This window comes from Hyla sarda, chromosome 7, assembly GCF_029499605.1.
Source record: "Hyla sarda isolate aHylSar1 chromosome 7, aHylSar1.hap1, whole genome shotgun sequence".
NCBI classification, from domain to species: domain Eukaryota; kingdom Metazoa; phylum Chordata; class Amphibia; order Anura; family Hylidae; genus Hyla; species Hyla sarda.
The window spans coordinates 29,511,776-29,583,502 of NC_079195.1; the positions used below are offsets into that span (position 1 = coordinate 29,511,776).

At 45.9% G+C, this 71,727-nt stretch overlaps 3 protein-coding genes across 6 annotated transcripts in view; 1 reads left to right on the plus strand and 2 right to left on the minus strand.

The window, feature by feature from the left end:
• Positions 1-4,888, minus strand: part of TPI1 (triosephosphate isomerase 1) — a 16,136-nt gene extending 11,248 nt beyond the window's left edge. Inside the window, exon 1 of the mRNA XM_056529219.1 lies at positions 4,685-4,888. Coding sequence (XP_056385194.1) covers positions 4,685-4,796 — 112 coding nt within the window. The 5' untranslated portion in view covers positions 4,797-4,888. The remainder of the gene's footprint in view (positions 1-4,684) is intronic.
• Positions 4,889-12,166: 7,278 nt separating this feature from the next.
• On the minus strand, positions 12,167-51,062 carry USP5 (ubiquitin specific peptidase 5). Of its 3 annotated transcripts, none has more exons than XM_056529543.1 (20): positions 50,916-51,062; positions 42,934-43,059; positions 42,115-42,181; positions 41,850-41,983; positions 41,570-41,715; positions 39,035-39,219; positions 37,087-37,181; positions 36,812-37,005; positions 35,685-35,756; positions 35,478-35,553; positions 34,324-34,449; positions 34,094-34,247; positions 33,824-33,998; positions 31,365-31,453; positions 28,927-29,118; positions 24,139-24,282; positions 22,648-22,793; positions 22,377-22,533; positions 15,180-15,264; positions 12,167-12,920 (listed from the first exon to the last, which is right to left on the minus strand). In XM_056529543.1, exons 1-20 carry the CDS (start codon positions 51,000-51,002, stop codon positions 12,827-12,829), a joined length of 2,544 nt encoding a protein of 847 aa, XP_056385518.1. In that variant the 5' UTR covers positions 51,003-51,062; the 3' UTR covers positions 12,167-12,826. The 3 variants fall into 3 exon arrangements, with proteins under 3 accessions (XP_056385518.1, XP_056385517.1, XP_056385519.1); XM_056529542.1 differs by lacking the exon at positions 50,916-51,062 and adding an exon at positions 48,504-48,695; XM_056529544.1 differs by lacking the exon at positions 50,916-51,062 and adding an exon at positions 48,504-48,693 and having other exon boundaries at positions 28,996-29,118.
• Positions 51,063-62,548: 11,486 nt separating this feature from the next.
• The window catches only part of CDCA3 (cell division cycle associated 3), a 9,278-nt gene continuing 99 nt past the window's right edge, over positions 62,549-71,727 (plus strand). The window contains exons 1-7 of one of the 2 annotated variants that reach the window (XM_056529625.1): positions 62,567-62,707; positions 62,929-63,018; positions 67,457-67,611; positions 67,692-67,821; positions 68,617-68,889; positions 69,360-69,478; positions 71,533-71,727. The exon at positions 71,533-71,727 is cut by the window's right edge and continues 99 nt beyond it. In XM_056529625.1, coding sequence (XP_056385600.1) covers positions 67,489-67,611; positions 67,692-67,821; positions 68,617-68,889; positions 69,360-69,478; positions 71,533-71,652 — 765 coding nt within the window. In that variant the 5' untranslated portion in view covers positions 62,567-62,707; positions 62,929-63,018; positions 67,457-67,488 and the 3' untranslated portion in view covers positions 71,653-71,727. Of the gene's footprint in view, positions 62,708-62,928; positions 63,019-67,456; positions 67,612-67,691; positions 67,822-68,616; positions 68,890-69,359; positions 69,479-71,532 lie in introns of both variants that reach the window. The other variant, XM_056529623.1, reaches the window with a different exon arrangement.

The window sequence follows — 71,727 nt, forward strand, 5'->3', positions numbered from 1 at the left end:
CTTATCAGAGAGATCAAGAAAGTCATGTCTACCGATAGTCCCCAGAGAGACCAAATACATGAGGATCACTACATTTAGGGAGTATTCCACATTCAAATAAATCCTATTCATTGTACTGTGCAGAGGTTACACAATTCTATAACAATTTCTGTACCAGTTCCTTATGGTTTTCAAGATCTCTGCTTGCCCTTGTTGAATAGGAACCTTAAAGGGGTACTCAACCCCTAGACATCTTACCCAAAGGATAGGGGATAAGATGTCTGATCGCGGGGGTCCCGCCGCTGGGAACCCCCGTGATCTCTGCTGCAGCACCTCATGTCATCTTGTGCATGGAGTGAACTTTGATCCGTGCCTGATGACGTCACTGCCACGCACCGCTCCCATAGACTTGCATTGAGGGGCGTGGCCATGATGTCACAAGCCTCCACTGCTGCACCTGCGATCAGACATTATCCCCCATCCTTTGGATAGCGGAAAAGCCGTATAGGGGCGGAGTACACCTCTAAGGCTATGTTCACACTTCGGAATATCCACACAGAAAATCTCCATGCAGACATTCCGGAGACTGCGGGCACCGGCATAAGAGCGAATGCGCCATCTCAGACGGCTATGCATTTTATGCGAACATGGAATTCATAAGTTCCATGCCAGAAATTCAATGACACTACAATTTGTCCCAACAGGGTGCCTCCAGCTGTTGCCAAATGCTGTCTGGGCATGCAGGGAGCTGTTATTCAGTGTGCCTCCAGCTGTTGCAAAACACACACACACAAACACACACACACAAACACACACACACAAACACACACACACAAACACACACACACAAACACACACACACACACACACACACAAACACACACAAACACACACACACACACACAAACACACACAAACACACACAAACACACACAAACACACACAAACACACACAAACACACACAAACACACACAAACACACACAAACACACACAAACACACACAAACACACACAAACACACACAAACACACACAAACACACACAAACACACACAAACACACACAAACACACACAAACACACACAAACACACACAAACACACACAAACACACACAAACACACACAAACACACACAAACACACACAAACACACACAAACACACACAAACACACACAAACACACACAAACACACACAAACACACACAAACACACACAAACACACACAAACACACACCTATTTAATATAGGATATATTGTTCTTTGTATTAAGTATACAGCTCTGGGCATATTGCAGCTTCTAGGATGGGTTATTATAATATTATAATTTATACTCATTTGTTGGCCTGTGTTTTTAATGGTTTATCTGGTCTGGTTCTGTATAAAACATCATGTATTCCGTCTTTTTATACACATCAGCGCTTGTACGCTTTTTTCTTTCTGTAAATATTGTCGGTATTCATACACACCAGATTCGTTGCGGATTTCTACAGCTTCAATTCAAACCTGTCCAGTGTGTCAATACACCGGAAAGTAGCGTTTCCCCGATTGGTGTGCCTCCAGCTGTTGCAAAACTACAACTCCCAGCATGCCCCGACAGCCAACGGCTGTCCGGGCATGCTGAGAGTTGTAGTTTTGCAACAGCTGGAGGCACACCATCATGTGCAGAATAAAACCCGGGCCCTATCACACCACCGCCCCCAATTTCCATCTCTGCTATTCTTAGACAATCCTTCTGTTTATTTTGGGCACTGCGAAAAGGTTAAAAGCCATGACCTTCACCGTCAGCCCCAAGTGCGGAGCGGCCTTAAAGGTCAGAGCTGTTTTTAGGCTGTCTACCCAGCTGTCAGTGGCATCAAAGGGTTAAAGGTCACTTCAAAGTCAGGGACCAAACCGATCCGTTCACTCTAAACCCCCCTTTGCCTGGAGGAGAGAAGGCGACCAAAGAAAAAACGTGCACGACCACATTACTGCATTGTGGTTACTGTCCCTTTAAAAGGCTGACACTGCAGAGTGAGTACGTGCGTGCGGGCACAGACAGGCGGCTGCAGTCGTGCATCCACCCCTGCTGCTGTAGATGCCCAATCTGTGCCCTTAATGTGCCATTCATCAGCTTTCTTGATTCTTCAGGGCATTCTGGGTCTTGTAGTTCTACATCAAGTGCATGACGGGTACTGGCCTACTTAAAAAAAAATCCCCATCCCCCAGTCTCATCTTTCTATTATAGGTCACCCCTTCCCCCATTTCTATAATAAATCCTCAAGTCTGGGTGATGTGCCCGACGCCCTGCACACTAGTTGGCGTTGTGCCCATTTATTCTGTACTAAGGTCCTAGACTCCTGCCCTCCTTTCCCATTGTGGACTCTGCCCAGGATGAAACATCATCCACCGGGTTCAAGGACGGGCAGGTCGAATGATGGGCCCCAGGGCCCTCCACAGGCCGTATCCTATAGACATGGAGACAATCGCAGAATTAACAGTCATCGCCATAGAAACCGGAAGTTGCGTTACACGCTCCGTGCAGAACGCATTAACCCCTTCGCTGCATTACACACACCCACTAAGCCAATAAGCTGTAGGGCCAAACACCTATCAATCCTGCAGGTGTATACACTGCCCTGCATCAGGTATGGCGGGCATGCTGGGGGTTGTAGTAGAACAGATAGCAGACCACTGACTTGGTTGGAGACTAAGTCGGCGGTCTGCTATCTGTTCCTTTTGGCTGCTATACTACAACTCCCAGCATGTCCTCCTACCTTAATGCAGGACAGAAGTTACACATGCAGGCTTGAAAGGTGATAAGCTCCAGTGGTCTCCAACCTGCGGACCTCCAGATGTTGCAAAACTACAACTCCCAGCATGCCCGGACAGCCAACGGCTGTTCGAGCATGCTGGGAATTGTAGTTTTGCAACATGTGGAGGACCGCAGGTTGAAGACCACTGCTCTACAGCTTATTGACTTAAAGGGGTACTGCAGTGGGAAAAAAAAATGTTTTAATCAACTGTTATCAAAAAGTTAAACAGTTTGCAAATGAATTCAAATAAAAAAAATAATTAATCCTTCCCGTACTTTTCTGCTGTATAATACAGAGAAGGTTCCTTTCTTTTTGGAATGTCCTTTCTGCCTGACCAGTGCTCTCTGCTGACACCTCTGTCCATTTTAGGAACTGTCCAGGAGTAGAAGCAAATCTCCGTAGCAAACCCTTCCTGCTCCGGACAGTTCCTGACATGGACAGAGGTGTCAGCAGAGAGCACTGTGGTCAGACTGGAAAGAATTTAAAAAAGAAAGGAACTTCCTCTGGAGCATACAGCAGCTGATAAGTACTGGAAGGATTAAGATTCTTAATTAGAAGTCATTTACAAATCTGTTTAACTTCCTGGCACCAGTTGAAAAAGAATTAATAAATATATATATATATTTTTTTTCCCCACCGGAGTACCCCTTTAATGGGTCAGTCTTTCAGGGCATGATGGGGGTTGTAGTTCAGCAATGACAAGAGATGCCAACCTATGGGATGACGCATGGAAAACAATCAATACCTGGCACCCATCATTAAGACACGTTTGCCCTTGAAAGACCTGGAGATGGATATATATACATACATACACACACGGGACCATTTCCTTCTATAGGGCCATGTTCACACATGCAGATTTTTTACTTCCCTGTTGAAAATCTGCAGCACTTTATTGAACCCTAAATGTTAAAAAATAAAAATAAAAAAACAAGGGTGGGGCTGAGGTCTGGGACCCACACAATGGGGCGTAGTTTGGCTCCAGTCACTAGTACCAGGTATGCCCCACTGATTAGACTGGGCCAACATGGTACCCGAGGGAAGAGCGGCGCCAGTGTTGGCATCATTCATGCTTCCCATTAGGACTAAGACTATCTATAATTGGCGCTTATTAAGATATTAAGGCAGTGATCCCTACCCTTTGGCTCTCCAGCTGTTGCACAACTACAACTCTCAACATGCCCTGACAGCCTTCGGCTGTCAGGGCATGCTGAGAGTTGTAGTTGTGCAACAGCAGGAGGGCACAGATTATAACCCATGTGTTGGAATGGTTGCAAAACTACAACTCCCAGCCTTCAGCTGTCCGGGCATGCTGAGAGTTGTAGTTTTGCAACAGCTGGAGGAACCATCATTGGAAAACCCTTTCATACAGAACAAGGTTGAGCCTCAATATCCCCTTAACTTGCAGCTCTCCAGATATAATGACAATTGTCAGGCATGCTGGGAGTTGTAGTCATGCAACTGCATTGAGGGTTACAGCCCCAAAGAGCACAGGTCATGATCTATGACCCATGGGCACTGGTCACACCATACAAAAACCAAGGCTGACCAGACATCGCCCAACTGCAACTACCTGTCAGGGCATGCTGGGAGTTGTGGTCGTGCAACTGCATTGAGGGTTTTGATCAGGGGTTAAGTCCTGTAAAATAAAATAAAGTGAGGGAACTCAGCCATGATTTCCACCCAATGGCAGGTCCTGCAGGGCTTCTGCTAATGGGAACAGTGTTCCTGCTGTGAAAAAAGTGCAGGAACTGCGTTCCCACGCGTTCCTGTAGGGACTTGACCCCTGGTTATGATCATAATCCATGACCTTTTGTGGGTCACACCCCTCAGTGCAATTGCACGACTACAACTCCTGTCAGGGCATGCTGGGAGTTGTAGTGTCCATGGCTGAGCTGCAGTGCTGCCCCCACCTGTCTCCGCGTTGATCTTGGCGTTGTTCACGGTGGCGATCAGCTCCCCCAGACTCTTCTTGTCACCGTTCATCTTCCAGTTTCCCCCCACGAAGAACTTCCTTGGAGACATGTCTGCGGCGGATGGAGGAAGAGACGAGAGCTGAGGATGAAGGGGACGCGGGAGTGACAAGAGCACCTTCTCCGTGCGGCGCCTTTAAATAGCTGCTCGGGACACGCCCACTGCCTGGGCAAAGGTTCCTAAGGCCGCGCCCACTGACGTTTGGACGCGAGCCGTGCGCCTCCGAGGCTTTGGCGGCCATGTTGGGTGTGGGCAAAGTCATTATCTGCCAGTATAAAACATTTTAGGGAGCTATATCCTAAGGCCGCGCCCACTGACGTTTGGACGCGAGCCGTGCGCCTTCAAGGCTCTGGCGGCCATGTTTGGTGTGGGCAAAGTTATTATCTGCCAGTATAAAACATTTTAGGAAGATATATATACAGTATATACATATCAAAACCTGTGTAGAGGAGTGGTGCAGTTGCCCATAGCGACCAATTAGATAGCTTCTTTCATTTTTCAGAGGCCTTTTTAAAAACGAAAGTAGCTATCTGATTGGTTGCTATGGTCAACTGCACTACTCTTCCTCTACACACATTGATAAATCTCCCCCCCCTTTGGCTTTAGGTGGTATAATGGATTAGATTTCTGCCTTCCACAAACAGCTCCACCCTATAGTCACAGGTTATGGTTCGTAATTGTAACTCATCTTAATTAGGCCCTATTTGCATGATATTTTTTGTGTTTCCCAACTAACGTGCCTCCAGCTGTTGCAAAACTACAACTCCCATCATGCCCAGACAGCCTTCTGGAGAGCAATGGGTTGGAGACTATTGTTATAGATGAGTTTTTCCCAACCAGGGTGCCTCCAGCTGTTGCAAAACTACAACGCCCAGCATGCCCGGACAGCCGTTGGCTGTCCGGGCATGCTGGGAGTTGTAGTTTTGCAACGGCTGGAAGCAGACTGGTTGGGAAACTCTGGGCTGTACGTTAGCCTCCTGTCAATGTGCCGGCCGCCCGATGCCACGTGGGCCCATAGACTTCAATGGGGTCAACATAGTCTAATTGTGAATATATACCCTTAGGTCCAGCGCTTTTAATTTTTTTTAATTTTTATACAGGTTTAGACAATGTAGTTACAAGCAGATTACATTACATTAAAGTCTATGGGCCTATATGTTGGGCTGAAAACATATACAGCCCTGAAAACATGATGTCAATAGAGACTAATAGAGAGGAGCTGCAATACAACACATAACCTGCAGACAGGTATGGCGCTGTTTTTCGAAGGAAGCCGCTGTATTTTGTTTTTTTCTATACCATTATTTCATGGTATTACTCAGGGGTCAAGTCCTGCGAAAAAAAAAGTGTGGGAACTCACCCTAGGTTTCCACTTAAAGGGGTACTAGACATCTTATACCCTATCCAAAGGGGGACCCCCACGCTCTCCCTGCTGCTCCCGGCATTTGTTTAGAGCGTTGGGTGCAGCGCCAGAGGCTCATGACGTCACGGTCAGGGCTAGAGATGAGCGAACTTACAGTAAATTCGATTCGTCGCAAACTTCTCGGCTCGGTAGTTGATGCCTTATCCTGCATAAATTAGTTCAGCCTTCAGGTGCTCCGGTGGTCTGGAAAAGGTGTATATAGTCCTAGGAAAGAGTCTCCTAGGACTGTATCCACCTTTTCCAGCCCACCGGAGCACCGGAAAGCTGAACTAATTTATGCAGGATAAGTCATCAACTGCCGAGCCGAGAAGTTCGTGACGAATCGAATTTACTGTAAGTTCGCTCATCTCTAGTCACGGCCCCTCAATGCAAGTCTATGGGAGGGACTTGCATTGAGGGAGCCTTACAGTGATGTCACGAGCCTCCGCCCTGCATCACCAGTCATCCGTCACGGAGCGAAGTTCCCTCTTTGCACCAGATGTCTGGGGCTGCCGCAGCCGAGATCGCGGGGGTCCCCAGCGATCAGACATCTTATCTCCTATCCTTTGGATAGGGGATAACATGTCTAGTGGCGGAGTAACCCTTTAAGGGCTGGGCTGGTCCTGCAGGACTCCTGCTAATGGGAACTGCGTTCCTGCTGTGGAAAAAGTGCAGGAACTCTGTTCCCATTAGTTCCTGCAGGACTTGAGCCCTGGTATTACTCTACTAAGAGGGTTCTAGAAAGTGGTGACGGCCCCTTGTTAGACCCAAATCTTACATCACGATTTGTGCCTCCGAAATACCTGTCGGAATTGGAAAGTCTCCCAATCTGAGCCAAAACTTGTACACGCTTGGAAAATGACTGTAATGAATGTAATCACTAGCTGAATAGACTTGGGCCATTGAGATGAATGGGGCCCCTGCCTGTCCGAGCACGGGTACTTTGGTGTGTCCATTAGGCTACAGTCCACAGTTTTTGGAGACAGATTTTACTGGTATTTTATCAGGTGAAAAACAAAAAATTCTGAAAATAAATTTTGTGGAAATGTAGCCTCAAAGTGGTTTTGATGGACGCGATTTTGCACCCATAAGGCCCAATCGGATGAGTCGGACAACAGCATAGATGACTACGGTAAGATCAGGGACTAGATCCACAGTTGGGCTTTGTGGGTTTAATACAGGCCCCATCTGATCCTTAGCTGAAAGGTACTCAACATGATCATTATACCAATTTCTATATTCCTTTAAAGGGGTACTCCACTGGAAAACATTTTCTCTTAAATCAACTGGTGCCAGAAAGTTAAACAGATTTGTAAATTACTTCTATTAAAAAATCTTAATCCTTTCAGTACTTATTAGCTGCTGAAAACTAGATCAGATTGGAAAGAACTACATAACTTCCTCTGTAGTATTCAGCAGCTAAATACTGGAAGGATTAACATTTTTACATAGAAGTAATTTACAAATCTGTATACCTTTCTGCCGCCAGTTAATTTAAAAACATTTGTTTTCCAGCGGAGTACCCCTTTAAAGGGGTACTTCGGTGGAAAACTTTTTTTTTTTTTTAAATCAACTGATGCCAGAAAGTTATACAGATTTGTAAATTACTTCTATTAATAAATCTTAATCCTTTCAGTACTTATTAGCTGCTGAATACTACAGAGGAAATTCTTTTCTTTTTGGAACACAGAGCTCTCTGCTGACATCATGACCACAGTGCTCTCTGCTGACATCTCTATAAATTTTAGGAACTGTCCAGAGTAGGAGAAAATCCCCATAGAAAACTTCTCTTGCTCTGGACAATTCCTAAAATGGACAGAGGTGTCAACAGAGAGCAATGTGGTCAGACAGAAAGGAAATTCAAAAAGAAAATAACTTCCTGTGGATCATAACAGCAGCTGATATATACTGGAAGGATTAAGATTTTTTAATAGAAGTAATTTATAAATCTGTTTAACTTTCTGGCACCAGATGATTTTAAATAATAATGTTTTCCAGTGGAGTACTGCTTTAAGAACCGTGCCTCTTTAATCAGTAGGAAGTTTTTCCACATGGAAGGGAGGTTCTTTACAAGGGTGCGTTCACACTGTTGAATCCGTCTGGCGGCAGCCGCCGAAAATACTTCGGCGCTAGGGCCGCAGGGCACTGAGCCATCACCATTGACGGCTATGCAGTGCTCGTGGAATTGTCCGCCACTGAAATTCCGCAGTGTGAATGGGTCTCGCGGAAACCCATTCACACTAATGTTAAGTTCATACTGCGGATTTATGCTCACGTAATTAGGCCTGGGGAATTCCGCGGGAATTCCGTAGTGTGAACGCACCCTAAGTAGTATTGTTATGTAAGGCTCATGTTTCTATAAATGCTGTGTGACTATGACTAAGGACCTGCTGTCCGAAACGCGTCAGTCCTTTTTATAATTGTTTCACTTTTTTGTATCCTGATGCTTCAATAAACATTTTTTGATATTTTGGACTATATATACCATGTGACCTGGAACTTCTTTCTATGTGTGGATTTCCCTGACGTGCTCCTGCTGTCCGTGCTCGGAGGTGGGGAGAATTATTACCATTTGCAGGTGCCGTGAGGTGGAAACTTGTCATTGGTTCTTTAGTAGATCCTGCATCAGTGCCATCACAGCCCAACAGTGTCCTTGAGCAGGGCCGCCATCAGGGGGGGTACAGACAGTACCTCAGGGAAAACCAGGACCCTAGGACTGCCACCCGGCTGGTAATTGATAGGAACAGACCCTGCACTAGCGTAACTAGACCCTTCACCTGCAGGCCCCATCGCACATTCTGAATCTCTAAACAACCACAACTTTTAATACTGAGTGTGCTTTTAGGATGCTCACAGTGGTGCCAGCGGCTTTACTCCAGCCTGGGCCTCACGTACAGCAGTGTCTCTGCATGGTGCTGACTAGAGATAAGCGAACTTACAGTAAATTTGATTCGTCACGAACTTCTCGGCTCGGCAGTTGATGACTTTTCCTGCATAAATTAGTTCAGCTTTCAGGTGCTCCCGTGGGCTGGAAAAGGTGGATACAGTCCTAGGAGACTCTTTCCCAGGACTGTATCCACCTTTTCCAGACCACCGGAGCACCTGAAAGCTGAACTAATTTAAGCAGGATAAGTCATCAACGGCCGAGCCGAGAAGTTCGTGACGAATCGAATTTACTGTAAATTCGCTCATCTCTACTTGTAACCTTGAGATTGTTGATATTTTTCCACAATTTTGGTGTGGCGTACACACAATGCAAAGACTAAGTGAACTTCTCTCCTTTTTCAGGTGTGATTTGTATATTGCTCACATCTGTTACTTGCCCCAGGTGAGTTTAAACGAGCATCACATGCTTGAAACAATCTTATTTTTCCACAATTTTGAAAGGGTGCCAATAATTTTGTCCGGACCATTTTTGGAGTTTGGTGACATTATGTCCAATTTGCCTTTTTGCTCCTTTTTTGGGTTTAGTTCCAATACACACAAAGGGAATAATCATGTGTATAGCAAAACATGTGTTACTGCAATCCTTTTCTGTGAGAAATACTTCATTATCTTGAAAAACTTCAGGGGTGCCAACATTTACGGCCATGACTGTAGCTATAGTGAATTTTGTTTTTGCTCTGTGTGCGCCAAAGTGCAGCTTTTTCTCTTCTCGGGGGCGTGGTTTCTCAGCATGTGACATTTTTTATTTTTATTGTGCGCAAATTTTTGTCTACAACCAAGGGATGTGCAGAGGCCTCGGGACTCTAAGAACTGGGTCAGGGGTCACCAGAAAGTCATCAGCAGAAAGGGCAGAAAAGACGAAAAACCTCGGGCCTGAAGATAGAGGTTCATCTACTAGACCAAGGTGAGGGCCACTGTGAGCATAAAGCTGTATTTGGCTGTCTGTGCATGCTGGGAGTTGTAGTTTTGCAACAGCTGGAGGCGCACTGGTTGGAAAACCACTGGGCTAGAGCATCAACGCCCTTCTTATGTTGATGGGAGGGGGAGTTTGGCGAATACCCTATATAACTTTACTACTATAGTGTTATCATTATCACAAATTGTCCTGGCTTCAGAACGCTTCCCGATGGGAAGTTATGTAGTCCTCTCATTGTCAGTGTGGTGTTGTCTCAGCAGCTCCCTTGCTCCTCCCTTTCTCTCGGCAAAGCGCAATATCCTGTACTGCAGTGTTTCCCAACCAGGGTGCCCCCAGCTGTTGCAAAACTACAACTCCCAGCATGCCTGGACAGCCGTTGGCTGTCCGGGCATTCTGGGAGTTGTAGTTTTGCAACAGCTGGAGTCACCCTGGTTGGGAAACACTGCTCTACTGTCTCAGGAGATGTGGCTGGATCTTGTCTGAGCTTTAGCCCCGCCCCCTTAGTGATGTCACCACCTCTGACCGGTCTATCTCTATATATATCTATCTTTTATAGGACATTTAAGGAAGTGTGTTTTCAGCAAGCTGCCTTGTACAGAACAGTGTCACAGGCAGAGGAGCAGACAGGGAATGAAGAATAGGTGCCGCAATCTTACCAAATGTGATCGCCTGATGTGAAATGAGATGCTCTGCAAAAGCTATGCCAGGGAACTGGCGGGATTACTGTGGGAGGGGAATAGGCAGGGTGGGAGATCTGTGATTTAGAGCTGAGGGAATACAATGAATTCTGGGAACTGTAGTACTCAGCAACTTCTCAACCAGAAAGTACAGGACTTAGACCCCCAAAACAAATGGATTTTTGGTGGTTTCTGAACTGGGGCAGAAATTTAAGCAATGCTGTATGCTTCTGCAGCACTTTCATGTTGTATTACCTGACATCGGAATACCCCTTTAAATGTCTTACAATAATAAATGCCTATTTTTTTAGGTTTTAATGCAGTCTTTAGATTAACGTGAAACCTTTTTCAAGAAATAGCGCTACTACTGTTTGTATTTGGTATTGCAGATCATCACATTCAAGAAAATATTACAATATCAGACACCGCTCAGAGGCAAGAGTGACGCTGTCATTTGAAAAGTTTCAGGACAAACGCTTTACTGTTAGGTCTTATTCACACTACGGAACAAGCAAGGAAATAAGCCAGCAACTCTGGGCAGATTAAAGGCGCTTAAAGGGGTACTCCTGTGGAAAACAAATGTTTTTAAATCAACTGGTGGCAGAAAGTTAAACAGATTTGTAAATTACTTCTATTAAAAACTCTTAATCCTTCCAGTACTTATTAGCTGCTGAATACTACAGAGGAAATTTTTTTCTTTTTGGAACACAGAGCTCTCTGCTGACATCATGACCACAGTGCTCTCCGCTGACATCTCTGTCCATTTTAGGAACTGTCCAGAGCAGCATATGTTTGCTATGGGGATTTTCTTTTACTCTGGACAATTCTTAAAATGGACAGAGATATCAGCAGAGAGCACTGTGGTCATGATGTCAGCAGAGAGCTCTGTGTTCCAAAAAGAAAATAATTTCCTCTGTAGTATTCAGCAGCTAATAAGTACTGAAAGGATTAAGATTTATTAATAGAAGTAATTTACAAATCTGTATAACTTTCTGGCATCAGTTGATTTAAAAAAAAAAAAAAATAAAAAAAAAAAAAAAAAGTTTTCCACCGAAGTACCCCTTTAAAGAGGTACTCCGCTGGAAAACAAATGTTTTTAAATTAACTGGCGGCAGAAAGGTATACAGATTCGTAAATTACTTCTATGTAAGAATGTTAATCCTTCCAGTATTTAGCTGCAGAATACTACAGAGGAAGTTGTGTAGTTCTTTCCAATCTGACCACAGTGCTCTCTGCTGACACCTCTGTCCGTGTCATGAACTGTCCAGAGCAGGATAAGTTTGCTATGGGAATTTGCTCCTACTCTGGACAGTTCCTGACATGGACAGAGGTGTCAGCAGAGAGCACTGCGGTCAGACTGAAAAGAACTACACAACTTCCTCTGGAACATATAGCAGCTGATAAGTACTGGAAGGATTAAGATTTTTATATAAAAGTAATTTACAAATCTGTTTAACTTTTTGGCACCAGTTGATATGAATTTTTCTTTTCCCCCCACAGAGTACCCCTTTAATGTCTGCGGGAAACCGTACGCCTCGTCCTGTTCATTAAAGCGTACGCGGATACCGCAGAAGGATTAAACATGTTCATCCAATTCAGTAGTGTAAACGAAATTCACAAATACTATAGTGTGACTGGGCCCTTAGACGACCGGACCCACTAAGCAGTCTTGTCCCTGTAATTTTTGGGGTCCTAACCATAAAACAACATCAAAAACGGACGTACGGGGAGGAAAAAAAAAACTTTTTTTTTATTCACACGGTTTTGGGAACACATAAACCAGCCAACTACTGCGAGAGGAACCCCCGTACCCCCAGACTGGGCACAGTGACCCCCATATCAGATCCCCTCCCCCTAAAGCTTTGCCGAGTCCTGTCCCTAGTGCAGAAGCAGACGCAGCCTGACCGTCCACTGTGCCAGACCCATCTTCTGCCACCGAAGATATTTTTGGGGAAAAGGGGTAAGTGCCGTGATGGGATCGGAGGGTCGGGGGATCCAAGGACAGGAACGTCTTGTAGCATAACCCAGGAATAAAGCCGCCCCAAGCCTTGAAGATGTGACCCGGTAAACCCTCTATCCCGTAAAATCTTCGCCGAGGAGGGACACAGAACGCACACCGAGGAGTTGGGGGTGGGGAAGATTAACTCTGCACACGCTGGTAGAAGTAGATGTAACCAAGGTCTTTTGGAGGCTTTTCGGATGCGCAGACTTTCTGGTCATTGTAGATCACCCACCTGAGGAAGAGATGAAAGGACAACAACAAGTTAAAGGGGTATTCCAAGAAAAAATTTTTTTTCCAGAAAGTTAAACAGATTTGTAAATTACTTCTATTAAAAAATCGTAATCCTTCCAATAATTATCAGCTGCTGAAGTTGAGTTCTTTTCTGTCTGGCAACAGTGCTCTCTGCTGACATCTCTGCTTGTCTCGGGAACTGCACAGAATAGAGGAGGTTTGCTATGGGGATTTGCTTCTAAACTGGGCGGTTCCCGAGACAGGTGTCATCAGAGAGCACTTAGACAAAAGAACAACTCAACTTCAGCAGCTCATAAGTACTGAAAGGATTAAGATATTTTTTTTAATAGAAGTAATTTACAAATCTGTTTAACTTTCTTGATATATGATGATATTTAAAAGAAAGGGGGGATGGGTGTCTTACAGGGTCCCAATATTCTTTCTAATCACATGAAAACTGTAGAGCAGTGTTTCCAAACCAGGGTGCCTCCAGCTGTGGCAAAACTACAATTCCCAGCATGCCCAGACAGCCTTTGGCTGTCTGGGCATGCTGGGAGTTGTAGTTTTGCCACAGCTGGAGGCACCCTGGTTGGCAAACACTGCTGTAGAGATTTAAATTGTAAGGCCCATAACAGTGGTCTTCAAATTATGGACCTCCTGATGTTGCAAAACTACAACTCCCAGCATGCTCTAACAGTTGGTTGTCCGGCAACGCTGAAAGTTGTAGTTTTGCAAAATCTGGGAGGTCCACAATTTGGTGACCACTGACCTATAAAACTTATGCTAACACAGCAGATTTTTGCGGAAATTCCGTTGCAGCAGAGTCCTATTGCTTTTAATGAGATATCAGTCATGGAAACATCTGCTGCAGAAATTCCGATTCCGGCCTCCGCAGAAAGAATTGACATGTCAATTCTTTCTGCAATATCCGATCTGAAGTGCATTGCCGTCTATGGAGAGGGTGTATTTCTGAACAATCCTAGCGCTGGCACGCTCTGCCGTTGTCTGCGGAATGTCGGGCTGGAAATTTTCCGCACAGAGAATCCACTGACCGGGCGTGCTGGGAGTTGTAGTTTTGCAACAGCTGGAGGCACCCTGGTTGGAAAACACTGACTTAGACCAGAAACACTGACTTAGACCAGTGGTCTTCAAACTGTGGCCCTCCAGCTGTTGCAAAACTACAACTCCCACCATGCCCGGACAGCCGTTGGCTGTCCGGGCATGCTGGGAGTTGTAGTTTTGCAACAGCTGGAGGTACTCTGGTTGGGAAACACTACTATATACACATCAGAAGCCATCATGCTGGGAGTTGTAGTTTTGCAACAGCTGGAGGCACTCCGGTTGGGAAACACTACTATATACACATCAGAAGCCATCATGCTGGGAGTTGTAGTTTTGAAACAGCTGGAGGCACTCCGGTTGGGGAACACTACTATATACACATCAGAAGCCATCATGCTGGGAGTTGTAGTTTTGCAACAGCTGGAGGCACTCTGGTTGGGAAACACTACTATATACACATCAGAAGCCATCATGCTGGGAGTTGTAGTTTTGCAACAGCTGGAGGCACTCTGGTTGGGAAACACTACTATATACACATCAGAAGCCATCATGCTGGGAGATGTAGTTTTGCAACAGCTGGAGGCACTCTGATTGGGGAACACTACTATATACACATCAGAAGCCATCATGCTGGGAGATGTAGTTTTGCAACAGCTGGAGGCACTCTGGTTGGGGAACACTACTATATACACATCAGAAGCCATCATGCTGGGAGTTGTAGTTTTGCAACAGCTGGAGGCACTCTGGTTGGGGAACACTACTATATACACATCAGAAGCCATCATGCTGGGAGTTGTAGTTTTACAACAGCTGGAGGCACTCTGGTTGGGAAACACTACTATATACACATCAGAAGCCATCATGCTGGGAGTTGTAGTTTTGCAACAGCTGGAGGCACTCTGGTTGGGGAACACTACTATATACACATCAGAAGCCATCTAATGGGGGTAGTGAGTGGTGGGCAGGCTTCAACGGCTGTCAGGCCATGCTGGAAGTTGTAGTTTTGCAACAGCTGAAGGCACCCTGGTTGGGAAACACTGACTCAGACCCTGACTATCTGCTTATCAGAGGGGATTCGCTGGTCTGATGTTAGACCCCACAAGAGATGAAATATAGGAAGAAGAGAGAAGAAAGAGTTAACATTCTGAAGAGGAGGATAAGATGGCCGCTAGCAGATCCAACCCCCAACAGGTCTCACCGTCCATCTTTCTTTATATGACACACGTAGTGACCGCACATGGTGGACGTTCCCATATGGCTGATGAACGCGAAAAGTTCATATCCTGTAAAAAAGACAAAAAAGGTATAAAACAAAAAGTAATGACCCCTGACCTAACATGTTACATGATGTACATCACGTCCTGGTCATGTGACCGGCACACAGGTGCAGGGTTTGTTACAGGAGACGGCTCCGATAACAGTAAAAGGGGCTCATTCACACACACAGATATTTCCAGCATAATATGGCGGCGGTAGGATCAATGCATTTTAGAGCGGATTCTGCCAAAAGAACGAACATGTTCATTTTCGGCGGAGTTTAGAGTCCGGAAATTTCATAGTGTGAATGGTGGAGCGGAGTCCCATAGAGAACAATGGGGGGCTGCTGTACTGTATTTTGCAAGCGGAATTCCGCTCAGAAAATACATAAAGTGAGAGCCGTGTACCTGAGTGTGTCTGTCACATGGCTGCCACTGATGTTTATTTACTGAGAGTAACCCAGTTCTTTCTGAACGCAAGCAAACATTTTGGAAACCATTAAAAGGGGTACTCCGGTGGAAAAAAAAAAAAAATTTATCAACTGGTGCCAGAAAGTTATACAGATTTGTAAATTATTTCTATTAAAAAAATCTTAACCCTTCCAGTACTTATTAGCTGCTGAATACTACAGAGGAAATTCTTTTCTTTTTGGAACACAGAGCTCTCTGCTGACATCACGAGCACAGTGCTCTCTGCTGACATCTCTGTCCATTTTAAAAACTGTCCAGAGTAGGAGAAAATCCCCATAGAAAACATATGCGGCTCTGGATATTTCCTAAAATGGACAGAGATGTCAGCAGAGAGCACTGTGCTCGTGATGTCAGCAGATAGCACTGAGTTCCAAAAAGAAAAGAATTTCCTCTGTAGTATTCAGCAGCTAACAAGTACTGGAAGAATTAAGACTTTTTTTTATAGAAGTCATTTACAAATCTATTTAACTTTCTGGCACCAGTTGATTTAAAAAAAAAATAAAAAAGGTTTCCATGGGAGTACCCCTTTAACCTCTTAAGGACCCAGGACGTATGAGTACGGTGACCCCGCACGGTGACCCCGCATCATATCGCGGCGGGCCCAGCGTCATAGTGAAGCCGGGACCCGCCTCTAATAGCGCGCGCCACTGATCGCGGTGCCGCGAGCTATTAACCCTTTAGCCGCCTGCTCAAAGCTGAGCCACGCGGCTAAAAGTGAAAGTAAAAAGTGCCGGTTAGCTCAGGGAGCTGTTCGGGATCGCCGCTGTATAATCGCAGCATCCCGAACAGCTGTAGCACAGGAGGAAGGTCTCTTACCTTCCTTCCTGCGCTGTCCGATCGCCGATTGAATGCTTCAAGCCTGACATCCAGGCTTGAGCATTCAATCGCCGAAAACACTGATTGATCCATTCCTATGGAGATGAATCAATCAGTGTTAAAGATCAGTTAATTCAATGTTATAGCCCCCCCTATAGGAGCTATAATATTGCATTAAAAAAGTGTAAAAAAATCATTAACCCTTTCAATTATCCCTTCCCTAATAAAAGTTTGAATCACCCGGCATTTCCAAGAATAAAAAAAACAGTGTAAATGAAAAATAAAAATAAACATATGTGGTATCGCCACGTGCGGAAATGTCAGAATTATAAAAATATACCGATTTTAAAACCGCACGTTCAATGGCGTACGCGCTAAAAAGTTCAAAAGTCCAAAATAGCGCATTTTTTATCACTTTTTATACCACAAAAAAGTGAATTAAAAGTGATTAAAAAGTCTGATCAGAACAAAAATGGTACCGTTAAAAACTTCAGATCACGGCGCAAAAAATGAGTCCTCATAGCGCCCTAAACACAGAAAAATAAAAAAGTTATAGGGGTCAGAAGATGACCATTTTAAACGTATAAATTTTCCTGCATGTATTCATGATTTTTTTCTGAAGTGATACAAAATCAAACCTATATAAGTAGGGGATCATTTTAACCGTATGGACCTACAGAATAAAGATAAGGTATCATTTTGGCCGAAAAACGTACTTCGTAAAAACGGAAGCCCCCCAAAACTTACAAAATAGTGTTTTTTCATCAATTTTGTCATTTTTTCCCCATTTCACCGTAGATTTTTTGGGTAAAATGACTAATGTCATTACAAAGTAGAATTAGTGACGCAAAAAATAAGCCATCATATAGAATTTTAGGTGAAAATTTTAAAGAGTTATGATTTTTTAAAGTTAAGGAGGAAAAATTGAAAATGAAAAAACGGAAAAAGCCCAGGTCCTTAATGCATTCTGAACATTTTGTTTACAACGCTCGGAGCCGGAGGCAGTGATTGTGATGTCACGGCTATGAGCCCCCCATGATGTCACGCAACGCCCCCTCCATTCAGGTCTATGGGACGGGGCGCGTCGCAGACACGCCCCCTCCCATAGACCTGAATGGAGGGGGCGTGACGTGACACAATGAGGGGGCGTGGCTGTGACGGCAGGAACCCGGCGTTTGTTTAGAATGCCGCGGTCAGACATCTTACCCCCTATTCTTTGCATAGGGGATAAAATGTCTAGCAGCGGAGTACCCCTTTAAAGGGTTGATGGAAAAAGAATACTGAAAAATGTCATCATACTATGTATAACTTAACTATAATTAATACTTCAAGCAGGATCACCTATAAATGATAGATTATTAAAGGGATACTCCACTGTAAAAAAAAAAAAAAATGTTTTAATCAACTGGTGCCAGAAAGTTAAACAGATTTGTAAATTACTTCTATTAAAAAATCTTAATTCTTCCAGTACTTATCTGCTGCTGTTATGCTCCACAGGAAGTTCTTTTCTTTTTGAATGTCCTTTCTGTCTGACCACAGTGCTCTCTGCTGACACCACTGTCTACTTTAGGAACTGTCCAGAGTAGGAGCAAATCCCCATAGCAAACCTATCCTGCTCTGGACAGTTCCTGAAACGGACAGAGGTGTCAGCAGAGAGCACTGTGGTCAGACAGAAAGGAAATTCAAAAAGAAAAGAACTTCCTGTGGAGCATACAGCAGCTGATAAGTACTGGACAAGGATTAAGATTTTTTTAATAGAAGTAATTTACAAATCTGTTAAACTTTCTGACACCAGTTGACGTAAAAGAAACTGTTTTCCAGTGGAGTACCCCTTTAAAGATAAATGGAAAGCCATTTCTTAAAATAAATTATCCAGGGATACAAAATCATAGCTGCTGTTATTTATTTTTATTTTATTTTTTTAAAATTAAACCTTCTACGACGACCTCACTAGGGAGGTTGGATCGAGTCACAGCCAATTCCAATTGTATATTGTAAATCAGTCACTGAATATCAAGAACAGAGCTTTGACTGACACTATAACCACTTCGGGCATACCTCCTCACCAATAAGGAATAGGGGAGGCGTGCCCACACTATCATTGGTTATACAGTGACCCCCCGACCTACGATGGCCCCGACATACGATCATTTCAGCATACGATGGCCTCTCAGAGGCAGCATCAACATACGATGCTTTTTTAATGTCGCGGCCATCGCATAAACGGCTATCCGGCAGCGCAGACTGCTTCACCTGCCACCGGATAGCCGTTTACGGTGCCCCGTGTGCTCCGGTGATGATCACTTACCTGTCCTCGGGGCTCCGGCGCGTCCTCTTCGGGATCCCCTGCATCGTCGGCGCTCTCCATCGTCGTCATCACGTCGCTGCACACGCCGTCCCGTCATCCAATAGGAGCGGCGTGCGTAGCGACGTGATGGCGGCGACGGAGAGCGAGGATGCCGGGGAAGCAGAGGCCTTGCCGGAGCGTCGGGGACACCTCAGGGACGCGCCGACAGTGATGGACGGCGACATCCAGGGCAGCGGTGAAGGTCCGGAGCGGCGGGGACAGGTGAGTACAACTTCCTCTACCAGTGGTCTTCAACCTGCGGACCTCCAGATGTTGCAAAACTACAACTCCCAGCATGCCCGGACAGCCGTTGGCTGTCCGGGCATGCTGGGTGTTGTAGTTTTGCAACATCTGGATGTCCGCAGGTTGTAGACCACTGTCCTATACTTTACATTGCACTCAACATACGATGGTTTCAACAAACGATGGTCCATTTGGAACGGATTACCATGGTATGTTGAGGGACCACTGTAGATGTATTCCGTAGATGCGCATTATCCGCTGCGAGCCATACTACCCAATTCTGGCCCAATGACACATGTAGAGGTATAGATAAATCATAACAATATAACCACGAGAGGTTAAAATAAAGCCTCTATAATACGTGTGTCAATAATAATAAAACTTAAAGGGGTATTCCAGGAAAAAAACTTTTTTTTTTTAAATATCAACTGGCTCCAGAAAGTTAAACAGATTTGTAAATTACTTCTAATAAAAAAAATCTTAATCCTTCCAGTACTTAAGAGCTTCTGAAGTTGAGTTGTTCTTTTCTGTTCAAGTTCTCTCTGATGACACGTGTCTCGGGAACCGCCCAGTTTAGAAGAGGTTTGCTATGGGGACTTGCTTCTAAACTGGGCGTTTCCCGAGACACGTGTCATCAGAGAGCATTTTAGACAGAAAAGAACAACTCAACTTCAGCAGCTCATAAATACTGAAAGGATTAAGATTTTTTTTTAATAGAAGTAATTTACAAATCTGTTTAATTTTCTGGAGCCAGTTGATATAAAAAAATAAAAATAAAAAATAAAATAATATTTTTCCTGGAATACCCCTTTAACTTTTGAGTATTAACTAATAAATGAATAAGGTGAGAAACACACGTTTTAAAACCACAGTGCCACTGGGGTACCTATACTAATGTTTGAAGGGGCCAATCAGGTCCTCATCAGTTAAAGGGGTATTCCAGGAAAAAAAAAGTTTTTTGTATGTAACAACTGGCTCCAGGAAGTTAAACAGATTTGTAAATTACTTCTATTTAAAAAAATCTTAATCCTTTCAAAAATTATCAGCTGCTGAAGTTGAGTTGTTCTTTTCTGTCTGACAACAGTGCTCTCTGCTGACATCTCTGCTTGTCTCGGGAACTGCACAGAGTAGAAGAGGTTTGCTATGGGGATTTGCTTCTACTCTGGACAGTTCCCTAGACAGGTGTCATCAGAGAGCACTTAGACAGAAAAGAACAACTCAACTTCAGCAGCTCATAAGTACTGAAAGGATAAAGATTTTTTTAATAGAAGCAATTTACAAATCTGTTTAACTTTCTGGAGCCAGTTGATATTATATATAAAAAAGTTTTTTCCTGTATAACCCCTTTAAAGCAACAGGAGTTGGTGGGTCTGATAATACTGCTTAATAACAGATTGCGACACCAAGTGGTATATAGGTCTGTAGACGTTGTGGTTGGACATGATTTCAGGTGTATATATGTTTTTGATATACTGTACTAGGGATCGACCGATCATCGGTTTGGCCGATATTATCGGCCGATAATCACGATTTTGGGCATTATCAGTATCGGCAATTACCATGCCAGTAAGCCGATAATGCCCCGCCCCCGACACCGCGATCGCCCCCCCCCCGGTCCCATTGCCTCCCCCGTCCCCGGTATTATAATTACCTGTTCCCGGGTCCACGCTACTTCTGGCTCCTGCTGCGTCCTGCGTTACGTTGTGCGCAATGACGAGTGACGAGACGCGACGTCACCGCGCACAGTGACAGCTCAGGAGATGTAGAGTGGACCCCGGGAACAGGTAATTATAAAACCAGGGATGGGGGAGGCAATGGGGCCGGGGCGGTGGAGCGTGCGACGCGGTGCGGTGGAGCGTGCGACGCGGTGCGGCGGTGGGGGGAGCGGTGCGGTGGTGATAGGACTCAGGACCCCCGGACAGGCAGGGGGAGAGAAGCGGGTGGCGGCGGCGGTCTATGGCACCGCAAAAGCCGCTGCAGTTCATTGATTTAAAGCGCCCGCTTTAAATCAATGATCTGCAGTGGTGTCGCGGGGGGATAAATGGCCGATAACTTATACCGGAATATCGGTATAAGTTATCGTCTATCGGCCCCAACCTGCACCGATTATCGGTATCTGCCCTAAAAAAACGATATCAGTCGATCCCTATACTGTACATATTCACCACTCAAGATGATATTGGGTGACAGGCGGCTACTAACCCCACCTGCAGATGCAGTCTGACCACCACTTATATATATTTATAAGCACCTCCATATGTTGCTTAGGTGACCAGCAAATAGCTCCAGCTGTGCACCGCAGGTGTAAGCTAGATGGTAACTGGTTGGGCTATTAGCTTATTTTGTTTTGCATTGGGTCCAGTGGAACGGCTATTAAAACAGAAAACTGTCACACCCAGACATGTTTTGCCACTGGTGTGGCTTTATCAAGGAGACAACTTACAGCATTGAATGTCTCCTTGATAAAGCCACACCAGTGGCGAAACGTTTCGGGGTGTGACAGTTTTCTGTTTTAAATAGCAGTTCCACTGGGCTCAATGCAAAACAAAATAAGCTAATTTCTCACCTTATTCATTTATTAGTTAATGCACAAATAAAAGTTAAGTTTTATTATTATTATTGACACATGTATTATAGAGGCTTTATTTAACCTCTCGGGGTTATATTGTTGTGAATTATCCGGTGCAAGAGGACTTAAAGGGGTACTGCGCTGCTCAACGTTTGGAACAAAAACTGTTCTCAATACTGGAGCTTGTGACATCATAGCCCCGCCCCCTAATGATGTCACGCCCCACCCCCTCAATGCAAGTCTATGGGAGGGGGCGTGACGGCCGTCACGCCCCCTCCCATAGACTTGCATTGAGGGGGCGGGGTGTGATGCCATGAGGGGGTGGGGCATGATGGCATGAGGGGGCGGGGCATGACGTCACAAGCTCAAGCGTTTCAGTGAGGCTATGTGCAGCTGTCAATCAGGCTCAGTGCAGAGAAACACTTCCTGAGTTTGGTCTCCTGCCAGGCCGGGAGGAGACCGAACACACTGTATTAATTGCGGCAGGGAACAGAACAGAGCCACCTAGTGGCCGTTTTTTCTATTACATTTTAAACATATTTATGTTTATAATTTTAAAAGCAAGTAATTGGGAAAGTGTCTGCTAATTACACAAAGAACAATATATATTAACAATAACTTTCCACTCTGGACAGATCTCCCACACCTTCATGGCTGGACATAAAGCACCACTACTATCTGTCAGACACTCACGCCCATTTCCATCTTTGACACGAGGTCCGGCAGCAGGCAGGCTCTCTGACACGGATTCGGCAGCAGAACGTCCTTCTGACAGGTCCATGGCAGCTTCAGCATCCAGGTCATCGATGTGAGAGAAGATCCAGTCCACGGCTCGCTCCAGATTATTGTTCTACAGGGGTTGGAACGTAGGACGTTACGAAGGTTACCCTTCCCCTTCTATGATTTTACACTTCTGTGGTCATCCTATAGGTGTGATAGCACACAGAAGTAGCGGGGTACTTACTGTAGAGAGGAGTGCCCTCACGGCTTGTTCTTGGGAGAAGCCCATGGAGATAATGGTGGCTATGTGCTCCTCAGATGGAGGGTCTCCTCCTACGGGGACTGAAGGTGGAGCGCTGACCCCGGATAATACTAAAGGATGAGCAAAGTCTGTGAAGGGAGAGAGAATATTGTCAGGTGACCCGATCACTGACAAGCTCCTACCTCCATCTTGGTAATGGTACATATAGGGTGTGTGCTCAGACTACGTGCCACGAACACATAATACTTTAGATGTGTTTCCCAACCAGTGTGCCTCCAGCTGTTGTAAAACTACAACTGAGAAAATCCTATTAAAAACGTAATCCTTCCAATACTTCTCAGCTGCTGTATGCTCCAGAGGAAGTTCTTTTCTTTTTTAATTTCTTTCCAGTGCTCTCTGCTGACACCTCTGTCCATGTCAGGAACTGTCTAGAGCAGGAGAAGTTTGCTATGGGGATTTTCTCCTGCTCTGGACAGTTCCTGACACGGACAGAGGTGTCAGCAGAGAGCACTGTGGACAAGACAAAAAAATAAATTCAAAAAGAAAAGAATTTCCTCTGTAGCATATAGCTGCTAATAAGTACAGGAAGCGTAAAGATTTTTTTAAATAGAAGTCATTTACAAATCTGTTTAACTTTCTGGCACCAGTTGATAAAAAATAAAACAAAAAATGTTATAGTTCGGGTGAACAGCATTCAAATGAGTGGTCACTTACGTGAATTGATGAAGTATTGCCAAAGAGTCTTCATTCTTCTATTTCTATTGCACTTCTCTGCACAATGGAGGCAGGGAGCCAGCTTGCCGCGATCCCCTGCCTCCTCAATATTTCCTCTCCTGCCCTCCCCTCTAATGAATATGCAAAATAATTGACTCTCATGTCGCCAGGACGTGCGAGATTTGCGGGGGTGAGCGCTCTCTGCTCGGAGAACAGCGCAGGAAAGCTCATACATGTCATGATTAAAGGGGTACTCCGGCCCCAAGACATCTTATCTCCTATCCAAAAGGATAGGGGATAAGATGTCTGATCGAGGGGGTCCCGCCGCTGGGGACCCCCACAATCTAGCATGCAGCACCCACCTGTAAGTACTGCCGGAAGCTCTGGAGGTTCTCAGTCTTTTGCCTCCCGACCACGGGGACGGAGTATCATGACATCACGACCCCGCCCCCGTGTGACGTCATGGCCCGCCCCCTCAATGCAAGTCTATGGGAGGGGGCGTGACGGCAGTCACGCCCCCTCCCATAGACTTGCATTGAGGGGGCGGGGCATGACATCACAAGGGGGGCGGGGGTTTGGGAGTCGTGACGTCACGATCAGACATCTTATGGATAGGGGATAAGATGTCTTGTGGCCGGAGTACCCCTTTAATAAAAGGTTATAACATGAAGAAAAGTTCCTATATGCCCTAAGGGGCCATTAGAAGCTATACAGGGGGTCATGACACTAACAGGGGTGATAACATGAGGAAAACATTACCTGGGTCATCCATGTGTGACATCACCCACGTCATGGCAGCTTCTGCCCCACTGTTGCCCGTGTAGTAAACTGCTTTGCGACAAGCTTCAGCCGGGAATCCCATCTCCACCAGTTGTGTGACCACCGACTCGTCCAGCATGGGAGCTGTGAAAAACAGGGAAAGAACTGCAAGTGACCGAAAGTGAGGCAGGATGTGGTGTCCTACATGATGGGGTTCAGAGACATCCCCAAAAGGGGTGAGCAGAGAAAGAGACAGAATAATAGATCCCAGGACAATGGGAGCAGGGAGCCCACAGGCAGACCCCCCTCCCCCTATACTAACACACAAGGCATGCACCGCCATCCACAGCTCATGTGGCACACACACTGAACTACAATACTCCTGATATACCCCATAATCCAGGATCCTATGGTGTAAGGAGGGAAAGTGGTGCGGGCGGACAGTGTTAATAACATCCAATAAAAGCACCGTCTCCCAAACTATGGCTCTCTGACTAATGCAAAACTAAAACCTCTAGCATAGTGGTCTCCAACCAGCGGACCTCCAGATGTTGCAAAAATACAACTCCCAGCATGCCCGGACAGCCGACGGCTGTCCGGGCATGCTGGGAGTTGTAGTTTTGCAACATCTGGGAGGTCCACTGGTTGGAGACCACTGCTCTAGAATATCCCGACTAAAGACTGTCCGGGCATGCTGGGAGTTGTAGTTTTGCAACATCTGGAGGTCCGCAGGTTGGAGACCACTGCTCTAGCATATCCCGACTAAAGACTGTCCGGGTATGCTGGGAGTTGTAGTTTTGCAACATCTGGAGGTCCGCAGGTTGGAGAACACTGCTCTAGCATATCCCGACTAAAGACTGTCCGGGCAGGTTGGGAGTTGTAGTTTTGCAACATCTGGAGGTCCGCAGGTTGGAGACCTCTGCTCTAGCATATCCCGACTAAAGACTGTCCGGGCAGGCTGGGAGTTGTAGTTTTGCAACATCTGGAGGTCCGCAGGTTGGAGAACACTGCTCTAGCATATCCCTACTATAGACTGTCCGGGCATGCTGGGAGTTGTAGTTTTGCAACATCTGGAGGTCCGCAGGTTGGAGACCACTGCTCTAGTGTATCCCAAATAAAGGCTGTCCGGGAATGCTGGGAGTTGTAGTTTTGCAACATCTGGAGGTCCGCAGGTTAGAGACCACTGCTCTAGTGTATCCCGAATAAAGACTGTCCGGGCGATGCTGGGAGTAGTAGTTATGCCATGTACAATGAACACATCAAAAATTAGACAAGTAGGGGAACGATTTTCAGTTGAATGTTCACCTCTACAATGAAAACAAGCCATATCGCAAGCCCGCAGTTGCATCTAAGTGCCTGTAGGCGGCAGACTGAAAAGGAGTAAAATCTTGGTATTAAAACGGGGTCTCCATCCGTGGTAGACCAGAACATATCCAGACTCAGCAGCCATCAGGCCATAGTGCTTGCCCTCCTTGCTCTTGTGGGGACTGACAGCAGGGTCACTGACTACATTGTAAAAGCCCCAAGTGCAGCAGAGACCCCCCCCCTCTTGTGCAAGGGAGAGGACAATGGCTGCCAGCTGATGTTCTAATTTAAAGGGATACTCCCCGGGAAAACATTTTATTTTTTTTTTTTATCAACTAGTGCCAGAAAGTTATTTGTAAATTACTTCTATTTAAAAATCTTAATCCTTCCAGTACTTATCAGATGGTGTATACTACAGAGGAAGTTCTTTTCTTTTTGAATTTCCTTTCTGTCTGACCACAGTGCTCTCTGCCGACACCTCTGTCCATGTCAGGAACTGTCTAGAGCAGGAGAGGTTTGCTACATGGATTAGTTCCTGCTCTGGACAGTTCCTGACATGGACAGAGGTGTCAGCAGAGAGCACTGTGGTCAGACAGAAAGGAAATTCAAAAAGAAAAGAACTTGCTGTGGAGCATACTGCAGCTGATAAGTACTGGAAGGATAAAGATTTTTAAATAGAAGTAATTTACAAATCTGTTTTACTTTCTGGCACCAGTCGATTTAAAAAAATAAATAAATAAATGTTTTCCACCGGAGTACCCCTTTATCCCCTTAAGGACCAATCCCATGTTCACCTTAAGGACCAGAGCATTTTTGGGGGGGCCTGTCTCATTTAGGAAGCCCCCATGGTGCCAGACTAGCGAAAAACACCCCACATGGCACACTATTGGGAAACTACACCCCTCAAGGAACGTAACAAGGGGTGCAGCGAGCCTTAACACTCCACAGGTGTGTGATGACTTTGCGTCCGAGTCGGAAGTGAAAATGAAAAATTTGATATTATTATTACTAAAATGCCGATGTTACCCGAAATTTTTCATTTTTACAAGGGGTAATAGGTGAAAATGTCCCCCAAAATTTGTAACCCCATTTCTTTCGAGTAAGGAAATCTCTCATATGTGGATGTAAAGTGCTCTGCGGGTGCACAACAATGCGCAGAAGGGAGGGAGCAACAATGGGATTTTGGAGAAATACGACAGGGCTCCGAAGTGAGAGAGCACCATGCGCATTTAGGCCTTAATTAGGGATTTTTATAGGTGTGTACGTTACACTTGCCTCCTCCACCAAAAATAATGTACGTCAGATTTCCCCAAACACCCTGTTGCAAAATTCCCAACATGCCTGGACAGTCCATGGCAATCCGGCAATACTGGGAGTTGCCTGCTGTAAACCCCCGCCAGTGTGAATGTACAACTTTCAGCTGTTGTAGTTTTGCAACAGCTGGAGGCACACTGGTTGGGAAACACTGAATTAGGTAACAGACAACCGTAGTGTTTCCGCACCACTGTCTGTTTCCTAACTCAGTGTTTCCCAACCCGTGTGCCTCCAGCTGTTGCAAAACTACAACTCCCAGCATGCCTAGACAGCCGAAGGGCACATTGGGAGTAGGGATCGACAGATTATCGGTTTGGCTGATATTATCGGCCGATATTCACGATTTTTGATAATGCCCCGACCCCCCGCGCAGTCCCCAGGACCGCCACATTGCCTCCCCCATCCTCGGTTTTATAATTACCTGTTCCCGGGGTCCGTGCTACTTCTGGCTCCTGCGGCGTCCTGCGCTATTGCTGTGCGCTGCGCAATGACGAGTGACGTCCTCAACGCGATGTCACTGTCAGTGCGCATAGTAACAGCTCAGGACGCCGCCGGAGCCAGAAGTAGCGCGGCCCCCGGGAACAGGTAATTATAAAACCGGGGATGGGGAGGCAATGGGGCAGCGGTGGTGGTTTGACGAGGGAGGACCCCAGGACAGGCAGGGGGAGGGATTCTGGCCCCGCAAAAGCCGCTGCAGTTAATTGATTTAAAGCACCCGCTTTAAATCATTGATCTGCAGCGGCTTCTGCTGGGCCGAGGGGGGGGGGGCTAAAAAAAATCAATATCAGTCGATCGCTAGTTAAGAGAACAGTTTAGTGACCACTGTGTAGTGGTCTCCAAACTGTGGCCTTCCAGATGTTGCAAGACTACATGGACATGCTGGGAGATGTGGTTTGGAAACTCCTGGAAGCAGCAGTGAAGATCACTTTACAGCGATCTTCACTGATGCCTCCGCCGCCGCCGCTGCCTCCACTTGCCTGCACCTCCTTTCTGCCGCCGGTCCCGTTGTGTCCTCAGGTAACTGCCCCCCCCCCACGGCCCCTGCATCATTGCCGCCATCTTCCCCCGCTCTGCCCTGCGATTCGCCAGGCAGTCCTGACTGGCCAATCGCAGGGGATAGGAGAAGGTGGCACCCAAGCCACCTCACTCCTATCCTTTAGGATGATCGGGGACAGTTCCGATCATCCCTATTTTCTGGGCAATCGGGTCACCAGAGACCCAAATCAGCCCGGAATCGTCACATATCGCCAATCTGAATTGATCGGTGATTTGGTGTGATGGGCGACATGTGGGGGGGAGGGGGAGGTCTCAAGCCCCTCCCCCCTAGGGGTTTGTACGGGGTGCCTACTGAATGATTTCAGCAGGCATCCCGGTCCGGTCCCAGACCAAAATTCTGGTACGCCCTTGGACCTTAAGGGGTTAAAGGTACTTTCAGTACATAAAGCTTATTTGTTATATAGCAAATGGTTTTACAGCACATTTTTCAGTTCAATTCTTCATCATTACCGAAACCTCTTCTTGCTGTCAGTGAATGGATGAATGAAAACCTCTTCTTGCTGTCAGTGAATGGTTGAATGAAAACCTCTTCTTGCTGTCAGTGAATGGATGAATGAAAACCTCTTCTTGCTGTCAGTGAACAGTACATGAATTCCTGTCCAGCTTGGCATGATACAGCCATCTTATGTAATCAGCCACGCAAAGCAGTGATTACGTATGCACGATGCTCCATTCACTGTATATGGCGGTGATTCCCCCCCAACCAGCGTGCCTCTGGCTGTTGCAAAACTACAACTCTCAGCATGCCCGGACAGCCTTTGGCTGTCCGGGCATGCTGGGAGTTGTAGTTTTGCAACAGCCGGAGGCACCCTGGTTGGGAAAAACTGGTCTATGGTGATGATGGAGATGGCTTTAAATATTGATATAGAGTAAGTTTGCACTATACTCATTCCATCCTCTTTAAAAACGTTGCATATATATATATATATATATATATATATATAAAAATATAAAATCTACCCTCTACGAGGTGGCAGAATAGTCTAAAAATTCTGTACGGATACTGATAAAAGACATCCTGGACCATATGGGGAAGCCCCTCGCTGCGTTGCCCGACATCACACATCCGTTCACCCGTCATTCACATGTCCCACAAGAGTCAGAAACACTAACATGTCGGAGAGGAGAAGTGAGGGGAGCAGTACGAGTCGTCATCATCGTTGCCATAGAAACCAAGGCTACCTTTGGGCTCATCTGGGGTCACCAATGGGGGAGCAACGTCTGGAAGTTCTTCTTCGTCCCCTTGTAGACCCCCACCCCGAAACTGAGACAGGTCCAGTTCCTCTGGGGCATCAATTGAGACGTCTAAGGATTAAAACAGAAATATGAGGTCAATGTACAGGACTGAAAAAATACAGTACAAATATATCCAAAAGGAATCTCGTAAATTATGGAAGCCTACAACCTGCACTTATTTGGGGGAGATTTATCAAAACCAGTCTAGAGGAAAAGTTGCGGAGTTGCCCATAGCAACCAATCAGATCGCTTCTTTCCTTTCTGAAAATAAAAAGAAGCGATCTGATTGGTTGCTATGGGCAACTGGGCAACTATTACTTTGGACGGGTTTTGATAAATCTCCCCCATTGAGCTTGTGGCATTTTAGAGTCATGACACCTTCCTTCTGAATATCCACTTTTTGGCCCCCCACAATACTTACTGCCCCTATTTAACCAGTATAGCCACCATCTATCACAATGCACAGGAACAGGACAGAGCTCGTGGTCTAGTCCCCCCACCCACCCACCTGTGTGTATGACATATGTGTATATATATATATATATATATATATATATATATACAGTCATGGCCGTAAAAGTTGGCACCCCTGAAATTTTTCTAGAAAATGAAGTATTTCTCACAGAAAAGGATTGCAGTAACACATGGAGAAGAAAAAATTTTGTCTCAAGGGGCGACACGCCTTCTTTACCGTGAGGACTGTGAATTTATGGAACGGTCTACCTCAGGAACTGGTCACAGCAGGAAAAATTAACAGCTTTAAAACAGGATTAGATACATTCATGGAACAAAATAACATTAATGCTTATGAAGAAATATAAAATCCCATCCCTTCCCCTCCCCAATATCGCGCCATACCCCTACCCTTAATTCCCTGGTTGAACTTGATGGACATATGTCTTTTTTCGACCGTACTAACTATGTAACTATTTTTGCTATACACTTGTTTATTCCCTTTGAGTGTATTGGAACTAAACCAAAAAAGGGAGGGATGGTGAATAAGCAGCCCCAAACAAGTTCCAAAGATATCCAAGCTGTCCTGCAGGCTCAGGGAGTATCAGTGTCAGCGCGAACTATCCGTCAACATTTAAATGAAATGAAACGCTATGGAGGAGACCCAGGAGGACCCCACTGCTGACACAGAGACATAAAAAAGCAAGACTACATTTTGCCAAAATGAACTTGAGTAAGCCAAAATCCTTCTGGGAAAACATCTTGTGGACAGATTAGACCAAGATAGAGCTTTTTCGTAAAGCACATCATTCTACTGTTTACCGAAAACGTAATGAGGCCTACAAAGAAAAGAACACAGTACCTACAGTGAAATATGGTGGAGGTCAATGATGTTTTGGGGTTGTTTTGCTGCCTCTGGCACTGGGGGCCTTCAATGTGTACAAGACATCATGAAATCTGAGGATTACCAATGGATTTTGGGTCGCACTGTACCGCCCTGTGTCAGAAAGCTGGGTTTGTGTCTGAGATCTTGGGCCTTCCAGCAGGACAATGACCCCAAACATATGTCAAAAAGCCCCAGAAATGGATGGCAACAAAGTGCTGGAGAGTCCTGAAGTGGCAGCAATGAGTCCAGATCTAAATCCTATTGATCACCTGTGGAGAGATCTTAAAATTGCTGTTGGGAAAAGGCGCCTGCCAATAAGAGAGACCTGGAGCAGTTTGCAAAGGAAGAGTGGTCCAACATTCCGGCTGAGAGGTGTAAGAAGCTTATTGATGGTTATAGGAAGTGACTGATTTCAATTATTTTTTCCAAAGGGTGTGCAACCAAATATTAAGTTCAGGGTGCCAATAATTTTGTCCAGCTCATTTTTGGAGTTTGGTGACATAACTTCCAATTTGCTTTTTTTCCTCCTTTTTTGGTTTAGTTCCAATACACAAAAAGGGAATAAACAAGTGTATAGCAAAACATGTGTTACTGCAATCCTTTTCTGTGAGAAATACTTCATTTTCTAGAAAAATTTCAGGGGTGCCAACATTTACGGCCATGACTGTATATAATTATTTATTTTTAGTATATATTTATCTCTATCTGTATCTCTCTATCTATAGGTATCTATATCTTTATCTATCTAGATATCTATCTATATCCATCTATCTATCTATCTTTATCTATAGATATCTATCTATATCTCTATATAGATATCTATATCTCTATATAGATATCTATATCTATATAGATATCTATATAGATATCTATATAGATATCTATATAGATATCTATATAGATATCTATATAGATATCTATATCTATATCTATATATCTCTCTATCCACAATTGTGATGACACCTCAGACACTTACCCAATTTCTTTGGAACCCAGTCCAGACCAAACGTGAATTTCTTAATCTGGATGACCAAGTAGTCAGGGAATGAGGCAAAGCGGGATGTCCTGTGACAAATAAAACAATGGCATTAGTTAAAGGTCTTATCCGTGGGTCCTGACCACTCAGACCCCCCCCCCCCCCCCCCCCCCCCGGATGGGGGATAAGTTTTTGATCACGGGGAGGTCCGACCGCTGGAGTCCCAGTGCTCTCCCCTGGAGCGGTGCGTCACGACCCCCGCCCCCTCCATATCTCTCTACCGTTGAGCTGTTCGGCTATCCCATAGAGATATATGGAGGGGGCGTAGCAGCCCCCGCTTCGGGCATGGGACGTGATATGCCGATCCAGGGGAGAGCAGGGCCCCATACAGAAGATCGCAAAGGGCCCCAGCGCTCTGACCCCTGTGATCGAAACTTATCCCTTATCCTGCAGATAGTTTTTTTTTCATGAGACTACACCCTTAAGCATTGTAACAAACCCTCAGCTGTGTGTACTGTGGTTTAGTAAAGATTATTAGACTCAATGTAAATAATAAAAATTTAATTCGCAGGCTGCAAGCAGGGAATCCTAAACAGTTAAGTCGATTAAACTAAGTATATAAGAAAGCTGCAGTACATTATTTCACTCCTGTAAATACATAAATATACACTGCTCAAAAATACAGGGAACACTTAAACAACACAATGTAACTCCAAGTCAATGACACTTCTGTGAAATCCCACTGTCCACTCAGGAAGAACACTGATTGACAATCAATTTCACATGATGCTGTGCAAATGGAACAGACAACAGGTGGAAATTATAGGCAATTAGCAAGACCCCCCCAATAAAGGAGTGGTTCTGCAGGTGGTGACCACAGACCACTTCTCAGTTCCTATGGTTCCTGGTTGATATTTTCGTCACTTTTGAATGCTGGCGGTGCTTTCACTCTAGTGGTAGCATGAGACGGAGTTTACAACCCACACAAGTGGCTCAGGTATTGCAGCTCATCCCGGATGGCACATCAATGTGAGCTGTGGCAAGAAGGTTTGCTGTGTCTGTGAGTGTAGTGTCCAGAGCATGGAGGAGCTACCAGGAGACAGGACAGTACATCAGGAGACGTGGAGGAGGCCGTAGGAGGGCGACAACCCAGCAGCAGGACCGCTACCTCCACCTTTGCGCAAGGAGGAGCAGGAGGAGCACTACCAGAGCCCTGCAAAATGACCTCCAGCAGGCCACAAATGTGCATGCGTCCACTCAAACGATCAGAAACAGACTCCATGAGGGTGGTATGAGGGCCCGATGTCCACAGGTGGGGGTTGTGCTTACAGCCCAACACTGTGCAGGACGTTTGGCATTTGCCAGAGAACACCAAGATTGGCAAATTCACCACTGGCGACCTGTGCTCTTCACAGATGAAAGCAGGTTCACACTGAGCACATGTGACAGACGTGACAGAGTCTGGAGACGCTGTGGAGAACGTTCTGCTGCCTGCAACATCCTCCAGCATGACCGGTTTGGCGGTGGGTCAGTAATGGTGTGGGGGGGCATTTCTTTGGGGGGCTGCACAGCCCTCCATGTGCTTGCCAGAGGTAGACTGACTGCCATTAGGTACCGAGATGAGATCCTCAGACCCCTTGTGAGACCATATGCTGGTGCGGTGGGCCCTGGGTTCCTCCAAGAGGAAGGCATTGATGCTATGGACTGGCCCGCCTGTTCCCCAGACCTGAATCCTATTGAGCACATCTGGGACATCATGTCTCGCTCCATCCACCACAGACTGTCCAGGAGTTGGCGGATGCTTTAGTCCAGGTCTGGGAGGACATCCCTCAGGAGACCATCCGCCACCTCATCAGGAGCATGCCCAGGCGTTGTAGGGAGGTCATACGGGCATGTGGAGGCCACACACACTACTGAGCCTCATTGTGACTTGTTTTAAGGACATTACATAAAGTTGGATCAGCCTGTAGTGGGGTTTTCCACTGTGATTTTGAGTGTGACTCCATATCCAGACCTCCATGGGTTGATACATTTGATTTCCATTGATAATTTTTGTGTGATTTTGTTGTCAGCGCATTCAACTATGTAAAGATGAAAGTATTTCATACGATTAGTTCATTCATTCAGATCTAGGATGTGTTATCTTAGTGTTCCCTTTATTTTTTTGACAACAAACAATTTGTTCTTTACTTAAGAAAATAGACAAATAGATCCGACCCCTATACCAGCGTTTCCCAACCAGGGTGCCTCCAGCTGTTGCAAAACTACAACTCCCAGCATGCCCGGACAGCCTTTGGCTGTCCGGGCATGCTGGGAGTTGTAGTTTTGCAACAGCTGGAGGCACCCTGGTTGGGAAACACTGCCCTATACGGTGCAAGATAGATATTTGTATAGAAAATAACAGTTTGATCTTAAAACAAAAAAAACAAAAAAACTGACACAAGTAACACGTTCCTTACTTAAGTGCTGTAGATTTGGCCTGCAGGGCGGCGCTCCAGAACTCATCCAATTGCTCAGGGGCTGCAAAGGCTTCTAGACAGGATTTGAATGGAATTCGTGCTCTGACTAGCTCCGGAGGGGGGCGGTGATCCTGCTCCGCTTGCTGTCTGGCCTGTTCGTAGGCAGCGAGCTCCTCTGCACAACACATAAAAGTATAGGTGAGCTCCTACAGGTCAATAGATCATCGCCCCCCCCCCCCCATACACCGCAGAGCTGCGGCTCAGTCTGACCTTTGTTTAATGCGGCCTCCATGGGTACAGGCAGCTGCAGGATATACTCCACTCGCTGTGTGTACTTCACCTTCTGTGACACCAGACATTTGATCTTCTCTTCCACCAAAAAACGGAAAACTTCATTGGGATTGGAAGAGCTGCGGCAGTTCCTCTGCGGAGACATAATGCAGGGTGAGCGCCGGAGCTGTAAACACAGCGGACAGCCTATAAAATCCACTCCCACTTACCTCCACCATGTTTATGAAGTGAAGGAAGAACTCCTGGGCATCCTGCTGCCTGTTGGTGGAGAATTCTGGGTGTCCTTTCCCAATAAGTGCTTTAAACATACGCGGTGCGATGCCATCCTGCACACCCTGCAGACAAATATGTAGTGCGTATAAAATACTGCCACAACTACCAAGATGTGAGGGGCCCAACATCACTGGTTATTAGGTTTAATGTAAAAGAATGTATGATAAATTAAAGGGGTACACCGCCCCTAGACATCTTATCCCCTATCCAAAGCATAGGAGATAAGATGTCTGATCATGGGGGGTCCCGCCGCTGGGGAGCCCACGCGATCTCCCTGCTGCACCTGGCATTCATTTAGAACACCGGAAGCTCGTGAAGTCATGGCCACAACCCATCAATGCAAGTCTATGGGAGGGGACGTGATTGCCGTCAAGCCCCCTCATATAGACTTGCATTGAGGGGGCGTGGCCGAGACATCACCATCGGGGCATGACTGTGACTACACGAGCCTCCACCCCGCATCGCCAGTCATCTGGCAGGGATGTCTCTGGTGCCGCAGCAGAGATTACGGTGGTCCCCAGTGGCGGGACCCCCACCATCAAACATCTTATCCCCTATCTTTTGAATAGGGGATAAGATGTCTAGGGGCGGAGTAACCCTTTACGCTCTGCCCACTTGGCGAAAAGGATAGGGGATAAGATGTCTGATTGCGGAAGTCCCGCCGCTGGGGACCACCCCGCGACCCCCCTGCAGCACCCGGTGTTCTAAACGAACGCCGAAAGCTCGTGACGTCGCGGCCACACCCCTTCAATGCAAGTCTATGAGTCTATGAGGCCATCACGCCCCCTCCGAAAGACTTGCATTAAGGGGGCGCTGCCGTGACGCCACGAGCAGGGCATGACTGACTACACGAGCCTCTGCCCTGCATCGCCAGTCATCCGGACCCCCACGATCAAACATCTTATCCCCTATCCAAAGGATAAGATGTCTAGGGGCAGAGTTACATTTACTCTGCCCACTTGGCAAATGTGGCATAAAGCTAAAAAAATTAAAATCAATAAGTGTTGATTTTTGCTGCCAAAATATCGGTGTACTTGATAAATTCCCACCAATGTATTTATTTCTTTGGTAACTGAATGCCAAGTCTCACCTTTTGATCCTCATTTTCTTTTTCAGTACTCGGCTTTGAGTATTCGCCAGATGATAAACCATTACCAAGCTTCGCTCTGTGGAACCAACAAAATATACATTACTCCATTCATGTCAATCTTCCAACATAAGTCCCAATGCTGGACAGTCTACGGCACCAACTCCACCCCATGCCTATATGTCACATAGAAAAATAACCTTTACTTACACTTGAGTGCTGAAATCCTGTGTGGGATCAGATGGTGACTTATGGAATATTTGCTCCATACGTTCCACATACCTGTAAGAGATGGAGACAGCATAGAAACATAGAATGTGTCGGCAGATAAGAACCATTTGGCCCATCTAGTCTGCCCAATAATCTGAATCCTATCAATAGTCCCTGGCCCTATCTTATATGAAGCATAGCCTTGTGCCTATCCCTATCTTATATGAAGGATAGCCTTATGTCTATCCCTATTTAATATGAAGGATAACCTTATGCCTATCCCTATCTAATATGAAGGATAACCTTATGCCTATCCCTATCTTATATGAAGGATAGCCTTATGCCTATCCCTATCTTATATGAAGGATAGCCTTTTACCTATCCCTATCTTATATGAAGTATAGCCTTATGCCTATCCCTATCTAATATGAAGGATAACCTTATGCCTATCCCTATCTTATATGAAGGATAGCCTTATACCTATCCCTATCTAATATGAAGGATAACCTTATGCCTATCCCTATCTTATATGAAGGATAACCTTAAGCCTATCCCTATCTTATATGAAGGATAACCTTATACCTATCTCTATCTTATATGAAGGATAGCCTTATGCCTATCCCTATCTTATATGAAGGATAACCTTATGCCTATCCCTATCTTATATGAAGGATAACCTTATACCTATCCCTATCCCTATCTTATATGAAGGATAACCTTAAGCCTATCCCTATCTTATATGAAGAATAGCCTTATGCCTATCCCTATCTTATATGAAGGATAGCCTTATACCTATCCCTATCTTATATGAAGGATAGCCTTATACCTATCCCTATCTTATATGAAGTATAGCCTTATACCTATCTCTATCTTATATGAAGGATAGCAAAGGATAGCCTTACAGCAAACTATATTTCACTGTAAAACCATTATGCTGCCCCATAACTAATATCTTCTCATTCACTTGCTAAAGGGTTAGAGGTCAGCCCCAGAAGGCCCCCTACATCCTCGCTTAGTTTCCCAAGGAACCCAAATATGTTCTAATGCACTTGCCAGTCCTCTGTCTGTCTGTTCTAGGAGTCACTGAGGATGTGACAAGTCCGGGTCCGGACCCCAGAAACACTTACTTGCGCTGGAAGGCAGGTATACTGAACACAACCTGCATTGTGGAGTTGAGATAGCAGCTGTTGCCCAGGTTGCAGATCCCCGTGTACCCCGGTCCATACAAGGGCTGCAGCTGTACCCCCGATTCTTGGATCAGCTCCCATTCTCCAATCCTCTGGTTCATATCAATTTCCAGCTCCGTCATTGTCTTGTCCGTCTAGTAATGGGAAGAGATGTTATGTGTACGCATGGAACAGACTACAGGCGGGCGGGAACATCCCAGTACATCCTCCCTCACCTTCTGCATCTTCATCATATCAATTCCAAAGTGCGCTAGATGTTCAGCCAGGTTGGGGTCCAGGACCATGTCATCTTCATCGTAGGAATAGACATCTGATGGCGAGATGTGGGAGAGTAAGAAACAGGAAAAGTCAATCCTGGAATTTATGAACGGGTATGAATTAGGGCTGAATGAGATCGCAAAAGCAACCGAATCACGATTTTTGCTTTTTTGCGATATATATCGATACGGCCCCCCGGGAAAACCTGCGATTATCTGCTTGGGCCGACTTCCGTGAGCTGCTGCAGGTAGGGGGGCCGGCCAGAGCAGGTAAAAACAAATTTAAAAGTACTAAAAAAGTGAGTGTTTCCCAACCAGGGTGCCTCCAGCTGTTGCAAAACTACAACTCCCAGCATGCCCGGACAGCCAAAGGCTGTCCGGGCATGCTGGGAGTAGTAGTTTCACAACAACTGGAGGCAACCTGATAGAAAAACACTGAGCTAAGTAAAAGGGCACACGGTGAAAGGGGGAGGAGGAGAATGTGATTGGGGGGGGGGGGGGGAAGATGTGACCATGGGGCGAGATTTCACCATTTATCGAAATCACAATATTTAGGCCAATAATGGCAATCACACATTTTCCCCGTATCGTGCAGCCCTTGTATCAATGCTCCAGAAATACTTTTGCAGTGACTATTGCTCGATTGTATATAAAGTAAAGCAAAATGTAGCAAATAGGCAAAATTTCTTAAATATCCTATTTTGTGTATACTGTAACAATGCAGACCTATGGGGCTCCGTGGTTACAGCCTACAAACAGTGATAATATACAGGCAGCAGAAAAGATGATGGAGAGCAGTAATACAGGACTGGGGGGGGGGGGGGGGGGATCAGACTACACATTTACTATAACCATGGATACATAAGTCTTCATAAGAGCTGTATACACAGAGCAGTAGGAGATATTTAAAGGGTTAAACTATTATTACAAACTTTTTTTTTGTTTTAGTTACATGTCTAATTTTGATTTATGGGGGCCGGGTACTGAGACCCCATTGATAGTTTAAAGGGGTACTCTGGCCCTAAGACATCTTAGGATAGGATAGGGGATAAGATTCCCGCCGCTGGGGACCCCTGCAGTCTTGCATTCGGCACCCACCTCTTTGAGCTGCACGCCGCACTGCCAGCTCACAAACTGCCGAGTGCCGACCACGGGGACGGAATATTGTGACGTCACAACTCCGCCCAGTGTGACGTCACTCCCTGCCCCCGCTATGCAAGTCTATGGGAGAGGGCGTGCCAGGAGGGGGCGTGACTGCCAGGTGCCAACCACGGGGCCGGAGTATCGTGACGTCACGACTCCGCCCCCCATGTGACCGTCCCCGCTATTCAAGTCTATGGGAGGGGGCGTGACGGCCGTCACGCCCCCTCCCATAGACTTGAATAGCGGGGACAGGGCTTCACATGGGGGCGGAGTCGTGACGTCACGATACTCTGGCCCCGTGGTCGGCACCCGGCAGTTTGTGAGCTGGCAGCGCGGCGTGGAGCTCAAAGAGGTGGGGGCCGAATGCAAGATTGCGGGGGTCCCCAGCGGCGGGACCCCTGCAGTCAGACATCTTATCCCTTATCCTTTGGATAGGGGATAAGATGTCTTAGGGCCAGAGTACCCCTTTAAACAAAGGAGCAAAAAGCTGACCCTGTGCCCCTTCATTTTTGATTGGCTCTTCTCAGAGAACAGCAAGTAGTGTACAGGCTCATAGGGGCGAATTACCAAGACTGGTCGCGTTTCACATGCCGGCCCTTATTAAAGCTTCAGAGGCAGTAGCATTCGGCCAATTCATTCAGAGGCTTCGGCCTCTTAATAAATCAGGTGTTGCTGTGCCTGTGCTGCATGCCACACTTTCTCTGAGCTGGTGTAGATTTTAGGCACAACAACCTAAATTATGTGATGTGTCTGGAATACTCACCGGCTCCGTCTGGAGTGATTGTTCCCAGTTTGACAGCCAGCGGGTACCCAGTCTCTCTGTAATGCTGTACAGCGTGGTTGTTCCCTCCACTGCCATCAAAGTATCGTCTTCCGCAGAGGATCGCTCCATCTGTCATATTAAGCCACAGGTTCTCTCGCAGATCGCAAACACTGCACTTCCACCCACTGGAGGAGACAATGAGAAAGCAAAGTGCAAAGAAGTCAAAACCTAAATGTCAAAAAAATATTCTACTAGGTTTTCCAAGATAACAGCCAAGAACAGTAAAAAAATTTTTTTTAATTATAATAATCTCTCTTATTACCTTGTGTAATCTGTTCTCCTTCAGGCTAGGGCTTCACAGTGATTTTGGCTGCTTCAACAGGGTTTGGGCATCCAAAGATTGTCGTGTTGCACTGTGGGGATCATGCTGAGTCCCGGCTAAGCAAAGTATATGGTGTCTTTTACTTTGGGTTACAGTCGTGGGCACTTGTGGGTTGCAACCGGACCCTATTTAAGTTTTTGCTTAGCCATGAGGCAGCACGAACCACCCAGTGCGACATTGGGATCTTTGGTTGCACAAACCCTGTGGCGCACCACAACATCACATCAACACAATAACCAACCACTGCCATTGGATATTACTTATAAAAATAAGCTGCAATCACCATATTATCAGGGATGTGGAATTCCTATCGCCTGACGCCCGGGACATGTAGTACTGGACGCCGGGCAACCCTTAGCCCGGCTTCGGGCAAGCAGGGCCAGACCTGACAAGCGCGGTGGCGCTCAGGAGTCTGTATAGAGTGGGCTCCTGACTCTTGCCTGCTACGTACTCTGCAGCATCCCGACTGTTCTCAGTAGCCGGGGGCCGCCGCTAATAGCTCAAATTTGACAGCGGCATCTAAAGGGACATGTGAATGCTCCCTGGTGGGCTAGTGGGGTGAATCTCCCCCCGCAGCGTGATCGCAGTGGGGAGATCCACTATAGAGGTAGGCGGAGGGCTTACCTCTGTTCCCTGCCTGTGGCTCTGTCATTGATATGATAGAGTCTGGCTGGACTAGGCACTATCAATGGATCGCAGAGCACACAGATCAATGGAGTTCAATAGAACTCTATTGATCTGTATGAGGAATCTAATGATTCCTCCTAAAAGTCTTATAAAGTGTAAAACCAAAAAAAGTTCAAGTCACCCCCTTTTCATATATAAAAACATGTTTAGTATCGCTGCGTGCGTAATTGTACGAACTATTAAAATATAACATTATGTATTCCATACAGTAAATGACGTAAATGTAAAAAAAATACCAAACCACAGAATTACAAAATAAATAAATAAAAGTTAAAAAAAGAGAGATTAAAAAGTCAGATCAATACCAAAATGGTACAGATACAAAAAACAGATTATGGCGCAAAAAATGAGCCCTCATACAGCCTGGTATGCAAATTATTATTATTATTATTTTTTATTTTTTTTTAAAGCTACAGGGGTCAAAAATGGCAATTTGAAAAAATTTGAAAAAGTTCAGAATTTTATTGCGGTAATTTGGCCGGCCTAAAGAATCAAAACAACAACATGTTACCTCAACCACAAGGTAAATTGTGTAGAAAAGAAAACCACCAAATTTGCTAAATTATCTTTTACTATTTCAATTTCACTTCACAGATTATATATATATATATATATATATATATATATATTTTTTTTTTTTGGTTCAGAGAATATGTTATTGAAAAATGTAAAAGGTATCATTATAATAGGTTGTTATGGCATTATACATGTTATGTCAATATATATGTCACCAAAGATATATAACCCTACATATATAGTAGGTAAGGGTACGTAATTAAACCTCTAACCCCAAAAAGAGAGCCGTACCACAACAACAAGAAAGTAATAAGATTTAAAAGATAAACTTTATTAATGCACCACAATGAAAAAATAATAAAAATAAAGTTAAAACAAAGGAGTAGAAACAATATACAAGCACCAGTAAACATACGAGGATATAGGACTATGGTAGGACCCAAGTACATCAGAATATGAAAATACAATAAGAAAATGCCAAAGTAACAGTAAGGTACATAAATGATACCTCCCAAAATACAAGATACCGCATTACGGGTGCCAGACCATACCTACACCCCAACGATCGTACCGCTGTTATGCCGCTTCTTCAGGGGGCGTGCCACATATTCTGATGTACTTGGGTCCTACCATAGTCCTATATCCTCGTATGTTTACTGGTGCTTGAATATTGTTTCTACATGTCCTGTGGCCACAAACAGCGGTATGCTGAGGAGACCTCCAACAAGGGAATGGAAAATTGGTAAGAGCAGGAGACATTCTGGGTGTAAATTCCTGCATCCCCACTGTTACCTCCCTGCATACCCATGAATACGGCAAACAGGGCAGGAGTATAACTCACAGGATTGTATCCCATACCAATAATGGTTTTATCAAAGTACTGAACGTCTTGTAGCAAAGGCAACCACAATAGTGAGAGGTAACACAGCAGGACAGAGATCATTACTTACCAAGGAGGAATGCGGGGCACCCCCTCGAGTTGCTGGAGACTGAATGCATGTTTAGAGACTTGCCTCACCTCCCCATCCCACGCCTGAACCTCCTGCTTACGGGAGGCAGAGTCAGCAGCTAAGATGGCATCGATGGCAGAGGATACCTGAGGGAAGCAGGAAAATGGAGTGAGATGGACAAGAAGAATGCAAAACAAGAATCTCTGAACACCCCAATGTACTTCGTATATAATGTTCACTGATAGGTCCCCCCACCCCACACACACCTCAGATTACCCACCCGGTCCCTGACCATCTCTTGGAGTCCCGACAGTTCATCCCGCTGAATCTCCAGGAACTCGGGCAGAATGACCAGCTTCACCTCTTCCTCATATTCACACTGCTCATCGCACATGTCAAATCCGCCCTCCACCCCTAGAGAAAGTAGAAAGACACTGAGGAGTCACAGGAGGATATTGAGGCACAGAGTCATCTGAAAACTCGCTCTCTGTCAAGTAACATCAGGCACAGATCAAGCCTGGACAGTATTATCAAGAGGTTCTTACCAATGGCGAGACGTGTGGGCTTCTTGCGTGGGGGGTCTCCTGTATTAGAACTGGAGTCATCAGATTTCTGTGGAATACAAACATTACCTGGTCAGGAAAAGCATCCATGGCTTAACCAGTTCAGGACGCAGGGCATACAGGTACGCCCCCGTTCTCGAGTGTTTAAGGACGGAGGGCGTACCTGTACATCCGGAGTCGCTTACCAGGGTTTAAAGCATTCTCACAAGCAGAGAACACTACAAACCCCGTGGGTCCTGACTGCTATCAGCAGCCAGGACCCAGGGTTAATGCTGGGCACCGATGCCCGGCATTAACCCTTTAGACGCCCCAATCAAAAATGATTGCAACATCTAAAATGAAAGTGAAACTCTCCCTGCAGCTCAACGGAGCTGATTGGGACTATCGCGACAAAATCACAATGTCCCGATCAGCTGACTGGACGACAGGAGGGTCCGCACCTGCCTCCTCGCCCTCCTATCAGTCGTCTACAGCAGAGCGCCGATAACACTGATCAATGCTATGCTATGGCATAGCACTGATCAGTATATGCAGTACTAAGGCTAGGTACTACCAGCCGAAATGCGTCACCACCATGCATTCTTGTTGTACTGCGTGCTTTATGTAAATAAATTGCAAATATTGCTCTGGAATACCGCACTGAACTTCTATTTCTTTCTTCAATGACATCTCTGGTGAGGTCTATACCTGTCCGTGCTGCGGTGGGTCACACTGGTTGAGCTGATCATTACGTTCTTGCTACTATTGTTACAGGTACCTTGTAAAAACACTCCCCTACCCCTACACAATCAGCTCCAATACCGGTTTGGGGGTCCTCTTCAGGTGCAGATATGCTCTCTGTCCTGTCTTCTTGAAGTGCTTTTCTACATACGGTCGACCAAACCCCAGGAAGGTGTTCATGCAGATAAATAATCCTCCATCAGACTCCTGTAACACAAGACAAAATCAACAGAAGTTATCATGGGGTATTTCATTTAGTCAGACTCCTCTGTCAATACATATCATTACTGTATGTTGTGAGAGATAGACAGACGGTGGTCACAAGTAGATTACATGTGAGCCATATTATGTGTAAGCTGCCGTATACAGTCATGGCCGTAAATGTTGGCACCCCTGAAATCTTTCAAGAAAATGAAGTATTTCTCTTTAAAAAAAAAAAAAAGTATTGCAGTAACACATGTTTTGCTCTACACATGTTTATTCCCTTTGTGTGTATTGGAACTAAACCAAAAAAAAAGGGAGGAAAAAAAAAGCAAATTGGACATAATGTCACCAAACTCCAAAAATGGTCTGGACAAAATTATTGGCACCCTTTAAAAATTGTGGAAAAATAAGATTGTTTCCAGCATGTGATGCTCCTTTAAACTCACCTCGGGTAAGTAACAGGTGTGGGCAATATAAAAATTACATCTGAAAGCAGATAAAAAGGAGAGAAGTTCACTTAGTATTTGCATTGTGTGTCTGTGTGTGCCACACCAAAATTGTGGAAAAATAACAATCTCAAGGTCACAAGACCATCTCCAGAGATCTAGATTTGCTTTTGTCCACAGTGTGCAACATTATCAAGAAGTTTGCAACCCATGGCACTGTAGCTAATCTCCCTGGGCGTGGACGGAACAGAAGAATTGATGAAAGGTGTCAACACAGGATAGTCCGGATGGTGGATAAGCAGCCCCAAACAAGTTCCAAAGATATCCAAGCTGTCCTGCAGGCTCAGGGAGCATCAGTGTCAGCGCAAACTATCCGTCGACATTTAAATGAAATGAAATGCTATGGAGGAGACCCAGGAGGACCCCACTGCTGACACAGAGACATAAAAAAGCAAGAATACATTTTGCCAAAATAAACTTGAGTAACCAAAATCCTTCAGGGAAAACGTCTTGTGGACAGATGAGACCAAGATAGAGCTTTTTGGTAAAGAACATAATTCTACTGTTTGCCAAAAACGGAATGAGGCCTACAAAGAAAAGATCACAGTACCTACAGTGAAATATGGTGGAGGTCAATGATGTTTTGTGGTTGTTTTGCTGCCTCTGGCACTGGGGGCCTTGAATGGGTACAAGGCATCATGAAATCTGAGGATTACCAACAGATTGTGAGTCGCACTGTACAGCCCAGTGTCAGAAAGCTGGGTTTGTGTCCGAGATCTTGGGCCTTCCAGCAGGACAATGACCCCAAACATACGTCAAAAAGCACCAGAAATGGATGGCAACAAAGAGCTGGAGAGTTCTGAAGTGACAGCAATGAGTCCAGATCTAAATCCCATTGATCACCTGTGGAGAGATCTTAAAATTGCTGTTGGGAAAAGGCGCCTTCCAAAAAGAGAGACCTGGAGAAGTTTGTAAAGGAAGAGTGGTCCAAGATTCCGGCTGAGAGGTGTAAGAAGCTTATTGATGGTTATAGGAGGCGACTGATTTCAGTTATTTTTTCCAAAGGGTGTGCAACCAAATATTAAGTTAAGGGTGCCAATAATTTTGTCCAGCCCATTTTTGGAGTTTGGTGACATTATGTCCAATTTGCTTTATTTCTTCCTTTTTTGGTTTAGTTCCAATACACACAAAGGGAATAAACATGTGTATAGCAAAACGTGTGTTACTGCAATCCTTTCCTGTGAGAACTACTACACTTTCCAGAAAAACTTCAGGGGTGCCAACATTTACGGCCTTGACTGTATGTCGGAATACGTTCTTGATGGTAAACCAATGTATATGACCAACGAGAAGGCAGAACATTGTGTGAATGCAGCCAATAAAAGGAGGAGACTAGAGACAAGCGAACTTACAGTAATTCAATTCGTCACAAACTTCTCGGCTCGGCAGTTGATGACTTTTCCTGCATAAATTAGTTCAGCTTTCAGGTGCTCCGGTGGGCTGGAAAAGGTGGATACATTCCTAGGAGACTCTCCAGCCATCGGAGCGCCTGAAATCTGAACTAATTTATGCAGGATAAAGTCATTAACTGCCGAGAAGTTCGTGACGAATCAAATTATTGGAAGTCATAGAAACTTAAAAGGGGTACTCCACTGGAAATTTTTTTTTATTTAAATCAAGTTAAAGCAGATTTGTAAATTACTTCTATTAAAAAATAAAAATCTTAATCCTTCCAGTACTTAGCTGCTGTATGCTTCAGAGGAAGTTGTGTAGTTCTTTCCAGTCTGACCACAGTGCTCTCTGCTGACACCTCTGTCCATTTTAGGAACTGTCCAAAGTAGGAGCAAATCCCCATAGCAAACCTCTCCTGCTCTGGACACTTCCTGACATGGACAGAGGTGTCAGCAGAGAGCACTGTGGTCAGACAGAAAGGAAATTCAAAAAGAAAATAACTTCCTGTGGAGCATACAGCAGCTAATAAGTATTGGTAGGATTAAGATTTTTTTTTTTTTTATAGAAGTAATTTACAAATCTGTTTAACTTTCTGGCACCAGTTGATTAAAAAAAAAGTTTTCCTCCGGAGTACCCTTTAACAAACAAAAGAAGCATAACACCAAGGTTGGTACCTGCTGATGTTTTCGATGGGATTGGCTGTTGTCAGATTTAAGATGGTTTCTTTCCAGGAACACAAAGGATCGGGTGTTGACATTCAGCGTGTCTGACCCTTCCTTATGTGTATTGGGGTGCGTCAGATCTCTCCCGACATCAGCTGTTAGGGGAAGATCCACCACAACCCCATACACACGAGGGTCAGGCTCACAAACTCCTGGAAAAGAAGCCACATCAGTCTGGCAACAGCTTTCCCCTCTCCGCATTGAGAATACATGCACGTTCAGAAAAACTGGAGAGTGCACAGTGAGGGTATGTTCACATGGCGAATTGTCTGCCTGGAAACATTTCGGGGAACATGCTGGAGCTACGATACAGAAATGTGTTGTCTCCAAAGACAGCAATGTATTTCCGAGCAGATTCCACAGAAAGAATCTACACGGTACAAGCAGAATCACATTTCAGAATTACAAAGGCTTTCCAGGCATGCTGGAAGATGTAGTTTTGCAACAGCTGGAGGCACCCTGGTTGGGAAAAACTGGTGTTCAGTGTATGGGCCATAGGGATTGTCCAGCCCAGTAAACCCATTGCCATACACCCTTTGAGGGGGTTAATGGAGGGCAGGGGGTCCTCGTCTCTTGGCTAGAGTAGAGAGTAGTTACAACAGTGCTTCCCAACCAGGGTGCCTCCAGCCGTTGCAAAACTACAACTCCCAGCATGCCCGGACTGCCGTTGGCAGCCCGGGCATGCTGGGAGTTGTAGTTTTGAAACAGCTGGAGGCACCCTGTTTGGGAAGCACTGAGTTACAAAGTGTCTTCCCCTCTGGAGGACCCGCCCTGTCCTGATTGACACAGAAAACCCATTGACGTGAAAGGGCACCGAGCAATACCTCATTTCCCCTGTGGTGGCGCTGTAGAGAACGTAAACTCTTGCAGGTGACCACTAGGGGTCAGGCAGAGTCCCTTTTAAAGGGGTACTCCGGTGGGAAACATTTTTTTTTTTTTTTTATCAACTGGTGCCAGAAAGTTAAACAGATTTGTAAATGATTTCTATTAAAAAATCTTTACCCTTCCAGTACTTTTTAGCAGCTGTATGCTCCAGAGGAAGTTCTTTTCTTTTTTAATTTCTTTTTTGTCTTGTCTTCAGTGCTCTCTGCTGACACCTGATGCCTCTATCAGGAACTGTCCAGAGCAGGAGAAAATCCCCATAGCAAACCTATGCTGCTCTGGACAGTTCCTGACACGGACAGATGTGTCAGCAGAGAGCACTGTGGACAAGACAAAAAAGAAATTCAAAAAGACCGGTACATCCTGAGTCCTTTCCCTTTCTATAACGCGGGGCCACGTCATAGCGGGTCGGGCCCGGCCTCCAACAACAGCCGGGACCCGTGGCTAATAGCGTGCGACAATGATCGCGGTGCAGCGCTATTAACCCTTTAGACGCTGCATTCAAAGTTGAACGCCGCGTCTAAAGTGAAAGTAAATCACTGCCGGTTAGCTCAGGGGGCTGTTCGGGATCGCTGTGGCGAAATCGAGTCATCCCGAACAGCTGTGGGACACGAGGAGGGTCCCTTCCTGCCTCCTGGTGTCCGATCGCCGAATGACTGCTCAGTGCCTGAGATCCAGACATGAGAAGTCAAGCGGCAGAATCATTGATCAATGGTTTCCTATGAGAAACCAGTGATCAATGTAAAAGATCAGTGTGTGCAGTGTTATAGGTCCCTATGGGATAACAATGATCAGTGTGTGCAGTGTTATAGGTCCCTATGGGATAACAATGATCAGTGTGTGCAGTGTTATAGTCCCCTATGGGAGCTATAACATTGCAAAAAAAAAAGTGAATAAAGATCATTTAACACCTTCCCTAATAAAAGTTTGAACCACCCCCCTTTTCCCATTTAAAAAACAAAAAAAACCTGTGTAAATAAAAATAAACATGTGGTATCGCCGCATGCGGAAATGTCCAAATTATAAAAATATATCATTAATTAAACCGCACGGTCAATGGCGTACGCGCAAAAAAATTCCAAAGTACAAAATAGCGTATTTTCGGTCACGTTTTATATCACAAAAAAAATGAATAAAAAGCAATCAACAAGTCCGATCAATACAAAGATGGTACCGCTAAAAACTTCAGATCATGGCGCAAAAAATGAGCCCTCATACCGCCCCATACGCGGAAAAATAAAAAAGTTATAGGGGTCAGAAGATGACAATTTTAAACATATACATTTTCCTGCATGTAGTTATGATTTTTTTCAGGAGTGCGACAAAATCCAACCTATATAAGTAGGGGATCATTTTAACCGTATGGACCTACAGAATAATGATAAGGTGTCATTTTTACCGAAATATGCACTGCGTAGAAACGGAAGCCCCCAAAATTTACAAAATGGTGGGTTTTTTTTTCAATTTTGTCTCTCAATTATTATTTTTCAGTTTCACCGTAGATTTTGGGGTAAAACGACTGATGTCATTACAAAATAAAATTGGTGGCGCAAAAAATAAGCCATAATATGGATTTTTAGGTGCAAAATTGAAAGAGTTATGATTTTTTCAAAGGTAAGGAGGAAAAACGAAAATGCAAAAACGGAAAAAACCCCGGTCCTTAAGGGGTTAAACCAATCAGAGGTGTCACAAGGGCTCCTGTCACCTCCTAAATAGCCATACTGTGAAGTCACGTGACATGGGCGGGGCCTGACACTCCGATTTGCATACACAGGTAACATCTTTATGTCCCCCCTTACAATGACTTTTCCTCACTGGGACACTAGATGGATGTGACCTCAGGCTCAGAGGACAATAACCCCCATCAGGTGCTGTACATACTGAGGGTAGTTGTAGGATAGTGATGGGGCAGTTCTCTAGCATGGTGGGGATGACAATGTAATACCGGAGTATGGAAGGAGAAGGCACATTCATCCTTGTGGACTCGGTCCCCGGCCCTGGGTAACCGGATAGTCGGCAACACAGACAACAGCGCATCTTTAACGTCCACCATGACTCCGGTTCCTGGAGGATAGTGACAAAGGCTCCGTTTCCGCTTCCGGCGACGATCTGTCCTCCGCCTTACAGTCTCTGTGGTGAAGCGAGGCTACAGAGAGAACACGCGCATGCGTATTGACAGAGACGCTCCCCACCGCGAGCTGGGCGGTGCGCGTGCGCGCTGGCTGCTCGTCTGCGGCGCATCATGGTGTTACTGTAGCGGCCATGATTGATGAGGGCGAAAGATATTATAGGGAAGAAGGTTCAATAATTGATTCTAGAAGGAGCGTAGGAATAACGGTCCGGTTTTATACTTAGAGGAAATATCCAGTGCTGAAAAACTTAAAGGACATCTGCATCGTGATTAACACTTATCCCCTATCCACAGGATAGGGGATAAGTGTTTGATCTCGGGGGTCCGACCGCTGGGACCCCCTGTGAGCTCCTGTACTGGGCTGCGGCTGTCCGGCAGGCCTCCTCCATACATCACTATGGGAGAGGCGGGGAGGCAGCATGGAGACGGTGGAGGAGACGCGGCGTTACCGTCGACCTCTAGTTCCACGCTACGCGCCTTAGCACTCACCATGAGCGCTAATGGCAGCACCCCGTTAGGGAGATCGCGGGGGGCCGAGCTTTCGGACCCCCGCAATCAAACACTTATCCCCTATCCTGCGGATAGGGGATAAGTGTCATACCGCTGCAGTTGTCCTTTAAGATTCAAATCGCGGGGGGGGGGGGGGGGGGGGGACCGCTGGGGACCCCCGCAAGCTGAAACTTTTCCCCTATCCTTAGGATAGAGGATAAGTTTTTTAGCACTGGACTACCCCTTTAACCCCTAAGGCTGGGTTCACACTGTGGAATTTCAGGGCAGAATTTCTGCTGGAGATCAATCTGGGGGCACTAGTATCGCGCGGACTGCATTGCCATCCCCATAGATGTCAATGCATTTCTGAGCAGATCTCCCAAAAGATTTACCCAGAAATGCATTGCCATCTATGGGAACGTCAATGCGGTCTTAGTGCTGCCGGCTTCTCTGCCCCTGCCTGTCCTGGGGTCTAGAACCCTGCTGCCGGCCCTTCTCTCCCCCTGGCTATCGGTGCCGCTGCCCCATTGCCGGCGCCGATAGCCAGGGGGAGAGAAGCGGCGCCGACAGACAGGGGGAGAGAAGGGGCAGCGGCACCCATTGCCGGCGCCGCTGCCCCGTTGCCTCCCCCATCCCCGGTTGTATAATTACCTGTTGCCAGGGTCGGGTCCGCGCTGCTTCAGGCCTCCGGTGTGCGTCCCATGCGTCATTGCTATGCGCTGCGAGACTCAATGACGTCACTCGTCATTGCGCCGTGCAGCGCATAGACACGATGCATGGGACGCACACCGGAGGCCTGAAGCAGCGCGGACCCGACCCTGGCAACAGGTAATTATACAACCGGGGATGGGGGAGGCAACGGGGCAGCGGCACCGATAGTCAGGGGGAGAGAACGGGCAGCGGCACATATAGCCAGCGGGAGAGAAGCGGCGGCAGCAGTGCTATAGACCCCAGGAAAGGCAGGGGGAGAGAAGCGGGCAGCGACGCCCTCTCTCCCCCTGCATTTCCTGGGGGTGTATCGGGGTATACGCATGCACACACACGCACCCTCATTTTACCAAGGATATTTGGGTATAAAAACTTTTTTTTACCCAAATATCCTTGGTAAAATAAGGGTGCGTGTTATAGGCCGGTGCGTGGTATACCCCGATAAATACGGTAATTAACAAAAGTGTTAAAGGGGGCAGAAAAAGGAAATTTGAGGATACTTATTTTGTTTTAAAAAAAAGGACTTATTTTAAAAGTAGTAAAAAAAAGAAAAACATGTAATGATGGGTATTAGATGACATTCCCAGCATTGATATTAACCCCTTAAGGACCCGGGGTTTTTCAGTTTTTTCATTTTTGCACCTAAAAATCCATATGATGGCTTATTTTTTGCGCCACCAATTCTACTTTGTAATGAAATTAATCATTTTACCCAAAAATCTACGGAGAAACGGAAAAAAAAATCATTGTGCGACAAAATTGAAAAAGAAAGCCATTTTGTAAATTTTGGGGGCTTCCGTTTCTACGTAGTACATTTTTTGGTAAAAATGACACCTTCTCTTTATTCTGTACTAGACTTGACTAGACGCGTTTCAGGGTTCTCAAATGTGACACTTTCCTCAGTAGTCCACTTGACTACTGAGGAAAGGGTCGCATTTGAGAACCCTGAAACGCGTCTAGTCTTTCTCACTGACACATATGCTCTATATGAATTGTGTCCATCACCCACGGAGTAAGTTGATCACTTACCGTGGACTCTCTACGTATTAGTCGATCCAGACTACTCAGCGTGCATCCTCCGGCTTCTTCCAAGTCCGGCGGGGAGGAAACTGACATCACAAGCGCTTGCCAGCGCTAACAGTCTCCCGGCAACTATACCATCGGCGCCTGCCAGGGCCACCAGCCTGTGACGACCACCACCGCGTTCCATCTGGACCCTGTAAGCCAAAGCCACAGCACCATCTGAGACCGCCGACTGCAGTTCCCATATCCAGGCACAGGAACAACAATATGTCTACATAGAGCCATCTCATATGCCAGTGATATATATATTTTAAAATATTTAAAAATGTATTCATTTTTTTAAGATTGTCTGTATTTGTATATTTACTATATGTGTTCTTCTCACACGGGCCCTGTGAGGCGTAATGCACTGCATTAGAATATATTTTAAATAAACAATTATTTTGAATTATTATTGGAGCACGACCCAGTAATCCATATTCATTATACAATTGATTACTCTACCTTGGAAGGGCCGGGCAACATCTTTTCTATACAGATTTTCTAGTTCCTGGAACTGTGGTATAGTCGCATGCCCTGTTGACCTCGGTTAGTGTTATTTATTAATTGTGAGCTGCACTTACACTTTTTCTTTTAATTTACAAATCTATTTAACTTTCTGGCACCAGTTGATAAAAAAAAAAAAAAAAAAAAAGTTTTCCACCGGAGTACCCCTTTAACCTCTTAAGGACCCATGACGTACCGGTACGTCATGAGTCCGCTCCCGATCTATATATCTACCGTATTTTTCGCCCTATAGGACGCACCGGCGTATAAGACGCAACCAATTTTTAGGGGCAAAATCTAAAAAAAATAAAGATTTTGAACCCAATAGTGATCTTCAATCTGAGGACCTCCAGATGTTGCAAAACTACAACTCCCAGCATGCCCGGACAGCCGTTGGCTGTCCGGGCATGCTGGAAGTTGTAGTTTTGCAACATCTGGAGGTCCGCAGATTGAAGACCACTGCAGGAGATGGTAATACTCACGTGTCCCCGCCGCTCCGGACCCGTCACCGCTGCCCTGGATGTCGCTCCATCGCTGTCGCCGCGTCCCCGTCGCTCCGGAACGTCTCTGCTGCCGGCCGGGTATCCGCGCTCTCTGTCGCCGCCATCACGTCGTTACGCACGCCGACGCACGTACGCGACGACGTGATGACGAGGAAGGAGAGCGCCGGCCATACAGCGGATCCCTGAACGGAGAAGACACCGAGGAGGCAGGTAAGGTCCCCCCCGGTGTCCTGTAAGCACTAACCCGGCTATTCAGTCAGGCTGTTCGGGACCGCCGCGGTGAAATCGCAGCGGTCCCGAACAGCCTGACTGAACAGCCGGGTTAGTGTTACTTTCCCTTCAGACGCGGCGGTCAGCTTTGATCGCCGCGTCTGAAGGGTTAATACAGGGCATCACCGCGATCGGTGATGTCCTGTATTAGCCGCGGGTCCCGGCCGTTGATGGCCGCAGGGACCGCCGCGATAGGGGTGTATTCGCCGTATAAGACGCACCGACTTTTCCCCCCCAGTTTTGGGGAAGAAAAAGTGCGTCTTATACGGCGAAAAATACGGTAGTTGATAAAAAAAATTAAAGAATAATAATAATTTCCACCGGAGTACCCCTTTAATGGATATATGCTGAAAAAATTGTGATAGATTTCCAGGAACAGAAATCTATCGGTATTGCCAAAGGGTTGTGATCTCTCAGCAGAGTTTTTTCATTCTGCAGATCACTGGTGTCTGATCACTACGGAAATCTGTCGGCTGAATGTGCGCAGTGTGAACAAAACCAAAGAGTCGTTCTCACACTCGCAGGGAAGGTAAACAAGATTATAAAATAACAGGTAATGCAATGAATAGGGAACTGTACTGGAACATAAGGCCCTCAATGTCTCCGGAGAGCCGAAACCCCTTTACCTGAATATGTTTACACATTCCTGTCACATACCTGAATGGAGTATACATTCAGCCAGTCAACGTGTATGTGAGTTATGGAGTTATTGGAGTCGAGCCCACTGATGGAGGGGCAAGCTGTGCATGACTAGCTTGCCCCCTGACTGGTGAGCAGTTAAGGGGTTAAGAAATATACAGGCAATGTTTTTTAGCCCCCTCCCCCGCCTGTAAAAACTTGTTGGTAACTATAGTGGTATGTCCCATGGGTGGGGGGGAAGGAGTGCACCAATCAGGGGTTTAATAGTTTCCCGGGCTTTCAGGGCCCTCCCCTGGGTATTTATAGCTGGGGTGCCTCCCTTCCCCCCTCAATCTGCCCAGGACCCGGAGTTTTGCCCTCCCTCCCTCCCTTTTTGTATCTCTGTTTATTGTAAGTCACAGCTTGGCGGTAAGAAGACGGTGAAAGCGGGGTCAACCCGGGGTAGACCTCCACACAGGACGGTGTGGCAACACCTCTCGGGTTGGCAAGAAGCCAATCGGTGTCTTTGTTACTGTTAAATTGTTATTTATATAAGTAATTTTATAAATAAAGCTGTGGCCGATCCCCACCCATAAAAAAAGTTAAATTGTTGTTGTGTCAGTTATTATTTAATTATTTATTGTAGTAAGGGGGAGGGGTAGTTGCTGGTGGATGATGAGGGGTGCATGATGGGGGCATTATATGTGAGGGGCGCATGCGGCCAAGCCTCACCCAGCCGTTACCTCCAGTGGCCCCCAGATAATTTGAGTTTGAGACCCCTGGTCTAGAGCCAGTCTAAGCTAAGCTGAGCTACAGTAAAGTCAAGACCTGAGAGTGTCTGGTGTCCTGAGGAGACCCAAGGCCGACAACGCAGCCACGCTTCTACCAATCCAGTGCCCCACAGGTGAAAGTCAAAACCTGGTAAGCTACATACAGGGTGAAATCTAGTCAAGTCAGTCAAGATCAGTCTGTCTAAATACAGCGTGGATCTGCAGCAATTAATACAAGTCCCAGCGAGCCCGCAAGTCTCGAAAGTCACTGGTCACTTCCTTGGGCCTAATTGAGCTGTAAAGACTATTCCATCTGTCTGCCTCAGTAAAGCTGCCGTTGCTCCGTTACTTGGCGTCAGAGTCATTATTTGCCCCGCGCCTGGCCCAGGAACCAGCGTCCATACCTCGGGTGGTGGAGAGGTAAAACCACGAACTGGCATCACGAACACAAGGAGTTAATGCCATCTACCCCTAGGTTAAAAACATCTGCCCTCCATCACACCCTCACCACAGATAGCATTGTAATCTTTGTTCCTATGAAAGTTTACACATCAGCAGAAAACTATATTTCATTAGGCTTTTTCCAGCCCATTCTCCTTGGTTCTCTCTCCTCTGTTTACTACCTGATGTGCGACCTGCACCCTGCTGTGATCTCTAACATTTAGAGAGCAGAAACTCTGCATAAAAAAACCTTTGTCTGATTAGCAACTCAATGGTGGGGAATTTTTAATTAAAAGTGTGGTGGCCCCATATAAGCCCTGGGTGCAGCTAGCTCTTTCTCTTATGCTCTTGATTTTCAGTTAAAGGGGTATTCCAGGAAAAAACTTTTTTTTATTTTTTTATTTATATATCAACTGGCTCCAGAAAGTTAAACAGAATCTGTAAATTACTTCTATTAAAAATCTTAATCCTTTCAATAATTATCAGCTGCTGAAGTTGAGTTGTTCTTTTCTGTCTGGCAACAGTGCTCTCTGCTGACATCTCTGCTTGTCTCGGGAACTGCAGAGAGTAGAAGAGGTTTGCTATGGGGATTTGCTTCTAAACTGGGCGGTTCCTGAGACAGGTGTCATCAGAGAGCACTTAGACAGAAAAGAACAACTCAACTTCAGCAGCTCAAAAGTACTGAAAGGATTAGGATTTTTTAATAGAAGTAATTTACAAATCTGTTTAACTTTCTGGAGCCAGTTGATATATAAAAAAAAAGTTTTTTGCTGGATAACCCCTTTAAGTCTTTGCTGAGTTGCAGTTCAGTCAAGTCCTAGAGTGTGTCTGGAGACCATAGGAGGCCTCAAGTCCGTCCTGCAGCCACAAGCCTTCAAGTCTACAAGTAAGCTACAGTCACAGCTTCGTCAGTATCAAGTCAAGTCAGTCACAGTCATCTATTATCAAGTCAGAGTGGCCTGCACTAAAATTGGCCAAATCTACTGCAAGTCCCAGCAAGCCCTTAAAGCGTACCCGTCAGATCCAACCAAAATTTTTTTTTTTAAATATATCAGTACCTAATCCTGACCATGTACATCTAATTTTTATGTGCCTAGTACCTTTATTTATTTTTTTATTACACTTTTAATTTAGCTCACTAGTCTGAATTCCTCTCAAAGGGAGGGGGCGTGGCCTCACTGTGCAGGTCTCCGCCCCCTCCCTCAGTATGCTGTCTGCTCACATCTCCCCTAACATTAGCAAAACTACAACTCCCAGCTTGTCCTCACTGACAGTAGCGGGACACAAGCTGACGGTGGGACTATTTCCTCCAGCTCTGAGCCCTGCGCTCACAGCTGTCAATCAAGGACGTGTGTCCATGACATAGGTGACGACTCATGGACACAGCAGACTAGTATGTGTCCAAGCAGGCAAGGGGGGCAGTTGTTTGACTGGCTTTATCTGTATGAAATACTGAAAATTTTCTAATGAAAGCAATTGCAAAACCTATTGGTTATACATGCTTTACAACATCACTTAAAAAGTACCTGTCTCCATGGGCGTAGGAACAGGGGGGCAGGAAATCATGGAGGGACCGATAATTACCGAATCCCCCCCAGTTTTGCCCGCAGTCCCAACTTAAAAAGTGAGACTGCAGGCAAAGTTGGGATTGCGGAGGGAAGGGAGAGGAGAAGGAGTCAGGGGGATGCAGGGATGTCCCAGTCTTCTGCCATGGGCCGAGTGTGCGGCCACATTAAAAGACTGGAGGCTGCCAGGAGGTGGTGCACGTCACTGACATGCCTGTGTGAGTCCGGGCAGAAGGAACGCCGCGGAGTAGGAAGACAGGCAGCCGGCCAAGTAATTATACCGGCACAGCACGCTGCCTTCACTACTCCTCCAGTCCAGGGACCTGCTGCTATAGCCCATAGGTCCCGGACTGAAGGAGAAGTGAGATTGCAGCAAAGAGGCGGGTCCATACACAGACATACTGCCTGCAGCCATATTCTGTACATGGCTGAGGCAGTATGTTTGTGGGGGCATAGGGGGCCTACACCTGACAGGTCAAGGGTACTGTACGGGACTATATCCCGTACTGGGACATCACACATCTACTTATGGGGGGACTATGGGGCCTACATCTAATTATGGGGGCCTACATCTACTTATGGGGGCAACATGGGGCCTACATATACTTATAAGGGCAATATGGGGCTGGGAGTGGTTATGTCCCTTTTGGCTCCTCCACTTTGATACACCCCTTTATGGCTCAACCCCTGCATAGCCACACCCAGTTATAATGATATCACCTCCAGATTTGTTGGGGTTCCTACGCCCCTGCCTGTCTCCAAATAAACTTTTCTGAACTAACTCAGGCTATGTTCTTGAATCTACTTCTAACACCCCTCCAGCCCTTAAAAAAAGCTTTAAAAGGCTGTGTATCTATCTACTGTTCTTCTTGCTCAGATAGTGCAATCTCCCAGCAGAAGAAAGTGGGTGTTTTCAGCAGGCATGACATCACTGAAGCCTGCTGGGGGACTACTTCCGCCCTTACATCTTTACAGCAATGAATAAAAAACCTCAGGCTCTGTGCATGTTTCACTGAGGCTCTGTGCAGCTTTCAGTGAGGCACTGTGCAGCTGTCAATCAAGCTCAGTGCAGAGAAACACTTCCTGAGTTTGGACTCCTGCCAGACTGGGAGGAGACCAAACTCACTGTATTCATTGTGGCAGGGAACAGAACAGAGCCACCTAGTGGCCGTTTTTTCAATTACATTTTAAACATATTTATGTTGATAATTTTAAAAGCAAGTGAATAAGAAAGTGTCTACTAATTACACAAGGAACACTATATTAACCCCTTCCCGACCTATGACATACCTGTACGTCATGAGTGGGAAGGTGTTCCCGACCCATCATGTACCTGGTACGTCATGAACATTTTTGCCGCTACTCGCAGCATCCCGCAGCGCCCGGTAAGATGGTGGCTATCACTGATAGCCAGCCATCTTACCATGCGACCACGGGGGGTTTGATCCCCCCCCCCCCCCCCCAGCGATCGCTGCTATCAGCTAGTCAAATATGACTAGCTGATAGCAGCGTTTCGCTATGAGAATACTTAGCAGCGCGGTGTGCGAGTCCCGTTCACGGGAATCGGGACGCACACCGCTCTGCTAAGTGTCCCTGACCCGTCCCCCGGCATCACTTACCCGGCCTTGTGGTGTCCCGAGCGGTCCCGGCGTGAGCGGCGTCCTCCAGGCGGTCCCGGAGGTGGTGCGTCCCAGCGGTGAGTTTGCAGCAGCAGGGCGGCATCTTCATTGGCAGCAGTGAGATCGCCGTAAAGCGATTTCACCGCTGCCTCTGGGAGTTTCAAAACTGCAACTCCCAGAATGCCCAGACAGCCTTTGGCTTTCTGGGCATGCTGGGAGTTGTAGTTTTGCAACATCTGGAGGTCCACAGTTTGGAGACCACTGTATAATGGTCTCCAATCTGTGCTCTTCCAGATGTTGCAAAACTACAAATCTCAGCATGCTCAGTCTGTCCAGGCATGCTGGGAGCTGTAATTCTGTAACATCTGGAAGAGCACAGATTGGAGACCATTATACAGTGGTCTCCAAACTATGGACCTCTAGATGTGGCAAAACTACAACTCCCAGCATATCAGACTGCCCAAGCATGCTGGAAGTTGTAGTTCGGCAACATCTGATCCTTCAGATATTGCCTAACTACAACTTCCAGCATGCCTGGGCATGCTGGGAGTTGTAGTTTTGCAACAACTGGAGACACACTAGCTGGGAAACATTGTCCGTTTCCTAACTTAGTGTTTCCCAACCCGTGTGCCTCCAGCTGTTGCAAAACTATAACTCCCAGCATGCACTGACAGACCATGCATGCTGGGAGTTGTAGTTTTGCAACAGCTGGAGGCACACTGGTTTGGAAACACTAAGTTAAGTAATAAACTTTCAAGTGTTTTGCAACCAGTGTGCCTTCAGCTGTTGCATAACTACAACCCCCAGCATGCACGGACAGCCAAAGGGCATGCTCGGAGTTGTAGTTTTGCAACAGCTGGATGTTTGCCCCCCCCCCTCCCCCCAATGTGAATGTACAGGGTACACTCACATGGGCGGAGGTTTACAGTGAGTATCAGGCTGCAAGTTTGAGATGGTGCAAATTTTGCGCGGCAGCTCAAACTCGCAGCGGAAAACTCGCTGTAACCCCCCGCCCGTGTGACTGTACCCTAAAAACACTACACTACACTAACACAAAATAAAATAAAAAGTAAAAAAACACTACATATACACATACCCCTACACAGCCCCCCCTCCCCTCCCCAATAAAAATGAAAAACGTCTGGTACGCTACTGTTTCCAAAATGGAGACTCCAGCTGTTGCAAAACAACAACTCCCAGTATTGCCGGACAGCCATTGACTGTCCAGGCATGCTGGGAGTTTAGCAACAGCTGGAGGCACCCTGTTTGGGAATCACTGACGTACAATACCCCCATGTCCACCCCTATGCAAATCCCTAATTTAGGCCTCAAATGCGCATGGCGCTCTCTCACTTTGGAGCCCTATCGTATTTCAGGTCAATAGTTTTGGGACACATATGGGGTATCTCCGTACTCGGGAGAAATTGCCTAACAAATTTTGGGGGGCTTTTTCTTCTTTAACCCCTATGAAAAGGTGAAGTTGGGGTCTACACCAGCATGTTAGTGTAAAAAAATTAAATTTTTTACACTGACATGCTGGTGCTGCCCTATACTTTTCATTTTCACAAGAAGTAAAAGGGAAAAAAGACCCTCTAATTTGTAATGCAATTTCTCCCGACTACGGAGATACCCCATAAGTGGGCGCAAAGTGCTCTGGGGGTGCACAACAAGGCCCAGAAGGGAGAGTGCACCATGTACATTTGAGGCGATTTGCACAGGGGTGGCTGATTGTTACAGCAGTTCTGACATAAACGCAAAACAAAAAATATCCATATGTGACCCCATTTTGGAAACTACACCCCTCACGGAATGTAATAAGTGGTGCAGTGAGCATTTACACCCCACTGGTTTATGACAGATTTTTGGAACAGTGGTCTGTGCAAATGAAAAATACAATTTTTGATTTGCACAGTCCACTGTTTCAAATATCTGTCAAACGCCAGTGGGGTGTAAATGCTCACTGCACCCCTTATTAAATTCCATGAGGGGTGTAGTTTCCAAAATGGGGTCACATGTGGGGGGGTCCACTGTTCTGACACCATAGGGGCTTCCTAAATGAGACATGCCCCCCCAAAAACCCTTTCAGAAAAACTCACTCCAAAATCCCATTGTCGCTCCTTCCCTTCTGAGCCGTCTACTGCGCCCGCCGAACACTTTACATAGACATATGAGGTATTTCGTTACTCGAGAGAAATTGGGTTAAAAATTTTATGGTGATTTATCTCCTTTCATCCCTTGTAAAAATTCAAAAATTGGGTCTATAAGAACATGCGAGTGTAAAAAATTAAGATTTAGAATTTTCTCCTTCACTTTGCTGCTATTCCTGTGAAACACCTAAAGGGTTAAAACACTTTCTGAATGTCATTTTTAATACTTTGGGGGGTGCAGTTTTTATAATGGGGTCATTTATGGGGTATTTCTAAAATGAAGACCCTTCAAATCCACTTCAAAACTGAACTGGTCCCTGAAAAAGTACGATTGTGAAAATCTTGAGAAAAATTGGAAAATTGCTGCTGAACTTTGAAGCCCTCTGGTGTCTTCCAAAAGTAAAAACTCATCAATTTTATGATGCAAACATAAAGTAGACATATTGTATATGTGAATAAAAATATAATTTATTTGGAATATCCATTTTCCTTACAAGCAGAGAGTTTCAAAGTTAGAAAAATGCAAAATTTTCAAAGTTTTCATGAAATTTTTAGATTTTTTTTTATTACCAAGAAAGGATGCAAATATCAGTGAAATTTTACCAATAACATAAAGTAGAATATGTCACGAAAAAACAATCTCGGAATCAGAATGATAGGTAAAAGCATTCCAGAGTTATTAATGCTTAAAGTGACAGTGGTCAGATGTGCAAAAAACGCTCTGGTCCTTAAAGGAGTAGTCCAGTGGTGAACAACTTATCCCCTATACTAAGGATAGGGGATAAGTTGCAGATCGCGGGGGGTCCGACCGCTGGGGCCCCCTGCGATCTCCTGTACGAAGCCCTGACAGCCCGCGGGAAGGGGGCGTGTCGACCTCCGCACGAAGCGGTGGCCGACACGCCCCCTCAATACAACTCTATGGCAGAGCTCGAGCACGTATTGAGGGGGTGTGTCAGTCGCCACTTCGTGCGGAGGTCGACAGCCGCTATCTGGCCGGAGAGCCTGGCCCCCGTACAGAGAGATCGCAGGGGGCCCCAGCGGTCGGACCCCCCGCAATCTCAAACTTATCCCCTGTACTTAGGATAGGGGATACGTTTTTCACCACTGGACTACCCCTTTAAGGTGAAAATGGGCTGGGTCGTGAAGGGGTTAAAAGTTTTATTTGAAGACAGGTACTCATTAAGGCTTCAGGGTGTACAGGTACGCCCTTAATCCCTAAATTCCCCAGCTCCATTTGGTGTTATGGTGCCCATTTTGAATCCTGCCATTGATAGCCAATCAACATCACCTTTGTTTGTAGTTCTGAGTGGAATTCTGCTTGACAATTCTGGTGCAGCAGCCTCCCTTCGTTTTCAATGGGATTCTGCTGTACCGTTCAAAGTACAGAATTTCCATGGTGAACGTTCTGCCATGGACATTCCAGGTCCCGCACTGAATGAACATATATATATATATATATATATATATATATATATTTTTTTTTTTTTTATTACATTTTTTTAACATTTATTTATTTATTATTATTTTTGGTGGAATCTCCCCTAGAGGCGATTGTAGGCAGTTAAAGGGGTACTCCGGTGGAAAAAAATTATTTTTTTAAATCAACTGGTGCCAAAAAGTTAAACAGATTTGTAAATGGCTTCTATTAAAAAAAAAATCGTAATCCTTCCAATACTTATTAGCTGCTGAATACTACAGAGGAAATTATTTACTTTTTGGATTTCTTTTCCGTCTGTCCACAGTGCTCTCCGCTGAAACTTCTTTCCATTTTAGGAACTGTCCAGAGCAGCATATGTTTACTATGGGGATTTTCTCCTGCCCTGGACAGTCCCTGACATGGACAGAGGTGTCAGCAGAGAGCACTGTGGACAGACAGAAAAGGAATCCAAAAAGAAAAGAATTGCCTCTGTAGTATTCAGCAGCTAATAAGTACTGAAAGGATTAAGATTTTTTTTTATAGAAGTAATTTACAAATCTGTTTAACTTTTTTCCACCAGTTGATTTAAAAATAAATAAATAAAGTTTTCCACCAGAGTACCCCTTTAAGTGTTATCATTAGCCTCTATGATGGGATGCAGGGAGTGGCATAATGCTTTACAGGCAACTAGGAGTTGTAGTTTTTGCAACAGCTGTAGGTACACTGGTTGGGAAACACTGTAACTGGTCAAAGAGGAAAGTTAATTATTGGCAATGTTTGCAAAAACAGGATTTGCACTCCTTTGTTGGAATTAGAGATGAGCGAACTTACAGTAAATTCGATTCGTCACGAACTTCTCAGCTCGGCAGTTGATGACTTTTCCTGCGTAAATTAGTTCAGCCTACAGTCCTAGGAAAGAGTCTCCTAGGACTGTATCCACCTTTTCCAGCCCACCGGAGCACCTGAAAGCTGAGAAGTTCGTGACGAATCAAATTTACTGTAAGTTCGCTCATCTCTAGTTGGAATCATTGCAACTTCATGGAGTTCCCCTTTAAATTATACCATGTAATTCCAGTGTTTTTCACCCTGCGGCGCTACAGCTATTGCAAAATACAACTCCCAGCATGTCCGCACAACCGAAGCCTGTCTGGACATACTGGGAGTTGTAGTTTTGCAACAGCTGATGCGCCAAAATTGTGAACCTCCAGCTGTTACAAAACTACAACTTCCAGCATGCCCGGACAGCCAACGGCTGTCCGGGCATGCTGGAAGTTGTAGTTTTGCCACATGTTAAGGTCCACAGTTTGGAGAAAATTGGTGTAAATAAAATAAATAGTGACCACAAGATAAACAGTTTATTTATTGTACAGAGTGAGACATGTGGGCTCATTCTGCCACCCCAATTCAAAAAAATAAAAACTTAACTAATAAAACAAGTCCAAATGAAGTGACAAGCACACTCTATAAAGGAAAAATTAAATTCAGAAGTTCAAATAACTTTTGTCCGCTTTACAGCAGCCATTTTGTTGACTGACCGCTTCCAACTCCATCAATTATGGTCTCCGTCAAAATGGCTACCAGCAGCAAGGGGTTAGCGCGCTCTAGAGTCCGTGGCAGAACCAGGTGAGGGGGCGGGCACCTATTTTTAATTCCTTACCTATCTCGTGTCAGAGCAGTTACCATGACATTCAAGTAGCCAATCAGCGGCAGTTCCCTGTGACTTGCTGCTATTGGTGGAAACAAAGGGGGCGGGTCGCTTTCTAACCAATTGGCCCCGAAAACGTTTGTGATTGGCTGCGGCGCTCGGTTTGAATGTTGCAGTTCGGATGTTGGTTCAGCAGATGTGGTGATCGCCGCAGACGGTACCGGAGGGTGAGACTGTGATCGCGGGAGTTTTTCTCGGTGAGTGGGGGCAGGGATCTGCTATATGCTGTTCAATATGGCGGCTATGGTTTAGGGCTGTATGTAAGTCTCTATGCTTCGGTGGGGGATGGTTTTTAAGGCTGTGTTCACACGTACAGCAACAATGACTTAACGCAGCTTCGAATCTGGAGCCGATCCTGTACGTGTGAATGGATCCTAAAGGATATATGAATGTCAAACCGCTCTGGTTTATTATCTAGGTCAGTGTTTCCCAACCAGGGTGCCTCCAGCTGTTGCAAAACTACAACTCCCAGCACGCCCTGACAGCTGAAGACTGGTTTATAATCTAGGTTAGTGTTTCTCAACTAGTGTGCCTCCAGCTGTTTCAGAGCTACAACTCCCAGCATACCCGGACAGCTGAAGGCTCTGGTTTATTATGTAGGTCAGTGATTTCCAACTAGTGTGCCTCCAGCTGTTTCAAAACTACAACTCCCAGCATGCCTGGACAGACGAAGGCTCTTGTTTATTAGGGTGGGTTCACACCACGATTTTGCTATACGGTTTCATAAAAAATAAAAAAAATCGTGCCCATAGACGTCCTATTCAAAACTGTATGCACCATAATGTATACGGTTGTCTCCGTTTTTCAAACCATACGTTTTTTTTATTTTTCCGTACAGAAAACCGTGGCCTACCACTTTATATGACCGGTTGGAAAACGGTATTTTAATTGTATCCGGTTATTTTAACATAGGACTCGTAAGTGTTTACGATTTATTCCGGGTTTGTCTGTCTGATTTTATTTATTTTAAACTTGTGCAGCCCGAGCCGAAAGAACCCCCCGCCTCCTGTAATAGGCTGTGAAATATGAAAATATAGATTTTTCATGATAAAAACCGTATACAACCATACGTAACCGGACTACAAATTTGTAACCGTTTACGGCTTTCAACTGTATACGGTTGATTTTTCGTGAACGCGGTTGAATATGGTTTGGTCCGTTTTTTTTTTTTTTGTAATCCAGTTTTCTAGAAAGAAAAAAAAAAAGTATCCAAAAACTGTATAGCAAAATCTTGGTGTGAACCCACCCTTAGGCTGGGTTCACACCACGTTTTGTTAAATACGGTTCCCGTATACGGCTGGGAGAAGGGGGGCGGGGCTTAATCGCGGCGCCCGCACTCAGCCGTATTCGGGAACCGTAGGTAATGCATGTCTATGAGCCGACCGGAGTGAACTGCAGCCTCCGGTTGGCTTCGTTTTCGGTCGTATGCGGTTTCCCAACCGCAGGCAAAAACGTGGTCGACCGCGTTTTTGCCTACGGTCGGGAAACCGCATACGGCCGAAAAAGCAGCCGACCGGAGGCTGCAGTTCACTCCGGTCGGCTCATAGACATGCATTAAATACGGTTCCCGAATACGGCTGAGTGCGGGCGCCGCGATTAAGCCCCGCCCCCTCCTCCCAGCCGTATACGGGAACCATAGTTACAAATCGTAGTGTGAACCCAGCCTTAGAGGGGCAAAACCTGAAGCAAGATTTCTCACCAAGAATAAGCCTTCTCACTAGAGAGGAGCGAACTTACAGTAAATTCGATTCGTCACGAACTTCTCGGCTCGGCAGTTGATGACTTTTCCTGCATAAATTAGTTCAGCTTTCAGGTGCTCCCGTGGGCTGGAAAAGGTGGATACATTGCTAGGAGACTCTTTCCTAGGACTGTATCCACCTTTTCCAGCCCACGGGAGCACCTGAAGGCTGAACTAATTTATGCAGGATAATTCATCAACTGCCGAGCCGAGAAGTTCGTGACGAATCGAATTTACAGTAAGTTCGCTCATCTCTACTTCTCACCTTTTTTTGAGTTTAATACTAGTGAAGTTGTATTTTTTTTCTTTACTACGTGAGAATTTTGTCAAAAATACCGCTATAATCTGGCACGAACTGTTTATAGTTGTATTGGATCTGAGCTTCTACTACTTCATATTTCTCTGTACAATGTTTTCTCCTTTTGTGTCATATTTGTTAAATGGTAAAAAAAAAAATGGTGTCAATGGTAAAAAAAAAAAAAAAAATGCCCTAGATAATTTTCGGGCGGAATTCAGAAAAGTCGATTAAAGACTCCGCCCTGTCAAGGCTCCGCCCCGTGTGATGTCGTGCTCCGCCCTATCAATGCAAGCCTATGGGAGGGGGCGTGACAGCTGTCACGCCCCCTCCCATAGGCTTGCATTGAGGGGGCGGAGCCTTTACGTCACAACGCTCCGGCCCCGTGATTGACAGTAATCAGACCCGGAGAGAACACGTTCTGGGGACTGATTTTAACGGGGTGCGGCGTGCAAGACCAGCGGCAGGACCCTCATGATCAGGCATCTTATCCCCTATCCTTTGGATAGGGGATAAGATTTCTATGCACCGGAGTACCCCTTTAAATAGCCTTCTTTCGTTCCTCTTCTTTTTCACATGGAAATTCCGCTTGATGGATAAAATGACAGAAGGCAACAATTTCCTGATGGAACTTTTTCCTCTTGACTTCCTCAGTGTGAACGCACCCTTACGCCATATTTGGTAGATATCCGAACACGCTGGGTTCAGACACCGGAATTTCCGAGCGTAATTCTTCTTAGAAATTGTGTTGGAAATTCCGGCGCAGCGGATTCCAGTGGGATTGGGATCCAGTGGGATTCTGCTGAACTGTACTTATGGAATTCCACCGCCGAAAGGAACGATCTTGCTCCTTGTTTTGCCAGAATACGTTGTGATCTGTGTCTTTTGTAGCCAGAGATTCTGTAGTCTGGGCCTAGCCGTAGGATACATTCATAGAGAAAACTGTGCGATGGGCTCTGGGACCCCCAATGATCTGTGTGTGTTGCCCCCCCCTGCCCCCCCAAAACCCATTGGAATCAACGAGTATGCGGTGAGATTCAGAATCCACATCCGGATTCTCCGCAGTCCAAGCCCTAAGCCAGAGCTTTCCAAACTTTTCGTGTTGTGACCTAATGTTTAGACATGCGTAGTTTAGTGACGCACTCCTCGCCGTTGGCGTTGCGCATCCTACGACACATGATGCGATACCAGTATCAGCATTAAATGAGTATTCCAGGATTTTTTTATTTTATTTGACTGTCCTACAGGGGCTGTAAAGTTAGTGTAGTCCATAATAATATAGTGTCTGTACCTGTGTGTGCCGGTTTTCTCACAATTCTTTTGTAATTATCGCCTTAAATTTATTTTTAACAGCATACACAATGAGTGTTGTCCCAGGATTACCCAGGTTGCAGTGCGTCGAGACCTTACATCACTAGTCAGGTGATCAGAGGGAGCCTGTCAGCTTCAATTTTGCAACAGCTGTAGGCCCCCTGGTTAGAAGACACTGTTTCAATGGGCGGTGTGGCTGATGTGTGGGAGGGGGGAAAGTGATCTCAAACATTTTTAAAGAGGTACTCTAAAACTTTTTTTCTTTTAAATCAACTGGTGGCAGAAAGTTAAACATATTAGTAAATTACTTCTATTAAAAAATCTTAATCCTTCCAGTACTTATTAGCTGCTGAATGCTACAGAGGAAATTCCTTTCTTTTTGGAACACTGATGACATCACGAGCACAGTGCTCTCTGCTGACATCTCTGTCCATTTTGGCAACCGTGCAAAGCAGATGTATGCTAAGGGCAGCATGGTGGCTCAGTGGTTAGCACTGCTGTCTTGCAGTGCTGGGGACTTGGGTTCAAATCCCACTAAGGACAACAATAAATAAAGCATTATTATTATTATAACGTCAGCAGAGAGAACTGTGCTCATGATGTCATCAGAGAGCATTCCAAAAAGAAAAGTATTTCCTCTGTAGTATTCAGCAGCTAATAAGTACAGGAAGGATTAAGATTTTTTAATAGAAGTAATAAACAAATATGTTTAACTTTCTGCCACCAGTTGATTTAAAAGAAAAAAGGCTTTCACCGGAGTACCCCTTTAAGCATGGAACTGTGGCATGTGTAGTTTAGAGAACAAAAACAAGCGGGAAATACCCAGCCGAGTGCTGTTCTCTGGTCTTTTCGGCGCTTCTGTAGAAACGAATGGAGCGTGTGCCCCTCGCTGAGTGTCGGGTCCCATCCTGGAGATTGCGGGGGAGTTATATTTATATATTTTATTATTGATGTATAATATTATTATTTTATTTTTTTATTTCTTTTTATTATTTATCTTTATTAAAATTTTATTTTATTTTAATATTATTTTTTTATTATTCTAATTATTATTATAATGCCCAAAATCGTGATTATCGGCCATACCGATAATCGGTCGATCCCTAATAGACAGTGATTGGAAAATCATCCCCTTTTCTTATGATCGGTGGAGGTCCCAGCAGTTGGACCCCACGAATCATCTAGGTGTTCCCTATTGTGTGTAGGTAATACAAAAAACGCTCCCAAAGCCTGAGTTACCAAATCTGCAGAGCGCCCCCCAAAAAAAGACCTCATGAAGTGGAATCCTACCTGGGATCTCAGTTGTACAGATTGCACGTCGGAGCAAAATGCTCCCGTCCCCGCCGGCAACCACAAGTGTCAAATGGGCGGGGCTTTTCTTTGGGGCACAGAGCTTCGCTAGGTGCCTCTCGGCTATGATTGACAGCTCTAGCGATCACCTGATTGGATACATTAGAGGAGGGGCCAGGAGCGCCATGAAGTGTAAGGGAGACCGGGACTGGTGGGCTGGAGGAAGTACTGACAGAGAAGGTGCTGGGACGTATGGGGAATAAGAGGATAGACTTGTGCTCCTTCTCCGTTCACTCAATCTCTTCTTCGTAGATCGGGGACTCTGGTTTGTGGCTTCTTGTAAGATGGGAATAGCGGATTCCAGAGCGCAGCCGGTGACTCCATCTCGTCCGCTGATAAACCGCCACCTGTCGAACGTGGTCGACCCCCGCTCCCCCTCGGTGGGGATCCCCAGGACGCCCATAGAGGTTGGTGCCGAGACATCAGGTTATTTCTATTGCATTTCACACCTGAGATCCATTTAACCTCTTCCCTGCTTGTTCTGTAGGTCGGGGAGTCTCCGCGCCGCTCACCCGCGGCAGTACCGGAGGAAGAAATGGCTGCGCCTGTTGTGATGAATGACCCGCGATCACCCACACAGGGGATCGTACGCACCCCCCTGCGCCCTTCTCTACACGGTGAGTACACCGCAGCTGCAGAATGAATCTCTTCCCTGTTTCCGACTCTACTTACGTGAGTGTTTCCCAACCTGGGTGCCTCCAGCTGTTGCAAAACTACAACTCCCAGCATGCCCGGACAGCCAACGGCTGTCCGGGCATGCTGGGAGTTGTAGTTTTGCAGCAGCTGGAGGCACCCAGGTTGGGGAAACACTTACTTGCATAAATACATTGCATTGTAAGAAAGACTGGCAAGGGTTTTCAGTCTCTTAAAGGGGTACTCCACTGGAAAACATTTTTATTTTTAAATCAACTGGTGCCAGAAAGTTAAGCAGATTTGTAATTTACTTCTATTTAAAAAATCTTAATCCTTCCAGTACTTATCAGCTGCTGTATGCTCCACAGGAAGTTGTGTAGTTCTTTCCAGTCTGACCACACTGCTCTCTGCTGACACCTCTGTCCCATGTCAGGAACTGTGCAGAGTAGGAGCAAGACCCCATAGCAAAACTATCCTGCTCTGGACCGTTCCTAAAATGGACAGAGGTGTCAGCAGAGAGCACTGTGGTCAGACAGAAAGGAAATTCAAAAAGAAAATAACTTTTTGTGGAGCATACAGCAGCCGATAAGTACTGGAAGGGTTAAGATTTTTAAATAGAAGTAATTTACAAATCTGTTTAACTTTCTGGCACCAGTTGATTTGATGATTAAAAAATTCCAGGGGAGTACCCCTTTTGAGAGGACTCCAAGGAGATCTATTAAGGGACGTGTAGGGTTAAGCCACTATTAACTCTGTAAATGCCTTACCGTTTTTTGTAGCCTCCTTGAACCTTCTGGCTAAGCAGCTCAGTGAGGTCTTTGTCTCGGAGGATTCTGGGATTGAGGGCAGCTCGGAGGCCGAGAAAGTTGATCCGGCTCAGGCTCCGGAAGACCAAGCGGCGAGTGAAGCACCCCCTGCGCCTGTTGAGGAGGAAGTAAAGGAGCCGGAGGCGGCCGAAGAACCGGCTATCCTTCCTACCGCAACTCCAGCCGAGCCGCCTCCACCCATCGCTCCCCAACAGAAACCACGGGGCAAATCTCCACGTGCGACAGGTGATGTCAACAAACAAAGCTTTATTTATAATGTCCGCTAGAGATGAGCGAACTTACAGTAAATTCGATTCGTCACAAACTTCTCGGCTCGGCAGTTGATGCCTTTTCCTGCGTAAATTAGTTCAGCTTTCCGGTGGGCTGGAAAAGGTGGATACAGTCCTAGGAGAATCTTTCCTAGGACTGTATCCACCTTTTCCAGCCCACCGGAGCACCTGAAGGCTGAACTAATTTACGCAGGAAAAGTCATCAACCGCCGAGCTGAGAAGTTTGTGACGAATCGAATTTACTGGTAAGTTCGCTCATCTCTAATGTCCGCCTCGGGCATGAACTAGACATCTTGGTTCAGACCAGTGTTTCCCAGCATGTCAATTTACAGCGGTTGTAGTTTTGCAGCAGCTGGAAAGCAATATAACACCAGGCTAGACTCTCTGCATGAATGTACTTGCTGAGCCGCCTCTGGTCTCTCTTAGGTACAAAGAACATTCGCCAGCGACCCAAGAAAGCGTTAGTGTCCACCGCCAATGGCAGATCGCCATTGAAAATCCTGCAGGAAGACAACTCGCCCAGCACGGCTATGCATAATAGACAGGTAAGGCTATGCAGGATAGCACCCAGAACTACATTGTTGGGATATATCTATATCAGTGGTCTCCAAACTGTAGACCTCCAGCTGTTGCAACAACTACAACACCCAGCATGCCCGGACAGCCAACGGCTGTCCGGGCATGCTGGGTGTTGTAGTTTTGCAACAGCTGGAGGCACACAAAAAATGCTGCTCTAGGGATTAGAAACAGAACCATGAAACACTGCCACTCTTTTCCTTAGGTTGTGTGTGGTATTGCAGCTCAATTCCATTGAAGTGAATAAAAAAAAAAAGTTGGTTCCCCAGTTGGTGAACAGCTTGCTCCCCCTGTCAACACGATAGATGCCGTGATCAGGATTGATCATGGCATCTATGGGGTTAATGCTGCCGGGACCGGCGCGATCGCTGCCCTGGCAGCTGCGGCGGGACTCCAGCTGGGTCCCTCCGCCGATCTTCTGCGATGCCTGTAGCTGGGACGTATACATACGTCCTATAGTGGGAAGGGGTTAAAGAGGTATTCCAGTGGAGATTATTATTATAATTATTATTATTATTATTATTATATATATATTTTTTTTTATCAACTGGTGCCAAAAAGATTTGTAAATTACTTCTTTTTAAAAAAAGGATAATCCTTCCAGTACTTATCAGCTGTTGTATGCTCCAGGGGAAGTTGGATAATTCTTTCCAGTCTGACCACAGTGCTCTCTGCTGACACCTCTGTCCATGTCAAGAATTGTCCAGAGAAGCGGCAAATCCCCATAGCAAACCTCTTCTGCTCCGGACAGTTCCTAACACAGAGATGTCTTCAGAGAGCACTGTGGAAAGACTGGAAAGAACTACACAACTTCCTCAGGAGCATACAGCAGCTAAATCAGATTAAGATTTCTAAATAGAAGTAATATACAAATCTGTCCGCGGTATCACCCGCACTAAAGCCGTTACACAGGCTTGTAGTGCGGGTGATGCTGATCAAAACGATACGGCGTCCAGATTCGCCCAGCCGTTCCGCCACAATTCACCTTTTTCTTTTTTTATGCAAATGAGGGCCTTGGGGCATGGGCGGAGCTCCGAACCGAGCTAGGTGCACGCCGACGTCATCAGCCCGACTCATCAACATTCATAACCCCCTCCCTGCTCTTACGTCCTGTGTTGGTGTACGGTGTATTCGCCACTACCCTCCCTGCTCTTGCGCCCTGTGTTGGCTTATGGTGCATGCGCCGCTACCTTCCCTGCTCTTGCGTCCTGTGTTGGTGTATGCGCTGCTACCCACCCTGCTCTTGCGTCCCGTGTTAGTGTACGGTGTATGCGCCGCTACCCTCCCTGCTCTTGCGCCCCATGTTAGTGTACGGTGTATGCGCCACTACCCTCCCTGCTCTTGCGCCCTGTGTTGGCTTATGGTGCATGCGCCGCTACCTTCCCTGCTCTTGCGTCCTGTGTTGGTGTACGGTGCATGCGCTGCTACCCACCCTGCTCTTGCGCCCCGTGTTAGTGTACGGCGCATGCGCCATACACTAACACAGGGCGCAAGAGCAGGGTGGAGGGATATGAATATTGATGAGCTGGGCAGAGCACCCCAAGGCCCTCATTTGCATAAAAAGAAAAAGGCAAGTTGCGGCTGAACGGCTGGGCGAACCTGGATGCCGCGAGTATCGTTTTGATCAGAATCACCCGCACTGCAAGCCGGCTTTACTACGGGTGATACTGCAGACAGATTTCCTTTTTTAACTTTCTATAACTGGTTGATTAGGGGGGGGAAAAAAAAACTTCACTGGAGTACCCCTTTAAGTAACAGTCCAGTCCTGCAGATGGCGCTGTGACTTCTAATAAACACAATGGAGGGCCTGTAAAGATACTTGTTTAGGGATATATTCACACACAAGGACTGCTGCAGATTTTACATAAGTGTGTGTGTGTGTGTGTTTTTTTTTTTTTTTTTTTTTTTTTTTTTTTTTACCACATCAAATCCGCAGTGGATCCATTGTGTGTCTGACTGCACTCTAGAGGGGTTAGGGTTCTTTCATATGGTGTTTGTGATGACCAGGCTCCTGTTTTTATAGGTGAAGAAGATCCCCTTCCAGTCTGAACAGCCCTCTATCAGGAACCTGAAGATCTCTCACTGCGGCTGGGAATTGTCCCATAATAAGGAGAACGCCCAATACACACAGAGCGAGAGCTGAGCCCCCCCATATTCCAGATGATGGGTGTGCGTATATCTGTATACTGTGCTCTCTGTACTCGCTGCTGCCTCTATA

Bases quoted from the DNA above. Each gene is read 5' to 3' on its own strand.
- USP5 (XM_056529542.1), bottom strand. From the start codon at position 48,611: ATGGTGGACGTTAAAGATGCGCTGTTGTCTGTGTTGCCGACTATCCGG. The intron at 41,716-41,849 runs GTGGGTAATCTG...TGCTTCCCTCAG, and splicing joins AAGAGATGGTCAGGGACCGG to GTATCCTCTGCCATCGATGC. The intron at 29,119-31,364 runs GTAAGTGTCTGA...TTTAATCCTTAG, and splicing joins CTGGGTTCCAAAGAAATTGG to ACGTCTCAATTGATGCCCCA.